Source organism: Ursus arctos, unplaced genomic scaffold (genome assembly GCF_023065955.2).
Source record: "Ursus arctos isolate Adak ecotype North America unplaced genomic scaffold, UrsArc2.0 scaffold_22, whole genome shotgun sequence".
Lineage (NCBI taxonomy): Eukaryota > Metazoa > Chordata > Mammalia > Carnivora > Ursidae > Ursus > Ursus arctos.
In genome coordinates, this window is record NW_026622897.1 from 19116912 (window position 1) to 19189000 (window position 72089).

Genomic DNA, 72089 nt, shown 5'->3' on the forward strand with positions numbered 1-72089 from the left:
AGACCAAATAGCCAAAGCAATCTTGAAAAAGAAAAGTAAAGCACAAGGCATCACAATTCTGTACCTCAAGTTACATTACAAAGCTGTAGTGATCAAGATAGAATGGTTGTGGCACAAAAACAGACACATAGATCAATGGAACAGAAGAGAAAACCCAGATATGGACCCACAATATGTGCTCAACTAATCTTCGACAAAGCAGGAAAGAATATCCAATGGAAAAAAAGACAAATGGTGTTTGGAAAACAAACAGCAACATGCAAAAGAATGAAACTGGATCCCTTTCTTATAAAATATAAAAAAATAAATTAAAAATGAATGAAAGATCTAAATGTAAGACAGATATGTCTCCGGGGCAAGGGATACAAAGGCAAAAATGAACTTCTGGGACTTCACTAAGATGAAAATCTTCTGCACAATGAAGGAAACAATCAACAAAACTAAAACGCAACCTTCAGATTGGGAGAAGATATTTGCAAATGACATTACCTGATAAAGGATTAGTATTGAAAATATAGAAACACTGAAAAACAAATAACACAGTTAAAAAATGGGCAGAAGACATGAATAAAAATTTTACGAAATAAGACATACATGTGGCCAAAAGACACATGAAAAGATGTTGAACATCACACATCATCAGGGAAATACAAATCAAAACTACAATGAGACATCATCTCACATCTGTCAGAATGGATAAAATCAACAACACAGGAAACAACAGAGGTTGAAGAGGATGAGGATAGAGAGGAATGCTCTTACACTGTTGGTGGGAATGAAAACGGGTGCAGCCACTCTTGAAAACAGTATGGAGGTTCCTCAAAAGGATAAAAATAGAACTAACCGATGATCCAGCAGTTGCACTAGTAAGTATTTGCCCAAAAGATACAAAAATACTGACTTGAGGTATATATGCACCCCGATGTTCACAGCAGCATTATCAACAATAGCCAAATTATGGAAGGAGCCCAGATATCCACGGAATGATGAAATGATAAAGATGGATAAAGATAGGAATATTAGCCATAAAAAGAATGAAATATTGTCATTTACAAAGATGTGCATGGAGTTAGAGAGTATTATGCTAAATGACATGAGTCAGTCAGATAAAGACAAATACCATATGATTTCACTCATGTGGAATTTAAGAAACAAAATAAATGAGTGGGGGGGGGAAGTGGGCAAACCATAAAACGGATTCTTGACTGAAGACAACAAACAGGGTGTTGGAGGGGAGGTGGGCAGGGGATAGGTTAAACGGGACATGGTGATTAAGGAGGGAACTGGTTGTGATGAGCACTGGGTGTTGGATGTAAGTGATAAATCATGAAATTCTACACCCGAAACTAATATGACACCGTATTTTAACTAACTGGAATTTAAATAAAAACTTGAAACTATAAAAAAAAATAAAATAGATCAGAATAGACTACAAAGAGTAGTAGATGTGAAATCAGAAGGCTAAGAATTTAGTCTAAACTCTTACTTTATAAAGCTGTGTGAATTCAGGTAAATCTAATTATACTGAGCTTCACTTTCCCAGGCGTATAATAAATATATTTTGATGATCAGTTATGTGTTGCTTTGACTGTAAAAAGGTAAAAAAGAAAAGCCTGCCAAAAAAACCCCTCTTGGTACATGATGTCTACATAAGCAAAATGGATCAACCTTGATTGTCATTACGGAAACTTCAACCTCTGGCATTGAAAGGAGGCATATTCTTCCCAATTGGAGAATGGAAAAATGAGATTAAAAACAGATTATCTGATACATATTCTTTTTTATTTTTATTTATTCCTTTGAGAGAGAGTGAGGACAAAAGAGTAAAAGAAGGGGTTGGGGCAGAGGGAGAGGGAGAAGCAGGCTCCCTGGTAAGTAGGGAGCCCAACACAGTACTCAGTCCCAGCACCCTAAGATCATGACCTGAGTTGAAAGCAGACACTTAACCAAGCCACCCAAGTGCCCTTGATACATATTCTAATACCAAGTGGAAGATAAGAACACCAAAAATTATACAATGTCATCCTTCTAATTCAATACTTTGAAGACCACTTCATGTTTCAGAGGAAAAAAGAAGTTGATAATGAAAATGAGGGGGGGAGACAACTTGTTTATTACTTAATGCTATTACTAAACAGAACAAAAAGGTGGAGAAGATAGTATGGTAATGGTGAGGAAAAGAGGAAGACCTACTTTATAAAGACTAAAAATAAATTGTGAGACTCTATCTTCCTTTACCATATTAAGGAAAAATGCTAAGAAGATTCCCACTAAATGTATTTTATTTAACCAAACAGGATCCCTACACAGATAGACTCTGTTTCTGATTAATTCATTCTCCTACTCAGAGTTTTTCTCAGCAAGTTTAATGTCCTTGTTTATCAAACTGTAAATGAAAGGGTTCATCATGGGAACCACATTGGTATAAAAGACAGAAGAGATTTTCCCCTAATCCATAGACCCAGCAGAAGATGGTTTAAGATACATAAATGCAACTGATCCAAAGAAGAGAGAAACAGCAACTATGTGGGAGCTGCAGGTGCTGAAGGCTTTGGACCTGCCCTCAGTGGAGCTGATGTGCAAGATGCTGGAGAGGATGAAACCATAAGAGACAAAGATGGTCACAGTGGGCACAATCACATTGATGCCCATAACACTGAAAACCACCAGCTCATTGACATAAGTGCTGGTGCAGGAGAGCTGGAGCAGAGGGAGGATGTCACACAAATAATGGTTGATGGTGTTTGCATCACAGAAGGTCAGTCTCAGCATGCATCCAGTGTGAGCTACAGCATCCAAAAATGACACCAAGTAAGCACCAAGCATAAGGCTGGAACACACTTTAGGGGACATGGCAACATGATACAAAAGTGGGTTACAGATGGCCACATAGCGATCATAGGCCATTGATGTCAGCACATAAGCTTCAGAAATACCAAAACAACAGAAAAAGTAAAGCTGGGTCATGCATCCCCCGTAGGGGATAATATTCTTCTTTGATGTGAAGTGAGTCAGCATTTTGGGTGTAAACACAGAAGAATAACAGAGGTCTATGAAGGACAAATTGAAGAGGAAAAAGTACATGGGGGTGTGGAGGTGTGAGTTCAGCCCGATTAGAGTTATCAAGCCCAAATTCCCCAACACAGTGACCACATACGTGACTAGAAACAGGCAGAACAGAGGGAGCTGGAGATATGGTAAGTCTGTGAGCCCCATCAGAATGAATTCAGTCACAAAGGAAGCATTTCCAGGAGCCATTCTTCTCTAAAGGGATCTGTGGACACAGGAGAAAAACATTACACGGAGAACAATTCAACTTTTCTGATCATATCTCTTCTCACAAGAGTTGGGTTTGTGCTGGAAATATTTGAGATTACCCCAAACTGGAGTAATTCTGGAGCACCCACAGAATCTGCTTTGCCATTATCATGAATCTAGTGACATGGCCATTCCCTTATTAGAGTCTTTATAAACTGTATAAGCAAAGAGCATCAAAACCTGGCCTACCAAATGACGGCCAGGGGTTCCATATGCCAACAGGACTGCTCTGAAACCAAAGGTTAAGGGAGACGATTGGACCAGGAGAGAATTGCCTTCTCTCATTTCATTTCTTGACCACACGACCCCTCCCCTAACCAGTAAACTGGAGGCAGCAACCCCACCAATCTGGTGCTGGCTTTCATGGGGATTGGACTTCATGTGGTGGGAATGAAAAACATTGTTCTATTCCAAAAATAAAGGACCAGAGTCTTGAGAGTTAAAGTTCCTGCCCAATGTATAGAGTAAAAACAATGAATGTATAAGAGTGAGAGTTCCATCAATGGAACTGACCAATAAATTGCATCCTTTCAAACTAGTAATGTTTCTGAATCTTCCCTGCTCCATCACCCTCCCCTAAACAGGTTCTACCACCAATTTCACCTGAGTCTGAAGACTGCAAAAACAGGAAAGAAAGTGGAATATCTTAGATCCTTAGACTTCCATCACAATAGAAGGACATGAACATAAATGGAATTCAGAAACTCACCCTCCTTAGGCAAGAACACTTCGGTGATTCCTTACCAGTATTACCCCTGTGGTCCTGAAAGGGCAGATTTAGTCTCTGTGGCCTTGCTCCCTTGGATTCTATGAGGACACAGCCCACACTTAAATTCTGATGAGCCCTGCAAATCCTTCCAAACCTCAGATAACAATCTGATTATGAGTCCTCTTAAGCAGCAGACCAAAATTAACAGCCTTTATTATTATCATTTTGCCACTTGGTAAATCACAGAAGACGTAAGGTGAGTGTGATGATATAATGAACTCAGTTATAAACAGGGCAGAAGCTTGCTCAGTCTCTTCTGTAGGGAATGGTTTCGGGTATAACAGGGTCTTGAGGGGATTGTATTTACACAAAGGACCACAATGTGTCTCTAATTCCTTATGGACTCAGAAATTTATTCAAGGTTTCCCTCGGCTGTAGGGATGGGACATCCCCCAAAAAAACCAAAAATGAATTCCCATTTCCAGGTCAGCAACATGGCAGAAGAGGAAGCCCTAGAACCTCCTACCCTCCGTGAACACCCTGATTCAAAAATGTTTCATATACATATTCCCTTTATAGGAAATCCAGACAGTAGTTAAGGTAGTCCTGTTTCAAATTAAACAATGACTCTAGACACATCCCCTAACATTTAAGGGAAATTCTAGATATCCTCTTTTTATAACAGTTATCCTTGCACAGAAACTTCAAGTTGGGACAAGACCCCAGTTCCTGACCTCTCCCTGGGGAGGGAAAAAATTGCACCATCTGTCCAATGCCCCAACTTTTATTAGGTGTGCCTAGGAGACCGGCTTCTAGATAGTCTGCGTCAGAAAGCAGAGGGGAGGGGCGCCTGGGTAGCTCAGTCCTTAAGCCTCTGCCTTAGGCTCAGGTCAAGAACCCAGTGTCCTGGGATGCAGCCCAGCAGTGGGCTCCCTGCTCAGTGGGGAGCCTGCTTCTTCATTTCCAACTCCCCCTTCTTATGTTCCCTCTCTCGCTGTCAAATAAATAAATAAATAAATAAATAAATAAATAAATAAATAAATAGAAAACAGAGGAGATACAGGACTCACCATGTTTTACCTGCCCATGGACAGAGACAAAAAGTTGGTGGTGTGGGCTGGAAGTCACCAGAGCTCCTTCCCTTGGCTCAGCATAGAATAAGTGATTGAAAAGCCCTTTCTGACAGCTTCTCTCTGGTGAGGGAAAGATATGCACGATGTGTCTAGTAATACTACTTCTCTGCGAGCTGCCTGAAGAATTGGCTTCAGTCTTGTTTTTTTTAGAACACAGACACAACCTGGCACACAATGGATGGGGTGGGGGAAGACAGGGAGAAGCAGGGAGCGCTGCAACTAAGAACAAAGAAAGAGGTTTAGATTGCACTAAATTGAGAGGCCTCCAAAGTCTCTGACCAGGCTTATTGGTGGGAGCTTCTCTAGTCCTAGGCCAGTCCGTGAATGTTAGCACAGATGCATATTTTGTCTAAAGTGCAGACACCAATGCAGAGAGTCAATGAAAATGAAGACAAGCTGAAATACTTCCAAAAAGGAATAAGAGAAATCTCCACAAACGGACACTAATGAAATCAAAATATGTGACTTACATGACAGAGAATTACAATAACTATCATAAAGATGCTCGCTGGAGGCAGAGAACAACACACAAACCAAAGGAAATTGCAACACGGGACAGAAAACCTAAAAGTATTAAACAGAAATCATGAAGCTGAACAATACAGTATCTGAACTAAAAAATTCAGCAAAGAGTTTCAAGAGACTGAACAAAAGACAGTATCGTGAACTTGATTAAAGGTCACTGTAAATTATTCAGTCAGAAGGGCAAAATGAAAAAGAGAACAAAAATAGTGAAGAAAGCCTGAGGGACTTACTGGATGCTACCAAGGGCATCAATATATGCAGTTAGAAACCCCAATAGGAGAAGAGAGTGAGAAAGAACCATAAAGTATATTCAAAGAAAAAAAAGGCTGAAAAATTCCCAAATTATGGCAACTTCCCAATATTGTGACCAATTTATGCAAAGATAAAACCCAGAAAAATTGCATAATGAGTATACATATACATACACCAAAAGTCAACTATTTATCCCCTGTCCAGTTTACTTACCTGAGCCAACCTGACTTCTACCTTCAAACTCAGGCTTATGCCAATTTCCAGGAACAATGCTTATCTAGGCAGGTGAGATATATAACACTCTAACCCAGTGTTCTGGACCTGACACAATTTACTGACTGCTGAATCACCTCTAAACTTGAATTATGAGTGTGATATCTGGGTCTGTTTCAATCATTATGCTTTATAATAACTCTGCTGATTGAAGTGCATAAATAGATCCATTTTTTCTATATACCCGTTATAAATGTACACAGTTGTCAGATTAACGCCTAAAGTAGTTCGTTTAAGACTTTGTCATGAATGTAGGTTTAAGAAAATGAAAGTATATAATACATTATGAGAACCATCTCCTCTTTACATTAACCTAAACATAATGACATATAACCTATAACAGTCCTATACAATGGGGTTCTCTATGGGCTTTGGTCCTCCTGCAGAACCTGGTGGAAATTTCTCACTGAGTATAGTAAAAGCATTGTCTCTGCCCCAGACTGGTTCACATTACTCCACACATTACTTCTGCTGGCTTCTTCTGTGTGAGCCACTCTGTACTTGGAATGTTGTTCCCTTCACCTGAGCCTTTATTCTGAGCCTTGCCTTTTTGATTACTTTATTTTTTTAATGTTTTTTTATTATATTATGTTAGTCACCATGCAGTACATCCCTGGTTTCTGATGTAAAGTTCGATGATTCATTAGTTGCGTATAACACCCAGTGCACCACGCAATACGTGCCCTCCTTACTACCCATCACCAGTCTATCCCATTCCCCCACCCCCCTCCCCTCCGAAGCCCTCAGTTTGTTTCTCAGAGTCCATAGTCTCTCATGCTTCATTCCCCCTTCTGATTACCCCCCCTTTCTTTATCCCTTTCTTCCCCTACTGATCTTCCTAGTTCTTATGTTCCATAGATGAGAGAAATCATATGATAATTGTCTTTCTCTGCTTGACTTATTTCACTTAGCATTATCTCCTCCAGTGCCATCCATGTTGCAGCAAATGTTGAGAAGTCGTTCTTTCTGATAGCTGAGTAATATTCCATTGTATATATGGACCACAACTTCTTAATCCAGTCATCTGTTGAAGGGCATCTCGGTTCCTTCCACGAGTTAGCTATTGTGGACAATGCTGCTATGAACATTGGGGTGCATATGGCCCTTCTCTTCACTACGTCTGTATCTTTGGGGTAAATACCCAGTATTGCAATGGCCGGGTCATAGGGTAGCTCAATTTTTAACTTTTTAAGGGACCTCCACACTGTTTTCCAGAGTGGCTGCACCAACCTGCATTCCCACCAACAATGTAGGAGGGATCCCCTTTCTCCACATCCTCTCCAGCAATTGCTTTAATATTTAACTTAAATACAGGTAGAATCCAAGTTTTTCAGCCCTAATTTATTGTGAAAGTTAGCATATATACATATACCAAGTCTACAAAATATACACTTTAAGAATTATTATAAATTTGTCATGACTTAGTTTATAAAGCTTATAATAACCATGCAAAACTATGAATAGACTATTCCGGGGCCCAGAGCCCTCTGTGTGCCCCTAAGTCCTCCCATTCTCCATCTCAGTACTGTTGCAATCATGCTCCAGTTCTCCTTCACAGCTTCATCACTTAAGCGGGCCCTCACGGTGTTCCACGTCCAGCCAGAAGAAGGACGAAGAGAAAGGGGAAATGATTATTATAGTCCAACCGTATGTGTTTCCACATATTGTGTAGGCCAGTATAAAATAAGAATATATTCACACATTCCAAATTAGGCAATAGAGCTTCCAAATATAAAATGGGAAAGATACTTTCTTGACATTTTGCTTAGTTTAGCATTTTGCTTTTATTTGTGTTCTGACACTTTTTATTCACTGAAACCAATTTCATGTTTCACTGATATTTAAAAGTAGAGTATATTATTAATAATAATAATTCCCTGATATATTTAGAATCAAAACACCAAGTCATACTGTCAGCTCTATCAGTTACAAGTTGTAATTTGAGACAAACCATGAACACATCTGAGCATTAGTTTCATCATCTATGAAATGAAAATTAAGCTTCCCTCTCCTCTTTATCTCACATTATTTCCCCTTAGAATACATAAACTGACAGATGTGACAGTGCAGAAAACACTAAAACACGTTAAGGACAAATGGAACACCCTGCACATATCATATTAATATTTGAAGTGAGTTAATTTAATGTCAGAGAGAGACTTTCAACAGCCCCTTCCTCTGATGCCACTAGCCATCCTACTCACCGAGGAAGATGAGAGTCTCTCCCTCAGAAAGTAAAACTTCACACTGGGTATGATCTTCATGTTTAAAGGTACATGTTGTGTACAGCAAAGCCCTGAAGATAAACCAACTGCTTCACTTGGTCATCAGCTGATAATACAGTGAACTGTCCCAATGGAGGAGAGAAAAGCCAATTATGACAGACTAAAGGAACAATACCATGTCTGTCCCACATCATGGACATCTATTCAACAAAATCAATTTTAAGAAGAAATTTTAAACACATAAGACTGATTTTAGACTCAATCTACTCTGTTGCATCAAGAAAATCTACACTTACATCTTTCCCTTCCTATGCCTTATTTATATTTGTGACATACACCCCAATGCCACACATTGTTCAGTACTCAGAGGTACAAAACACTGTGTGTGTGCACACAAGTGAATGTGCATATGTGTTTGTTAGTACATATGTGTGTACATGTGTATGTGTGTTTCCATGAACAAGCAACTGATTAAAGCAATAACTATTTCCTTTTCCTAGATTCAGCAAATACTTCCGGCTCAGCCCTTTCTCTCAGGAGCTGAAACCAGGAAATATCTACCTGAAAGTGGGTTCCATACCATGCGATTAATCTTAGGCAGTAATCTCATAAAATAGAAGACTTGAAGACCGTGTGCGTGTGTGTGTTTAAGGAGGCAGTGTAAAGAGGAGTGGAGAATGAGGTTCAAAAATTTTAGAGATTCAGCAATTGAAAGGACATGGAACTCAGAGTCCCTTGTACTTCATGACACCTGAACCTCAGTGTACCCTGATCATGCGCACTCCAAACCTGGTCCCAAGCAACCAAAGCAGCTCACTTGCAGAAAATTTATATTTCACAAATCCAGAATGTAATCAGCTTTGCTTCTGGTTCTGAAGCAGGAGGATCATATTCTGTTATTGCCCAGAGAGTCCAAGCTTTCATACTGATTCAGAGACGGTTCTGTCCTAGGACACAGGTACAGACAAATCCCATGACTTCCCTGCTTGACTCCTAGCTGTGACAATTTCAACAGACTCATACTTCTCATTACTGGTTTTATGGCCATTCACATAACACAAAAAGCAAACACCATAAGGGATAACTATGTTGTGTATGTAATGCACCTGGCTTGGTTCTCCTCCTTTTTAAAAAAGTCGCAACATATATAGTGCTTAAATTACTAACCAAAAAGCTATCAGCTAAGCTCCTTTAATGAAAACTTTGCAAATCTTACCTTATAAACTGCCTTTATAACTTTTGTAACAATTTTAATGAACTTTTCCCCAAATAACTTGAGAAAATGCAATTTAGTTCGAAGGTTTATTCTTTCTACAATAAAAAATATTACCATTTTTGAAAGTCTTTTTCTGAAATTGAAGAAGGTTATATTTGTATTTTGAGGCTTCTCGAATGCAAGATTAGTGACCAGGGTTAACACTTATGTTTTGCTTCCTCAAGCAGTGATAAAATATATAACAAAGTTGACATAACTTGCAATGTCTATAAGGTTCCTGAATAGCACAGATATTATTCACATACTGACACAACTTTTTCAATAAGGAATAAAATTTCATCAAAACAGACACTAAGTAAAAGAAAAGCAAAATAAAAAAAATACAACAAAAATCAACTATTTTGTATAAATAGAACTTGTTAAATGAAAATCAAGCATTTTGATATGGAGTTTAGGGGATGTGGTGTGACAGGTCATTTAAAATCATAAGTCAGGCTAATTGAATTTAAATAAAGCAAAATAAAAAAAATAAATAAAAATAAAATTTCTTCCAGCAGGGGGAAAAAATAAAATAAAACCATAAGTCAGTACATGCTTGGTGACAGATGATAACTACACTTACTACCGTGAGCATTTTGTAGTGTATATAAATGTCAGATCACTATGTTGTACGTGTGAATAGAATATTGTATGTCAACTATACTTCAATTAAATATAAATTAATTTTTTAAAATAAATAAATAAGGGGCTCCTTGGTGGCTCAGTCAGTTAAGTGTCTGTCTTTGGTTTAGGTCATGATCCCAGGGTCCTGGGATCAAGCCCCCACATCGGGCTCCGTGCTCAGTGGGGAGTCTGCTTCTCCCTTTTCTGCTCCCCATGGTGTGCTTGTGCGTGCTCTCTCTCTCTCTCTCTCTCTGTGTCGAATAAATAAAGTCTTTAATAAATAAGCCATAGTCAAGGTTTTAGTGATGCCAATCATCTAAAACAAAAACAACAAACCAGTTTTACTAAATTTCACAATACCTAAATCTTGAGTGAAAATTAGAAAACAGGTAGAATAGTAAATATTATTAAAGTTACCTTAGAAATATTTAAATTATCACTTGATTAAGGATTAAGGGATTTTTTGTTTGTTTCAAGTTTTTATTTAAATTCTAGTTCATTAACAAATAGTGTAATACTGGTTTCAGGTACAGAATTTAGGATTAAGAGTTTTTAAAGTAGTCATCTTTTTGTGTTTTCTCAAAAGAAAAGTAATCCAACATCCTATTCCAAAAAAGAAACTGTCACAATTTGGTTTATCCACCAGATGTTTCTTTCAAGTTCTCATTGCTCTCTCAGATGGAATTTCAGGGTTTTTGTAACTTAACATCCATATGGGAGTAGCACACGGATGCCAACAAAAACGGGAGTGATTTCGCTGTTCCCAGGTCCTTCAGCCCTGATAGTTTACCTGTTTAAATATCAAATGACTTGCACTTTTATCCTACCCAGAGATATCATGTGATATCTGTAATATTTCTAGAGCCTTCTAGAAAGAGAGTCACAGAAAGAGCTTTTTCCCACCATCTGCTTTCTAAATTCCTTTATCTTAACTTGAGTTTTGCATACCAAGCACTATTTAATTTCCTGAAATTATGTCCTCTGTGCTCCTGGTTCCTCATAAATGTGGCCACCAATTTTAGTCTTCATTCCCCAAGACACCATTAATGTAGGATCATTGTGCATTTTAAGTTTTATCAAAGCTGTATGGACAGTGGGGGAAAATAAGAGAAGTACACAAAGTCAGATTGAAATGTGGTTTTCAACCTCATTGTCCTTTTCTACAGAGACATTTCTTACTTATTGTCCACGCTGTTTTGGGGTCCTGGCCTACTGATTTGTTGCTGGGTTCCTTTCTCTCCCGTGCCCTAGTCTCTGAATTACTAGTACTTGCAGACATTCTAAAATCTTTTTTTTAATTAACTTGCTGAAAAAGGTCCTTCTTTTAGCTAATCCTCTCTCAACCACCCTAGCCTAATAGGACTTCTCTTTTATAAGAAAAAGAACTATCAAACTATTTTCCTAAAACAAAAAAACTAAAACATCCCCTACCCTGAGAGATTCATGTATAACAAATCACAGTCTACTTTCAAAATAAAAGCTTTTTCATATTTCACAATCTATTACTAAAATAAAAATATGATAATGTAGACAAAAAGAAGATTTCAAAGAGCAGTAGACTTGAAATCAATAGACTACAGTTTATCTAGTTGCTTCCTTAATGACTTAAACTCATTAACCTTTTCATCTTCAGTATCATGTCTATGCAACAGATATATATTGATGATCTATTATGCATCCTATGTAAATAGGAAACCTCTGCCAAGAGGAGCTTAACACGGTGTTTAGCTGGAAAGTGGATTACATTTTATGGGTGTTCTGCAACCTGCTTTATCTGTGAAACACTGACATTTCAAGGACGCACATTACAGGCCAGGAGAGGGTATAGACAGGAATACAGATTATCCGGCAGCTGATTCCAACAGCACAATATAAGAAACTCCTGCAAGTACAATACCAGCATATTGTTACATGATCATTTACAGAACTGTTTATCTTTTCCTAGGAGAAAAAAGCTAACTCCATAATGACAATGTAAAAAACAGATGAATTTATTCATTAATGTTATTCTTAAATGGTTAATGTGGTAAAAAGAAGAAGACATTGTGAAAATGTTAAGGAAAGAAAATCTACTATAAAAAATTAGAAACAAATTGGGCTCTCTGGTCCTCCCTAACACACACCACATCTTCTGGTGTGGTGCCAGCCCCATCCCAGAGATATGATGGTGAAGGTCAGAGTAAGTGTATTTGGCCGTATTGGACACCTAGTCACCAAGGCTGCTTGTAACGCTGACAAAATGGATGCTGTTGCCATCAGTGACACCCTCATTGGCCTCAACTACATGGTATACATGTTCCAGTATGATTCCACCCTCAGCGAACTCAAAGGCACAGTCAAGACTGAGAATGGGAAACTTATCATCAATACAAAGCCCATCTCCGTCTTCCAGAAGTGAAACCCTGCCAACATCAAATGGGGTGATGTTGGTGCTGAATATGTTGTGGAGACCACTGGGGTCTTCACCACCATGGAGAAGGATGCTACTTACTCAAAAGTGGCACCAAGAGGATCATCATCTCTGCCAATTCTACTGATGCCCTCATGTTTGTGATGGGTGTGAACCATGAGAAGTATGATGACTCCCTCAAGATTGTCAGCAATGCCTCCTGCACCACAAACTGCTTGGTCTCTCTGGCCAAGGTTATCCATGACAACAATGGCATCGTGGAGGGACTCATGACCATAGTCCATGCCATCACTGCCACCAAGAAGACCATACCAAGCCCAGCAGGGAAACTGTGGCATGATGGCTGAGGGGTGACCCAGAACATCATTCCTGATTCTACAGGTGTCACCAAAGTTGTAGGCAAGGTCATCCCTGAGCTGAATAGGAAGCTCACTGGCATGGCCTTCCATGTCCCCAGCTCCAAAGTGTCAGTTGTGGGTCTCAGCTGCTGCCTGGAGAAAGCTGCCAAGTACTATAATATCAAAAAGCTGGTGAAGCAGGCAATGGAGGGCCCACTCAAGAGAGCCCCCACCCTTGCAACTTTAACAATGACACCCACTCTTCCACCTTCGATTCTGGTGCTGAAACTGCCCTCAGTGACCACTTAGTCAAACTCTAGTATGATAATGAATTTGGCTATAGCAACTGGGTGGTGAACTTTATGGGCTACATGCCCTCCAAGGAATAAGAACCCACTGAACCAATAGCCCCACCCAGAACAAGAAGAAAGAAGCTCTCAGCTGCTGGGGAGTCCCTGCCCAACTCATCCCCCAACACACTGAGAATTTCCACACCTCTACAGTTTCCACCCCAGAATCCCTGTAGTAGAGGAGAGACAAGGGGAGCCCTACTTTGTCATGTACCATCAATAAAGTATACAGCACCCGGCCAAAAAAAAAAGGAAAAAAATTGAAAACAAACAGATGATTCAAATTTCCTTCACCATGGTAAGAAAGATAAGGACATGAACACTCCCACCTAAACTATTCTAATGAAAGAAACAGAATATAGCAGTCCTATAGCTACACCCAGAGACAGTGATTCTGATCAAAACACTCCTCTCCTCTGGGTTCTTCTCAGACCAAGTTTAATGTCTTTGTTTCTCAAGCTGTAAATGAAGGGGTTCATCAAGGGAACCACATTGGTATAAAAGACAGAAGAGATTTTTCCCTCATCCACAGACTTAGGAGAAGATGATTTAAGATACACAAATGCACCTGATCCAAAGAAGAGACAAAGAGCAACTACGTGGGAACTGCAGGTGCTGAAGGCGTTGGACCTGCCCTCAGTGGAGCTGATGTGCAGGATGCTGGAGAGGATGAAACCATAAGAGACAAAGATGGTGACACTGGTCACAATGATGTCGATGCCCACCACAATGAAAACCACCAGCTCGTTGACATAAGTACTTGTGCAGGAGAGCTGGAGTAGAGGGAGGATATCACAAAAATAATGGTTGATGGTGTTTGCATCACAGAAGGTCAGTCTCAGCAAGCCTCCTGTGTGGGCCATAGCACCTGAAAATGCCATCAAATATGAACCAAGCATAAGGCTGGAACACACTTTAGGGGACATGGCAACATGATACAAAAGTGGGTTACAGATGGCCACATAGCGATCATAGGCCATTGATGTCAGCACATAGCATTCAGAAATAGCAAAAAAACAGAAAAAGTATAGCTGAGTCATGCATCCCCTGTAGGAGATAATATTCTTCTTTGATGTGAAGTTAATCAGCATTTTGGGTGTAAACACAGAAGAATAACAGAGGTCTATGAAGGACAAATTGAAGAGGAAAAAGTACATGGGGGTATGGAGATGTGAATTCAGCCCAATTAGAGTTACCAAGCATAAATTTCCCAACACAGTGACCATATACATGACTAGAAACAGGCTGAACAGGGGGAGCTGGAGATCTGGTAGATCTGTGAGCCCCACCAGGATGAATTCAGTCACAAAAGAGGAGTTTGTAGGAGCCATTCTTCTCCAAGAGGATCTGTGAGCACAGAACAGGATTACATTAGAGAAAATGCCAGCTCTTCCCACAATATCTCAACCTACAAAAGGGAATATATACTGGGAATATCTGAGGTCTGACACTAACCAAATCTGGACCCAGAAGATTAGCCTTTACCTCTATCATGATATTTCATGATATTGAGAAACACTAACTTCCCATTCTGAGACGTATAAAAGCTAATTATAGCAAAGACTATCACAATTCAGCCTAGAGAGGGAAGTACACTGCTGCCACCTGCAAACAGGACTGCTGTAAAAACCAAGGGAGAAGGGAGAAGCAGGATGGGCCAGAGCACAACTCTCCTGCTCTGGACTCAAAATTGCAGGCAAAGATCCTCTAATCCGGTGCTGGTCTCTACTGCACATTAGACATGACTTTGGAGGAATCAAGAATATTGTTTCTAATCCAAAACTCAGGGACCAGAGTCTAGGACATCCCCCATGTCACAGAATAAAAGCCATAAATCCAGAAGAGTGAGAATTCCATCCATGGAAAGGGAACTTACTGACAGAGATATTGTACCCTGCACCTCTTAAGTCTCTGAACATCCCCTCATCTCCCCTTGAACAGATTCTTCCTCACTTGAATCTCAGAATTGCACAAAATGAAAAAGAAAGTCTCATGTCTTTGATCTCTGGATTTCCACCTCACAAGAGGGCCATTCATATAAATGGAATTCAAGAACTCACCCTCCTTAGGACAGAATATTTCAGTGCTTCCTGATCATTGTTCTTTACCCCTGCAGTCCTGGAAGGGCAATTTCAGGTTCTGAGGCTTTGATTCTAAAAGGAGGTTGCATACACTTAATTTCAGGTATGCCCTAGAATCCTTTCCAAACTATAGGTCATAATTTCTGATTATGACTTTGAGTTCTCTCAAGCAACAGAGGAAAATAGCCTTTATTTTTATCTCATTTGCCACTTGATAAGATACAGATGATTGAATGTGAGTTTAATGGTATAATGCGTCTGCTTATAAACAGAGTAGAAGCTTGCTCAGTCGTTTCCCGTTGGGATAGACTCATTGTGATAAAGGGAAATAAGAGGATTGTATTTACACCCTAGACCATGCATCTGTCCTTAGTTCCTTGGGTACTCCAAATTTACTCAGGGTTTCTCATCACTCTAGGGATTGTCCATCTCCCAAGATGGAGCCAAAAATGAACTCCCATCTCTCTGTCTTCTTCATCTCTGAAGGGAAATCTATTATAAATTGTTATTTCCTTCTTGCTTCCCATATCTTAAATGGAAAATCTTCTGCAAGGGTTCTGCCTCCAGGATTCTTTGTTTCTTTATCTGAAATTTTTCAAGAGAGGGGATCTCACATCAATTGTCTATTTCCTAAGATATCTCTGAAATGATTTGTAAAATCATATATACCTTCTGAAGTTTTTACTTCTAAACAACTACTGGAACTGTGTACCTGACCATTCTGCTGAGTTTTTTAAATATTACAGTAAGAGGTCATTTATTTCTTCTCATCACACACACACAAAATAATAGGAACTACAGAGTTATAGAGTGTGTGTATGAATCTGACCTGCACTATTACTAATAAAAACCCAGGCAAATTATTTAATTCCTTTTTTCCTCAGCTTTGTTATTGTAAAATAGGAATAGTAAAAATAGCACCACTTGCATTCAATTATTATGGTGATGCTAAGTAAAATGGCTAGAACAGTGCCTGTCCCATGGTAAATAGTCAATTAATGTTAGCTATCATTGTGTAGGCTCTCATAAATTCAAGAGATCCTCCATCACCACACTCATCAGACATTATTCCCTTTAATTCCTGTGTGCTCCAATAAATTGTACATTCTATAAAAATAAGCACCATTTTTGTCTAATTTATTTGTTAAGTACCCGGTAGTGTACATAGTAGGAACTCAATAAATATTTCTGAAAATGATGTTATTTTCCATATATCCCACATGCTAAGCAATAGAGTCTATAACCCCAATGACCTCCACCCCTTTCCTCAGCCACCACACAAATTCAGACAGTTTTTAGATTTTAAATCTACTACTGAACTATAGTGGCTCCTAATTATTTTCTAGCATTTACACAAATACCCTCTTATTTTACCATCCACACTGCTGCTACAATGAGCACTGAAAAGTCAGATCCATCATTCCCTAATTCAAGAACTTTCAATCGATCTCCATCATCTGGGGCAACTGAAATTTTGTTGTGAAAGTAAATCTTGAAACTATGATTCAGCCTCAGTATAACCAAAGAAGAAATTGAGTCAAATTTATTTTTTTTCTTTTCCAACTTAACAGGGTATTATTTAAAAATAATAATTTTATAAATATTTTTAAAATATTTTATTTATTTATTTATTTATTTATTTATTTATTTATTTATTTAGGGGAGAGAGAGCGTGAGCGAGAGAGCACAAGCAGGGAGAGCAACAGAGGGAGAGGGAAAAGCAGACTCCCCACTGAGCAGGGAGCCAGACTCCGGGCTCCATCTCAGGAGCCTGAGATCATGAGCTGAGTCGAAGGCAGCTGCTTACCCAACTGAGCCACCCAGGAGCCCCATAATTTCATATATTTAAGATACATGACTTGATTTTAATATTTGTAAACATTGTCAAATAATCGTCATAATTAGGTTAAAGTATCTATCAGCTTACATACTTACCTCTATTTTATAGTGAGAACATTTCAGATCTACCCTCCTGGCAAATTTAAAGTATGCAATAAAGTATTGTTAACTGTAGTGACATTGGTGTATATTAGATCTCCAGAACTTATTCTTCTTACATAAAGGAAACTCTGTACAGTTTGACCAACATTGTACGGGATTCCTTTTTCTCTACAAACTCATCAATATCTGTTATCTATTATCTTTTTAATAATAGCCATTCTAACAGACATGAGGTGATGATATCTCATTGTGGTTTGCACCCGGTGGTGATTAGTGATTTGAGCATCTTTTCACATCCTTCTTGGCCACATACATGCTTTCTTTGGAGAAATGTGTATTCAGGTCCTTTGCCCACTTTTTCATAGAGTTATTTCTTTTGTGTTATTAGTATTATTATTTACTTGTAGGTGTTCCTTGCTTATTTTGGATATAACTTTTTAACACATATATGGTTTACAAGTATTTCCTCCCATTCCGTAGGTTGCCCTTTCATTTTGCTGATTGTTTCTCTTGCTTTCAAGAAGCTTTTTATTTGATATAATCCCACTTATCTATCTTTGCTTCTGTTGCCTTTGTTATGGTATCATATCCAAAAAAAATCTTACATTTTATGCCAGAATTAATCAGGGATTTCTCATGTATTCCATTGCTCTCTCTGTTTAACTTTATGCGATACCACACTCCTTTGATTATTGTAGCTTTGTAGTCAGTTTTGTAACGAGGAAGTATGAGTCTTCCTACTTTACTCCTTTTCAAGATTGCTTTGACTGTTCAGGGTCTCTGAGTTTCCATATGAATTTTAGGGTGGAAGTTTCTATTTCTACAAAAAGAACGCATTGGAATTTTGATTTGGATTGTGTTCAATCTGTCGATCATTTTGGGTAGTATTAACATCTTAACAATAGTAAGTCTTCCAATCCATGAACACAGAGAATGTTTCCATTTATTTATGCCTCCTCTATTTACTTTCAGTGATGTTTTTTCGTTTTCATTTTACAAGTCTTTTATCTCGTTGGTTAAGTATTTGATTCTATTTGATGCTGCTATAAATGGAACTGTTTTTTCTTAATTTCCCTTAAGGATTGTTCCTTGTTAGTGTATACAAAGGCATCCGATCTTTGTGTATTGACTTTGTATCCTGCTGCTTCCCTAAGTTCCTTTGTGGTTTAATTTTTGTTGACTCTTTAGAATATTGTATATATAAGATCCTAACATTTGAGGAGAAATATTTTTCCTTCCTCCTTTCCAACTTGGATACTATTTATTTCTATTTCTTGCCTAATGTCCTGACTAAAAATTCTAGCGCTGTGTTGAATAGACGCATGAGAGTGAGTGTCCAAAGCACCCAGATTTCAAACACAGTTTTTATTCTGTTGAGGTAGTTTCCTTCTAGTCTCAGTCTATTGAAAATTTTTATCATGAAGGGGTGTTGAATTTGTCCAATGCTTTTTCTGAATCAATTGGCATGATTGTGTGTGTGTGTGTGTGTGTGTGTGTGTGTGTGTGTGTGTTTCCTTCATTTTATTCATGTGGTGTGTTACTTTGATCAGTGTTCATATGTTGCACCACTCTTGCATTCCAGTGAATAATTGCACTTTTTGTAATCCATTAAACATGCTGCTGCATTTCATCTGCGAGTATTTTGTTAAGGATGTTTGCATTAATGTTCATTAAGGGTATTGGTCTATAGATTTCAATTCTTGTATTGTCTCTTTCTGCCTTTGGTATTGGGGTAATGGTGGCCTCAAAGAGTGGGTTAGGAATTGTGTCATACTTTCACATTTACGAAAAAGCTTAAGAAAGATTGATGTTAGTTATTCCTTAATATTTGGTAGAATTGACCAGTGAAGTCATGAGGTCAAGGACTTTTCTTTCCTGGGAGATTCTTAATTATTGATTCAATATCCTTACTAGTCATAAGTCTATTCAAATTTTCTATTTCTTCATGATTTAGTCATGGTAGGCTTTGAATTTCCAGGAATTTATCCATTTTCTCTATGTTTTCCAATTTGTTGGCATTTAATTGTTCATAGTACTCCCTTATAATCCTTTCGATTTCAATAGAAGTGGTTATAATATCCACACCTTCATTTCTGACTTTTTCTTTGATATTTTAAGAAGTTTTAAATCATATGAAAAATGTCCTACATATACAAGAGTTAGAAGCATGTTATAATTTACTATCCAGACCCCTTTACCAAGTTTCAAAAATTATCATTTCATAGCTAATCCTGTTTACCTTTACCATATTACTCAACCCCTTACCCAACTGGGTTATTTGGAAGAAAATCCCAGATATCATATTTCCAGATATGTATTTCCAAAAGATAAGTATTTATTAAAATTATAATAACAAAACTGCTTTGCATCTAAATTAAAATGTCTTAATACTACCAAATGTCCAATCAGTATCTCAATTTCCCCAATTGTGGGCAAGGATTTTAACACAGAGTCACATTAAAAATGTAAGATAGAGATGTGTGATAAAGTTAGTGGATATAGTTGATCCGTTCTGAAAAACTTACCCTGCAATATCCTTTTATCATAAATTATTTAAACTAAAATCTGCTCAAATATAAACCATAGTTACCTTGGATACTCTATAAGCAGGCAACTATTATAGTTCTATTCTGCATTTAACATGCTTTATAGATATAAAAAGTAAAGGAAATGAGGAAAAAGTAGAGTTCAACTCCTTACCTCAGTCCCTCCAACAAACTGTAGTATCTATTGTGGGACAGGGAGGAAACTGATATAGAGAGAAAACCTGAGAATGGAGTAGAAAATCTTTTCCCAGCAGAAATAAGCTAGACGTTTTATTCTGAGACAGGAAATAATATTCATGATCATGTTCTTGTCAACAATATCTTGTTCTAATATGATTAATTTGAGTCTTCTTTTTTTTCTTAGTCCATCTAGCTAAAGTTGTATCAGTTTCGTTGATTTTTTCCAAAGAATCAGCTTTTGGCCTTATTGATTTTCCCTATTGTTTTCTATTCTCCATTTTATTTATCTCTACTCTAATTTCCTTTCTCCTGCTAGATTTCTGTTTAGTTTGTCCTATTTTCCTATTTCCTCTAGTTGTAACAAGTAAGGTCGTTGACTTGAGATCTTCCTTGTTTTTTATGTAAACCCACATAGCTTTCCCTCTTACCACTCCTTTTGCTGCATCCCATGAGCTTTGCTGTTTTGGCTTTGTTTTCACTCATATTGAAATATTTCCCAAATTCCCTTGGGTTTTCTTCTTAGATCCACTGGTTTCTTTAAGAGAGTATTGTTTAATTTCCACAAACTTGTGCATTTTCCTGTTTTCTTTCTGAGATTGATTCATAACTCTATTCTGTTGTGATCAGAAGAGATACCTTCTAAAATATTTCTATTTTAAACCTACTGAGATTCAATTTGTAGCATAATATATGGTCTATTCTGGAAGATATCCCACATGCATTTGAGGAAATACGTATTCTGCTATTTTGGGGTAGATGTTTTCTTTAGGTCTGATAAAACTCTGGTTTATTATGTTATTCAAGTCCTCTATTTCCTTCCTTATCTTCTGTCTGGTAGTTCTATCAATTATTGAGATAGTGGTACTGAACTCTTCAACTATTATAAAAACTGTCTATTTTAAAGGCCAATTCTGCCAGTTTTTGCTTCATATATTTTCATGGTCAATTATTAGGTTTGTAACTGTTTACAACTGTTATATCTTCTTGCTTTATTGAATCCTTCAATAAGTATGGTTTCTTTGTATCTAGTAAACTTTTTTAATTAAGTTTTTAATTCTATTATAGTTAACATACAGCGTTATATTAGTTTCAGGTGTACAATATAGTGATTCAACAATTTTATATGTTACTCAGTGCTCATCAGGATAAGCGCTCTCCTTAATCCTATTTAATCCATCACCTTTAATCCTTCCTAATCCTTTAATCCATCACCTATTTCACTCATCCCCTCACCTATCTCCCCTGTGGTAACCATCAGTTTGTTCTCTATAGTTAAGAGTCTGTTTCTTGCTTTGTTTCTCTCTTTTCTTTTCCTCCTTTGTTTATTTGTTTCTTAAACTCTACGTATTAATGAAATTACATGGTGTTTGTCTTTGACTGACTTATTTCGCTTACATTATATCCTCTAGCTCCATCTATGTTGTCGCAAATGGTAAGATTTCATTCTTTTTTATGGCTGAATAACATTCCATTGTATATATATACACCACATCTTCTTTATACATTCATCTTTTGATTGACACTGGGCTGCTTCCATAATTTGGCTATTGTAGATACTGCTGCAATAAATATAGTGGTGCATATATCCTTTCAAAATAGTGTTTTGTACTTTTTGGATAAATATCCAGTAATGCAATTACTGGATCATAGGGTAATTACATTTTTAACTTTTTGAGGGAACTCCATACTATTATTCACATGGCTGCACCAGTTTGCATTCCTAACCAAAACTGCATGAGGGTTCCTTATTCTCCACATCCTTACCAGCCCTCGTTGTTTCTTGTGTTGTTGATTTTAGCCATTCTGACAGGCCTGAAGTGATATCTCCTTGTGGATTTGATTTGCATTTCCTTGATGATCAGTGATGTTAACCATCTTTTCATGTGTCTGTTGGCTATCTGTATGTCTTCTTTGGGAAAATGTCTGTTCATGTCTTCTGCCCAATTTTTAATTGGATTATTTGTTTTGAATTGTATAAGTTCTTTATAGTTTGGATACTAACGCTTTATTAGATATGTCATTTGCAAATATCTTCTCCCACTCCATAGGTTGTCTTTTAGTTTTATTGACTGCTTCCTTCACTGTGCAGCAGCTTTTATTTTGATGTACTCCCAACAGTTTATTTTTTATTTTGCTTCTCTTGACTCAGGAGACATATCTAGAATAATATTTCTATGGTGAAAGTAAAAAATTACTACCTGTGTTCTCTTCTAGGATTTTTATGGTCAGGTCTCATTTTTAAGTCTTTAATCCACTTCGAGTTTATTTTTGTATATGGTATAAGAAAGTGGTCCAGTTTCATTCTTTTGCACGTAGCTGTCCAGTTTTCCCACTACCATTTGTTAAGATTATCTTTTTCCCATTGCATGTTTTTGCCTCTTTCGTCAAAGATTAATTGACCATGTAATCATTGGTATGTTTCTGGGTTTTCTATTCTGTTCCATTGATCTATGTGTCTATCTTTGTGCCAGTATCATACTGCTTTGATTAGTACAGTGTTGTAGTATAACTTAAAATCTAGAATTGTGATACCTCCAGCTTTGTTTTTCTTTTCCAAGATTGTTTTGGCTATTCAGGATCTTTTGTGATTCCATACAAATTTTAGGATTATTCATTCTATTTCTGTGAAAAATGCTGTTGATATTTAATAGGGATTGCATTAAATCTATAAATTGCTTAGGGTAGTATGGACATTTTAACAATATTTTTCTTCCAATCTATGAGCACAGACTATCCTTCCATTGATTTGTGTCATCTTTAATTTCTTTCATCAGTGCTTTATAGTTCTCAGAGTACAGGTGTTTCATTTCCTTGCTTAACTTTATTGCTAGGTATTTTATTATTTTTGACGCAATTGTAAATAAGATTGATTTCTTAATTTCCATTTCTGTTTTTTCTTTATTAGTATATAGAAATGCAACAGATTTCTGTACATTGATGTTGTATCTTGCAAATTTACTGAATTCATTTATCAGTCCTAGATTTTTGGTGGAGTCTAGGATTTTCTATATCTAGTATCATGTCATCTGCAAATAGTGCAAGTTTTACATCTTCCTTACCAATTTGGATGCCTTTTAGTCCTTTTTCTTGTCCAATTGCTGTGCTAGGATTTCCAGGACTATGTGGAATAAAAGTGGTGAGAGTTGACATCCTTATCTTTTTCCCAATCTCGGGGAAAGCTCTCAGTTTTTCACCATTGAGTATGATGTCAGCTGCAGGTTTCTCATATGGCCTTTAGTATATTGAAGTATATCCTTCTAAACCTACTTTTTTGAGAGTTTTTATCATGAATGGTTGTATTTTGTCAGATGCTTTTTCTGCACGGATGGAAATTATCATATGGTTTTTATCCTTTCTCTTATTGATGTGATGTATCACATCGATTGATTTGCAAATACTGAACCACCCTTGCACCCTGGCAATAAATCCCACTTTACCAGGGTGAATGATTTTTTTAATGTATTATTGGATTTGGTTTGCTAATACTTTGTTGAGGATTTTTGCATTTATGTTCATCAGAGATATTAATCTGTAGTCCTCTTTTTTTGTAGTGTCTTTATCTGGTTTTAGTAACAGGATAACACAGGCCTTGTAAAATGAATTTGGAGTTTTCCTTCCTCTTCTATTTTTCGGGATAGTTTGAGAAGAACAGGTATTAACTCTTCTCTAAATTTTTGGTCGAATTCACCTGTGAAGCTGTCTTGCCCTGGACTTTTGTTTGCTGGGAGTATTTGATTACTGATTCAATTTCATTGCTGGTAACAGCTCTGTCCAAATTCTCTATTTCTTCCTGATTCAATTTTAGGAGATTCTGTTTCTAGTAATTCATCTATTTCTTCTAGGTTGCTCAATCTGTTGGGAACAAGCTGTGAAATCTCTGAGAATCAGTTTCATCATCTATGAGCTGGAAACTGGATCCCCTTCCCTATTGACCTCCCAATTATTCTGAGGAGCACATGGACTGACAGACATTAAAAGCACAGAGAAAACAGTAACACTACACACTGAGAGTGATTTTAATGTTCAAATTTACATTTTGTTACCACAGAGCACTGAATATAAATCACTACTTCATCTGGTGCTCTGCTGAATGTACAGTGAAATGTCCTAATGCTAGGGAGAAAAACCAACTGCAGCAGACTTATGGAAAAATACCCTGACAGTCCCCAACATGGACACTGACTCACCATAATCAATTTTCAATAATAATTTTGACTATATAAGACTGATGATAGATTCTGTGTGTAGCATGTAACTCTACTGTGTTGTTATATGAAAATCTACTTCTCTATCCTGCTACAGTAACATTTGTGACATAACACATCACACACATCATTAAACACTTAGCAGGTATAAACATGTTTCCTATTGTTGCTTTTACATAATTAAATGAATGACTGAAACAATAATCATTTCCTCTTGCAGGATTTAGCAGCATTTCCTACTCAGCCCTGTCTCACTGGAGCTGACAGCAGGAACGATGTACCTGAATATTCTTGCATAGATTAAAAGTGGGTTGTATGCCATACAATAGATGTTAGGCAGAAATCTCATAAGCTATAAGACTTGAATACACTGCATGCACGTGTGTGTGTGTGTGTGTGTGTGTGTGTAGGGAGGCACTATGAAGAAGAGTGGATGGAGTTCAACAAAGCTTGGGTTCAGGAATTAAAGAGATATAGAACTAATACCACTTTTATTTCTGGTTTTCATCATTTCTTAACCACAGCACACACTGATCATGCCCATTCCAAACCTAGTCCCGAGTAACAATAGTAGGTCACTTACAGAAAGCTCACATTAAACAAATTTAGCATGTGATCAGGAAATTTTCTTTATGGTTTATCTAAGAGGAACATTTTTTTATTATAGCTCAGAAAGTCCACGTTTTTCACACTAAATTAGAAAAATCCCCTTCCTAATACACAGGCGACTCATATGGCTTACCTATTTGACTCTCCGCTGTGACAATTTCAAAAGAATTATACTTTCTCTCAAACCCTTTTTATCACATTTCATATAACAAATAGAATATAAAACTATTGCCTCTATTAAAACTTCACCACCCTTAAATTTTACCACCTCTCTTTATATCCATTTTTTTATTGTTTCCATAATAATCTGAAAGAATAGAACCTAATTTTAAAGAAAGGACTTTTTTTCTGAAATTGAAATATAGTTAATTTGTATTTGAGTGTCATTAAATGAAAAATTAATGACTTTAAAAACCACTCTTTGGAACACCTCAAATAGTAATAAAATACATAAAGAGTGAGTGCACCTCTGCAATGCCTACAAACTATCCCAAATACCACAGCTATAAACTTTTTTTCCTATAGGGAAAACAATTTTATCAAAACAGTTAGTAAAAGAGAAGCAAAATGAAAACTCCACCCAAGATCAGCTATTTCATGTAAATAGTGAAGTGAAAACCAAGTGTATTAATATTGAGGTCAGAAGATGGGGAACCAGTGGTCATTTAAAAATCACAAATCAAGAATTTAGCAATGTTAAACACCTCAAAAACAAACACGTGTATGATCTAGCTCTGCTAACTTTTAAAATACCAAAATATTGAGTGGAGGTTACAAAACAGTAACATAGTAAATGTTATTAAATGTAAATGTTATTTAAGTTACCTTGGAACACATTTAAATTGTGACTTCACAAGTCATATTAAGGGTTTTTACGTGATCATTGTTTTGCCCGTTCTCTCAAAAGAAAAACAATCCAACATCCCATTACAGAAAAGACACCATCACAATTTTGTCTACTCACCAATAGTTCTTACAAATTGTCATTGTTCCCTCAGCTATAATGTGAGGTTTTTGTACTTCAAAATCCATATGGGAGTAGCATGTGGAAGACACCTAAAACAGGAGTGATGCTATTGTTCCCAGGACCACCAGTCCTGTGAGTTTAACTTTTAAATATCAAATAACTTAAGCTTTTATTCTATCCAAAGAAATCCTGTCATCCACATAATATTCTGGAGCCTTCCCAAAAGGAAAGTTATCCAAAGATTTCTTTTCTCATTTTATTTTCTACTCCTCTTCCTGAGTTTTTTTTTTTTTAAGATTTTGTTTATTTATTTATTTGGCAGTGAGACAGAGAGCACAAGCAGGGGGAGCAGCAGGCAGAGGGAGAAGCAGGCTCCCCACTGAGTAGGGAGCCTGATGTGGGGTTTAATCCCAGGACCCTAGGATCATGACCTGAGCTGAAGGCAGACACTTAACTGACTGAGCCACCCAGGCGCCCCCCAACTTGAGTTTTGACTACCACTCATTATTTTATCTCCTTAAGATGCTGTCCTTGCTCTACCTGGTTCCCCACAAATGTGGCCATGGCCATTGGTCTTCATTCCCAAGACCACTATTAATATATGGTCATTGTGTTTTCTAAGTTTTAATGAAAACTTTATGGACAGTGAAGGATAATGAAAGTTCTATGGAATAGGTTACAAATTAGAATGAAATACAGTTTCTAAAATCTCATTGTCAATTCCCTATTGAAGGAGGTCTCATTTATTGGCCACGTATCTCTTTAGGTCATGCACTAATGGCATGTTCCTGGGAAATTTTTCCTCCTGTGTCTTGTTTTTCTCACACACACACAAAAAAAAGTCAGCATTCAAAATGGAAGTGTTTTCTCATATTTCATGTTTACTAAAATAAAAATAAAATGAATTAGAAAGTATATTAGAAATGGGGCACCTGGGTGGCTTAGTCAGTTAAGCATTTGACTCTTGGTTTCAGCTCAGGTCATGATCTCATGTGAGATCAAGCCCCACATCAGGCTCCACACTCAGTGGGGAGTCTGCTTGAAGATTCTCACCCTCTGCCCCTCATTCCACTCATGCACGTAAGTGCTCTTTCTCTAATATAAATAAATCTTAAAAAAAAGAAAAGAAAAGAAAAGAAAGTGTGCTAAAAAAGAGTAGTTGACTTGAAATCAGGTAGCTAATAGCTTGTTCTAGAATTCTTCATGAAAAGCTGTGTGTGACTTTAAGTAATCATTAACCTCAATATATATTGACAATCTATTGTGTGTGACTTTGTAGAGAAATAAATATGAAATGTCTGTGAAAAGAAGCTTAATGTATTAGGTTTACATCTGCAAAGTGGAGTAAAATTGATAGTTGTTATGGAACCTGCTATAATTGTGAAACACTGGCATTTGAAGGAGTCATATTCCTGCCCACAGTAGAACGGAAAGAAAAGAATACAGACAGATTACCTGACTCATGCTTCCAACAGCATATACGAGATGGCAGTTAAGAAACCCCACAAAATACAATGTCACAGTGGTGATATTTTATTGATCATTTGCAGAATCATTCACCTTTTTCCAGGAGAAAAAAAGTCCACTAATGACAATAAAAAGAGATGAATTTCTTCCTTAATGTTATTCTTAAATAGGAAAAACGAAGGAAAGGAACTAAAGTTGCAGAAAGGAAGCAGACCAACCCTAAAAAAAGTGGAAACAAATTTAGAGAAGGCTCAAATTTCCTCCACCACAGTGAGAAATTAATAGGATAAGGAGACTACCACTAAAAATATTGTAAAAACACATGGAATCTCCCTGCCCCATGACTACCTGCACAGAGACACTGATTTTGATCAAAACGTTCTCTTACTGAGGGTTTTTGTCAGAGCAATTTTAACATCTTTGTTTCTCAAGCTGTAAATCAAAGGGTTCATTGCGGGAACAACATTGGTATAAAAGACAGAAGAGATTTTCCCCTCATCCATAGACCCAGCAGAAGATGGTTTAAGATACATAAATGCACCTGATCCAAAGAAGAGAGAAACAGCAATTATGTGGGAGCTGCAGGTGCTGAAGGCTTTGGACCTGCCCTCCCTGGAGCTGATGCACAGGATGCTGGAGAGGATGAAACCATAGGAGACAAAGATGGTGACACTGGGCACCATCACATTGATGCCCGCCACAATGAAAACCACCAGCTCATTGACATAAGTGCTTGTGCAGGACAGCTGGAGCAGAGGGAGGATGTCACAAAAATAATGATTGATGGTGTTTGCATCACAGAAAGTCAGTCCCAGCATGCATCCTGTGTGAGCCATGGCACCTGAAAATGCCATCAAATATGAACCAAGCATAAGGCTGGAACACACTTTAGGGGACATGAGAACATGATACAAAAGTGGGTTACAGATGGCCACATAGCGATCATAGGCCATTGATGTCAGCACATAGCATTCAGAAATCACAAAAAAACAAAAAAAGTAAAGCTGGGTCATGCATCCCCTGTAGGAGATAATATTCTTCTTTGATGTGAAGTGAGTCAGCATTTTGGGTGTAAACACAGAAGAATAACAGAGGTCTATGAAGGACAAATTGAAGAGGAAAAAGTACATGGGGGTGTGGAGGTGTGTATTCAGCCCGATTAGAGTTATCAAGCCCAAATTTCCCAACACAGTGACCACATACATGATTAGAAACAGGCAGAACAGGGGAAGCTGGAGATCTGATAGGTCTGTGAGCCCCAGCAGAATGAATTCAGTCACTAAAGAAACATTTCCAGGAGCCATTTTTCTCTAACGGGATCTGTGGACAGAGGAGAAAAGGGTTGCATTACAGAAAAACTCAGCTCTTCCTGCAATATCCCATCTTACAAGAGAGTGTGTACACTGGGAATGTCTGAGATTAGCCCAGCGAGTCTAATCTGCCTTTTCCATTAGCATGAGACTAAGTGACAGGACTTTCTCTTACTAGAGTCTTAATGAGGTAAATATAGCAAAGGGCATCACAAACTTAGCCTGCAGAGGAAAGGCCAGTGTTGCCATATGCAAATGTGATTTCTGGAAAACCAAGGGTGTGTAAGAAGAAGCCTGGCCCAGGACAGAATCATCCTTCTCTGATTGCACCATTTCTTCATTCACTTGAACCTTCTCCTCACCAGCAAAATTGGAGGAAGAGATCCTAACAACCTAAGGCTGGTCTCTAATGAGCCAGATTAGACTTGGTGGGCTGAGAACTATGAATATTGTTCCTAATCCAACACTAAGGAACCAGAGTCTAGGGGAGGTTGAGTTACTGCCCCATGTCACAGAGAAAAACTCATAAATCTGGAAGACTGAGAGTTCCAACCATAGAGAGGGAACTTACTGAGATACTGCATCCATTGTACCCCCTGATCTCTGAACATTCTTTTGTCCCCCTGAAGCATATTCTCCTGCCAGTTTCATTTCATCTCAGGACTACACAAAATGGGAAAGAAAGGGGCTTATCTTAGATTTTTGGACCTGCATCTCAAAACAAGAAGGACATTGATATAAATAGAATTCAGACACTCACCCTCCTTAGGCCAGAAAATGTCAGTGCTTCCTTATCCTTGGTATCTACCCCGTGGTCCTGGAAAGGCAGTTTCAGGCTCTGAGGCTTTGGTTCCATTAATTCTAAAAGGATTTAGCCCAGACTTAATTTCACATATGCCCCTTGAATATTTCTGGACTATAAATCATAACTTCTGATTATAACTTTGAGTTCTCTCAAGTGGCAGAGAAAAATAGTCTTTATTATTATCACATTTGCTACTTGATAAAAAACATGGAAGACTGTGAGCTGAATGATAAAGTGCACTTGATTATAAAAACAAGGTAGAAGTTTGCTCGGGCTCTTCCTCAAGGAATAGATTCTGTGTGTAAAAGAGAAATAGGGGATTGATTTTATTTACACTCAGGACAACAATCTCTATTTAGTTCCTTAGGGACTCAATATCTAATCAAGTTTACTCTTCACTCTAAGGGTTGTACATCCCCTAAGGGAGAAGGAAAAATAAATTCCTATCTTCCTATCATCTTCATCTCTTAAGGAAAATCTATTACATAGGTTCTTTCTCTCTTTCTTCCCATATCCTAAATGAAAATTTTCCATAGACTCTGCTGCCTACAGGCTTCTTTATTTCTTTACCTGAAATATTTCAAATATTGCAGTAATTCAATTCAGTTGTTGTTTCTCCTGGGATAATTCCAAAAGGAAAGGATACTGCCTTTCTTGCTTTTTAAGTTTATATTTTATTTTTAATTTTTTTTAATTCCAGTATAATTAAGGTACAGTTTTATTGATGTACTATAGTGATTCAACAATTCTATACATTGTTCATCATCAATAAATGTACTCTTAATCACCTTCATTTATTTCACTCATCCTCCTACCCACCTTCCCTCTGGTAACCATCAGTTCTCCAGTTAAGAGTCTGATTTTTTTCTTTGTCTCTTTTTTTCTTTATTTATTCAAATTTGCTTATTTGTTCTTAAATTCCACATATGAGTGGATCAAGTGGTATTTGTCTGATTGATTTATTACACTTAGCATTATACCCTCTAGATAAAATCAAGTTGTTGCTAATGGCAAGATTTCATTCTTTTTCTATGATTAATATTCCATTGTATACACATACCACCTCTTCTTTCATCTATCAAAGGACACTTGGGTTGCTTTCATATTTTAGCTATTATAAATAACAGGGGTTCACATAACTTTTCAAATTAGTGTTTTTGTATTCTTTGGGTAAATATCCAGTAGTGGAATTACTGGATCATAAAGTAATTCTATTTTTAACGTTTTGAGGGACCTCCATACTGTTTTCAACAGTGACTGCACTAGTTTGCATTCCCACCTATAGCACATGAGAGTTCCCCTTTCTCCACAAACTCATCAACACCTGGTATTTCCTGTGTTGTGATTTTAGACATTCTGACAGGTGTGAGGTGATGTTGAGCAACTTCTCATGTGTCTGTTAGCTATCCGTATGTCTTCTTTTGGAGAAATGTCTGTTCATGTCTTCAGCTCATTTTTAAATTGGATTTTTTTGTGTGTGTTGAATTACAGAAGTTCTTTATAAGTTTTGGATACTTAGCCTTTTTTTTTTTTTTTTGGATACTTACCCTTTATTGGATATATCATTTGTAAATGTCTTTTTCCATTCAGTGGGTTGTCTTTTTGTTTGTTGACTGTTTCCTTTGTTATGCAGAAGCTTTTTATTTTGAAAACGTCCCAATAATTTATTTTTCTTTTTGTTTCCCTTGCCTCAAGAGACATATCTAGAAGGACGTTGTTATGGCCAATGTCAGAGAAATTATTCCTTGTGCTCTCTTCTAGGACTTTTATGGTTTCAGGCCTCACACTTAGGTCTTTAATCCATTTTGAGTTTATTTTTATGTATGGAGTAAGAAAGTTTCCTCCTTCCTTCCTTCTTTCCTTCCTTCCTTTTTTCATTCATTCATTTTGCTGTAACTGTCCAGTTTTCCCAGCCCCATTTGTTGAAGAGATTGTGTTTTTCCATTGCATATTCTTGCATCCTTTGTCATAGATTAATTGATCATATAATTGTAGATCTATTTCTGGGGTCTCTATTCTGTTCCACTGATCTATGTTTCTATTCTATGCTAGTACCATACTGTTTTGATTGCTACAGATTTGTAGTATAACTTGAAATCTAGGATTGCAATACCTCCAGCTCTGTTTTTCTTTTTCAAGATTGTTCTGGCTATTTAAGGTCTTTTGTGGTTTCATACAAATTTTAGGATTATTTGTTCTAGTTCTGTGAAAAATGCTGTTGATATTTTGATTGGGATTATATTAAATCTGTAGATTGCTTTCAGTAGTATGAACATTTTAACAATATGTGTTCTCCCAATCCATGGCATGAACTGTCTTTGCAATTATTTTTGTGATCTTCAATTTCTTTCATTAATGTTTTATTGGTCTCAGAGAACAGGTCTTTCACCTCCTTGGTTAAGTTTATTGTTAGATATTTTATTATTTTTGGTGCAATCATAAATGGAACTGTTTGTTTAACTTCTCTTTCTGCTACTTCATTATTAGTGTATAGAAATTCAATAGATTTTGCATATTGATTTTGTATCCTGAAACCATACTGAATTCATTTATCAGTTCTAGTGGTTTTTTGGTGGTATCTTTAGGGTTTTCTATATATAGTATCAAGTCATCTGCAAATAGTGAAAGTTTTACTTCTTCCTTACCAATCTGGATATTCTGTATTCCTTTTTCTCGTCTGATTGTCATCACTAGTACTTCCAGTACTATGTGGAATAAAAGTGGTGAGAGTAGACATCTTTGTCTTATTCCTGATTTCAGAAGAAAAGCTCTCAATTTTTCACCATCATGTATGGTGTTAGCTGATGTTAGCTGTTACTTTATTCAGAGTGTTTATCATGAATGGATGCTGTACTTTGTCAAATTCTTTGACATATTGAATGGTTTTTATTCTTTCTCTTATTGATGCAATGCATCATGTTGGTTGTTTTGTGAATACTGAACCACCTTGCACCCCAGGAATAAATCCCACTTAATTGTGGTGAGTGGTTTTTTTAATGTACTGTTGGATTCAGTTTGCTTATATTTTGTTGAAGATTTCTGAATCTATGTTCATCAGAGATACTGAACTGTAGTTCTCTTTTTTTGCAGTGTCTTTACCTGGCTTAGGTATCAGCATAACGTTGGCCTTATAGAATGAATTTGGAAGTGTTTCTTCTTCTATTTTTTGGAAGAGTTTGAGGAAGAATAGGTATTAACTCTTCTTTAAATGTTTGGTAGAATTCGCCTGTGAAGCCGTCTGGTCCTGGACTTTTGTTTGTTGGGAGTTTTTTTTTTATTATTGATTCTATTTCATTGCTGGTAATCAGTCTGTTCAAATTTTCTATTTCTATTTTCTATTTCTATTTTCTATTTCTTCCTGCTAAAACTAGGAGGTTATATACTTCTAGGAATTTTTTTCCATTTCTTCTAGTTTGTCCAATTTGTTGGCATATAATTTTTCATAATATTCTTTTATACTCCTTTGTATTTCTGTGGTGTTGGTTGTTCTTTCTCCTCTTTTATTTCTGATTTTGTTTGACTCTTCTCTCCCTCTCTCTCTCTCTCTCTCTCTCTCTCAAATGAGTCTGGCTAAAGGTTTATCAATTTTGTTGATCTCAAAGAATCAGCTCATGGTTTCACTGATCTGTTCTATTGTTTTTTTTAGTTTCTATTTCATTTATTTCTGCTCTAATCTTTATTACTTCCTTCTTTACTGTTTTAGGTTTTGTTTTTTCTTCTTTTTCTAGCTCCTTTAGGTATAAGATTTGTTTGTTTGAGATTTTTCTTGCTTCTTGAGGTAGACCTATATTGCTATAAACTTCACTCTTAGAACAGCTTTTGCTGCATCCCAAAGGCTTTGAACCACTGTGTTTTTGTTTTCATTTGTTTCCATGTATTTTATTTCCTCTTTGAGGTCTTGGTTGACTCATTCATTCTTTATTGACATGTTATTTAACCTCCATATATTTGTGGTCTTTCCAGATTTTTTACTCCTGATTGATTTCTAGTTGCATAGTGTTTTGGTCAGAAAAGATGCATGGCATGACTTCAACCTTTTTGAATTAGTTAAGACTTGTTTTGTGGCCTAGTGTATGATCTATTCTGGAGAATGTTCCATGTGCACTTGAAAAGAATATGTATTCCACTCTTCCCAGACAGAATGTTCTGAATATATCTGTTAAATCCATATGGTCCAATATGTCATTCAAAGCCACTGTTTCCTTATTGATTTTATGTTTGGATGATCTATCCATTGATATAAGTGGAGGTGTTAAAGTCCCTTACTATTATCGTATCACTAGTAATTACTTCCTTTATTTATTAATAGCTGCTTTATGTATTTGGATGCTCCCATGTTGGTTGCATAAATATTTACAATTGTTATAGTTTCTTGTTGGATTGTTCCCTTTATTATTATGTAGTGTCCCTCTTTCTTTCTTATTAGTCTGTTTTAAAGTCTGTTTTGTCTGATGTAAGTATTGCTATCCTTGCTTTCTTTTCACTTCCATTTGCATAATAAATTCTTCTCTATCCCTTCACTTTCAATCTGTATGCATCTTTAGGTCTGAACTGAGTCCCTTGTAGGCAGCATATAGACAGGTCTTGCTTTTTTATCCATTCAGTCACTCTATGTCTTTTGATTGAAGCATTTAGTCCATTTATATTCAAGTTAATTATTGACAGGCATGTACTTATTGCCATTGTATTACTTGTTTTATGGTTGTTTATGTAGTTCTTTTCTGTTCTTCTCTTGCTCTCTTTTCTCATGGTTTGCCGGCTTTTTTTTTTTAGTAATATAGGTGGATTCCTCTTTATTTTTTGCATATCTATTATTGATCTTTGATTTGAGGTTACCATCAGGTTTGTATAACATCTCATGCATATAGCAGTCTGTATTGAGTCAATGGATGTTTAATAAGTTTGAACCCATTCTAAAAGCACTAAATTTTTACTCCTCTCCCCCACCATGTTTTAGGTAGATGGTGTCATGCTTGACCTCTTTTTATCTTGTGAATTCCTTCACTGATTTTTATAGATGTATTTATTTTATTACTTTTGTGCTTCCCACTTTTCTTACTCCTGCTTATGGTCTTTCCTTTATACTCCATGAGTCCCCTTTAATATTTCTTGGAGGGCTGGTTTAGTGGTCATGAATTCCTTAAACTTTTGTTGTCTGAGAAACTCTATTTCTCTTTCTATTCTGAATGATAGTCTTGCTGGATAGAATATTCTTGACTGTAGGTTGTTTTCTTTCAGTATTTTAATAGGTCATGACATGCCCTTCTAGCCTTCAATGTTTCTGCTGGAAAATCAGGTAATCTCCTTATAGGGTTTTCCTTGTATGTAACTGCTCTTTTTTTGGGGGGGGGGGTCCTGCTTTTAAAATTCTCTCTTTATCATTACTTTTTTACCATTTTAATTACTATGTATCTTGGTGTGGACCACCTTGGGTTGATTTTTTGTGGAGTTCGGTATGCCACTTGGATCTAGATTTGTTTCCTTCCCCAGATTCAGGAATTTTTCAGCTACTATTATTCAAATAAATTTTCTGCCCCTTTTCTCTCTTTTCTCCTTCTGAAATCCCTAAAAGGTAAATGCTATTATGGTTGATGATGTCATTAAGTTCCCTTAATCTATTCTCATTTCTTCTTATTCTTTTTTCTTTCCCTGTTCAGCTTGACTGCTTTCCATTATTCTGTCTTCCAGATCACCGATCCATTCTTCTGCCTCCTCCAGTCTATTTTTAATTTCAGTTGAGTTCTTCATCTCTGATTGGTTCTTTTTTATGTTTTTCTATTGTTTTGTTGGACTCACTGAGACCCTCCATTTTTTTCTCAAGTCTAATGAGTATTTTCATTATCATTATTTTAAATTCTCTATCAGGCTTATTACTTATCTCCATTTTGTTTAGCTCTTTTGCTAAAATTTTGTCCTGTTCTTTCATTTGGGATATATTCCTCTGTCTACTTACTTTGTCTAACTCTCTGTGTCTGTTTTGATGTGTTAGGAAATTCAGCTATGTCTCCTGCTCTGGAAAGTAGTGACCTTATAAAGAAGAGGCCCTGTAATGCTCTGCAATGCAATGTCCCCTGTTCACCAGAACCTGGCACTTCAGGAGTATCTCCTCTGCATGTTACCTGTTGTGTGTTACCTGCTGTGTGTTACCCTACTGTTATGGCTTAGGCATGTTTGCCTTCAGTCCAGTTGTCTTCAATGGCTCTCCCTGCTGGTTGTGAGCAGGGTTTAGTCCTTCTGTTGTTCATGGACCAGACTAGGGCCACCTTGGGCTTGAGCTGGGTCAGATCCAGCCTTTGCCAGTGGTGCAGTTATATGGAACTGCAGGCACTTTCCTGGTGTTGCTTCCTGAGAAGCTTTCATTGGTGGGCACGACTGCCATCAGATCAGATATCTGCCCCCAGCCCACTGCTTGGAGCCACCACAGAACTGGTACGTGTGTTTATCTTCTCCCCTCCCCAAGGCAGGAGTCATTTGGAGAGGTACTGTCCCATGTTGGGGCTATTCACGTACTTCCATGCTTGTGGCACAGATTTGGATAGACTCCTGCCAAGGGTGTGTTGGACAGGGTGGATTCACAAGAGAATGCAGGGGCAGGGCATATTGGAACATATTTTTTTCTATTATGCTTTGTGAATTAAACAGATCAATTATTGATCAAGAATTCTTAATAATTACAGCCACAATTTTTTTTACAGTCACCATACCAAAAGTTAATGAATATAAAGGTAACACAGAGTTTGAAATCATTTTTTAAACCATTCAAAAGTTTACAAATGAAATCATTCAAATAATGAAAGAGCTTTTTTCTTTCATGGAGAAATTTAATGTTAAGGCAATTTAGAGCCAATTTCATGTTTTCATTTCAAATGCTTCAAAATAACAAAGAAGTCCTAATTTTCAGAAGGCTTGTACATTCTTAGAGCAATTGCACTAGCTTAAAATGGTACTAACAGGATACATCAGCTGGAAATCATCAGGAGTATCTGAAATGGGGAAACACGTTGGGCAGCTTCTTGGAGCAAATTCATGATTCACTGCCTGGCCTTCCACTACCACAAACAGCCACACCTATGGGTGTTGCTTGGGCACCTAAAACATAAACTCCTCCAGCAGTCCCATGAGCCTCTTGCCCACAGTGTGTACTGTCTTCCTCTGCATGTAGCTGCTTTAGCTGGCAACCAGATGGTGGAGCACCTCTTTTTAAATGGAGCAATGAGTACCATTTTGTCTCATTTTCGCTGCTTCCCAAAGCCACAGGAATGCAATCACATCAGACTTCTTTTACTCTTGATCTCCCAGAAACCACTTTTTAGGCTACAACATGCCAATGCAATCACAATGAAACTCCAACTCTTCAAGGACAAATCTGATTGTCCTAAATACCTTAACCCTAGCCCATTTTCTGTATTGTCTACTACACAGTGTTTAGAAAGTTCTGTCCCAACGTGTTTTTATGAAGGATAAAGAATGAGAACTTTTGGTTTAAAAAATCTAAGAACTTTTCCATTAGTAAGTCAGCCGCAGTGCTAGGGCAAATCATGGACCAGAAAACATTTCAATTCCTTTAGGTGATGGAAGGAATCTGGTTGATGAACAGGCACCATTTCATGAGCACCAAAACAATAAGTTTCTAAGATTTCTTACTTCATGTTTTTTTTTTGTAAGTTAAACCATAGGATCATTTTAAGTTAATGTTAATCTAATTAAGGCAGATTATAATTGATGTAATTAAGTCTTTATATATAAAAAAGATTTGATATGCCATTAGCATATGGGTTGAACATAAGTAAAATAAAAATTTTACAATTTAAATTGTTTATGGAGGGGTGCCTGGGTGGTTCAGTCATTAAGAATCTGCCTTCAGCTCAGGGCGTGATCCCAGAGTCCTGGGATCGAGTCCCACATCAGGCTCCTCCACTGGGAGCCTGCTTCTTCCTCTCCCACTCCCCCTGCCTGTGTTCCCTCTCTTGCTGCCTGTCTCTCTCTCTCTGTCAAATAAATAAATAAAATCTTTAAAATAAATAAATAAATAAATAGTTTATGGAGCAACTATGATAAAACAGGAGGATAAGAACTAAATATATGACAATTTCCATACCTTTCAAAAAGTTAGCAAATAAAATACACAAAATTTCCAAATATTCAAGTCATAAAATAATAATAAGCTTATATATTCTGAAATTATTTTACACTGAATTGTCATCTTATATTAATTTTTAAAACACTAGGCTTAAATATTATAATGTGCAAGAAGGTCTGGTTCCTTGGTACTCAGGGATGGTTGTGCAAGAGTATTCTGTTCTTTCTGCAAAGGAAGGAAAGGTCTACAGATGCACAAAGGAAGGTTGGTAAAGTCATTTGTGTGACCTTAAAAAAGAAAAACATTTTGCTAAAAGATTGCTGGGCTAATCAGAAAGCCAATGCGGCTTCAAACAGACTTGCTGGCCTCTGAGGCCTGGGAAAGTTCTGGTCTTTCATTCCCCAAGACCAGTGATCTGCAAATCTCAAAGAAAGTAAATTAGCTCTGCTATAGATCAAGGGCCTTAAGTCAGCAAGTAAGGACTGTGTTAATTTGTTAACCTTTAAGTTAGCCCTTAAGACTGGTTGGAATGTTGTTATAATTATGCCAAATAATATATTTAAATGACAATATTTGCTCTAAAACTCTAGCCTTTTAAAAGAATCTTATCTAGCATACTGTAAGACAGTATCTACAATACATTGCTTGATTCTGTGTCTTAATTTGAGTGTTATGAAAAATTTTCTTATAAGTAGGTGAGAATGTAGTGATTAAAACAAGATTGTATTGTGAAAATAAATAAATAAATAAATAAACATTATACAAGGTGGTTTTAATTAAAAAGATCAATTAGATTTGCCAGGTCAAAACAAGAATTTCAATCTATGAAATAAGACTGTTGACTTCAGGGGCGCCTGGGTGGCACAGCGGTTAAGCTCCTGCCTTCGGCTCAGGGCGTGATCCCGGCATTATGGGATCGAGCCCCACATCAGGCTCCTCTGCTATGAGCCTGCTTCTTCCTCTCCCACTCCCCCTGCTTGTGTTCCCTCTCTCGCTGGCTGTCTCTATCTCTGTCAAATAAATAAAATCTTTAAAAAAAAAAAAGAAAAAAAAAAAAAAAAGACTGTTGACTTCATAGAACTGAGCCAGTCTATTTGTTGACTCCTCCACCAGGGAGTGCTGGTGCTTACATATAGTACTCAGACCACAAGTTATGTACTATGTCTGTGACTCATTCACACTTTAACTTTTCATTAAGCACTAAGGATTTACTGACATGGGTGTTATAAATCTATTCTATGTCTTTATTAAAGCATGTAAACTCCTAAAAACCTGTGCTTTGGAATCAACTTCAAACCAAATAGTCTTAAGCTAGCTATTTAACCAGCTACTTTAGCGGATATAGACAAAACAAGGACGGAAGCAGATATGAGGCTTCCATGTTCTACTTGAGGAATAAAAGATTTTTTAAAAAATTATGACAGTGAGATAGGCATTATACTAAATAAAATTACCTGAGTATCTGTTCTTGTGGCAATAATTTTAATCAGATTTAAGTAAAGTTCTTAAATGGCATAATTATCTCCTAAGACTATTCTTACAAACTAATGCTGTAGAACTGTTGAAAACTCATGATATCTTTGTAAACATAAAAATGACAGGGATAATCTACTACATCCCCTAACTAGGGTATATCCTCTGAGATACATCTTCCCATAAAATCATTAAAAGTCGTGATGGATGATAGACAGCTTATCCTCTGTGTAACACACAAAATAAGAAAAATTTGTAGACCTGTTTACCATTGTATTAATTATAAAGAACTCTTTTTCATTGCTTCTTTCCAACTGATAGCATAATACCTAACAGGCTTGTTAAAGTATACATAATATTCTGAGAAGTGTGGCATTCCCCAAACTCCTCAGCCTCAACTATTCCAGGAAAGGATCACAATAAAAAAAAAAAAAAAAAAGATTGTGAGGAAACATCTCTTTGTAACTCACCCTGTTTACCCTCACTTTAAAATCAAACTTCTCCAGGGACAGGTGCATTTTTCTAGTTGGGCATCAAAGCCCATAGATAATCTCTTCTGGACAGGCATCTTGGCTGAGGACATTATTCCCATAAATTCCCACTTTCAAACGCATTCTGGAAAAACTCTCAGAAGTTCTTTTATTCCTTCACAATTCTCCTTTCTTCTCTTCCATTTCTTTGTGAGAGGAACACGGATTAAAACACTGGGCTCTGTATCATTGGCTGGGTGATCCTGAGCAAGTTGCATAATTATTTCTTCCTCTAAAGAACAGGTTAAAGAGACTTATCTTTGAATATAATTTGTAAAGAATGTATCACATGTATGGGCCACAGATTTGATTTGACCAAAGGGAGGAGTCAAATTATATAGTGAAAGAATAAACCCCAACAGGACAAGTTTTTTGCCATATATTTTTGTTTGTCTTTTGAAAGCAGGAAAGAGATCTTCCTTTGCAAAAGGGAGTCCCTGTTCACACAGTTAGGCAAACAAAGAATCTTGCATTGCTCATGATACTCTATTCTGTAGCCAAGAATATTATTGTGTGATTTTTATCACAATGACAATTCATGGTTACATAGACAAATGGTGGCAATTTCAATTCTGTTTATGACAAAATATCAGTTGACCACTACATAAACAGAGGCATTCATTATTAGTGGGGATTGAAGAAGGTGAGCAGAGTAGTGTGACTCATTCATTCCCAAGCATCCTCAAGAATAAAAGAGAGAAGCTAGGTTCAACAAAGTATTCACTTCCTTTACCCATATGGGACTAAAAATCCAGAACAAGAACCATTATTAAAAGAACCCTGAAGTTTTCTGCAAATTTTTACAACTATACTTGTCTACAATTTTTATCATACCTTCTCTGTTTTAATGCAGTTATAAGTAATAAAACCCTTGAAACAGAAAAGTGTTCTGTGTAATTGTTTCAGAGAAAGCAAAAAAATAAATGAACTGGTAAGACAGCACGCTACTTGATGGCTTACCTTGGATGGGAAAGACAAGAGAAAAAATAATAGGTAGGGCTATGCTTAGATAGGGAAGGTTATCCTAGTGTCCTCAACTGATATGGGGAATAAAGATCAGTTTGGGTTCACCTTGGAACTGAGGATGACCCTGAAGTCCAAGAATAGGCCCACATGGTAACACCAAGTAAGTAGAGAAAAAAGAAATTAAAGTAGAAATCCTGCCAAAAAAAATTTAGAAAGGTAAGGAAAAGGAAAAAGAATAGGAAGAAGAAGATAAGGAAGAGCAGAAAGTGGAGGAAAAGACACAGCAAAAGAGGGATAAATGGTTATGTTCAGTTATAAATTCTCTTCAGGGTTTTCTTCAGAGCAAGTCTGATATCTTTGTTCCTGAGACTATAAATGAAAGGGTTGAGCATGGGCACCACATTGGTACAAAACACTGAGAAAAATTTCCCTTGGCCCACAGACCCATCAGATGATGGTTTGACATGAGTGAGCAACCCAAATCCATAGAACAGACCAACAGTTACTAGGTGGGAGCCACAGGTGCTGAAGGCTTTGGACCAACCCTGAGCTGATGAGATGTGAAGGATGTTGGAAAGAATCAAAATATAAGAAATACAGATAATGAGGCTAGATACAATAACAACTGTGCCCACAATAACAGAAATCACAAGCTCACTGGCATAGGTGCTGCTGCAGGAGAGCTGGAGGAGGGGGAAGATGTCACACACGTAATGGTTGATGATGTTGGAACCACAAAAGTTCAGCCGGACTATGCACCCTATGTAGACCATAGAACCAACAAAACCCATCACGTATGAAGCAGACATCAGCAGAGAACAGACCTGAGGGGACATGGTAACTGTGTACAGCAGGGGTTTACAGATGGCCACATAGCGATCATAGGCCATGGCTGTCAACACATAGCACTCAGAGTTGACAAAAAAGCAGAAGAAAAACAGCTGAGTCATGCATCCTGTAAAGGAGATGATGTTCTTCTCTGAAATAAAGCTTATCAGCATTTTGGGGGTGAGGACAAACGCATAACAGAGATCAATAAAGGACAGATTGAAAAGGAAAAAGTACATGGGGGTGTGAAGGTACGAATTCAGGTAAATTAAAGTAATTAAGCTCAAATTGCCCACCACAGTGACCACATAGTTCACCAAAAACAGAAAAAACAGAGGTAGTTGGAGTTCAGGTTTGTCTGTTAATCCTATAAGGATAAACTCATTCACGGAGGAGTCATTTTCCACAGCCATTCACTTCACAGGTGTGATCTGCAGGAACAGAGGTAGAAGGTGACATTAGCAATGGACCCTCACTCTTTGTCTCCAGAGGGAGAGATGGATCTGCTGGTTTACAAGCTCAGGGTTGTCATGCAAGGAATCCAAGGAACAAGACTTCTTCCGATTATTCCTAATGATTCCTCATTTTCTCCTTTACTCCCACTCATGTGGTTTGTCTCCGTGCAGAAAAAATACCGATAGATCCCCAAGGTCTCTGCACATCATTTCCTCCCTTCTCTCTGGTCTCCATTCAGGGTTATGGCTGACAAGAGCAATAAATTAATAAATTGGTGGTGTTCCCCACAAACCTTGATTTGTGCAGTTTGGAGTCTGAAAGGAAATTATCAAGACAAGTATCATTCAACCCTCATCTTTCTTTTCCTGGAGGCCTCACTGCTGCTGGACCTTAAGGCTACTTCTACTCTACAGTCCTGGGGGTAAAAAGTTTCTGACAAGAAAGGAGGCAATATACATCAGCACAGGCCTCAGTCTTTGACATGCTAAAAGACGTATTCTGGAAAACAGGCCATGATGTCTATTTGATAATTTGCCCAGAAGTCCTCTTCACTAGCAAGGAGGAAAACAACCTTATATGAGCTCCAAAACAATCAGTTGACTCAAATGGGAATCTATTCCATGACCTGTAGTTCTGGGAAAATTGATCAGAAGCATAGAAAATTATTCCCTCCCTCATTATTTCCTCCCAAGTTAAATTAGTCCACTGAGGGTAGAAATTATTGAGCCCATATTCATATCCTGTGTCACAGGCCTAACACTGGATCCTTTGAGACTCAATGTTTTGCTCAGTTTATAACTTCATAATAGGAATGCCTAATCCCCAATGCAGAGGAATGAGTGCCTCTCTTTGTCACTTCCTTCATCACCCCCTAGAGTCTATGCACAGTTCTAAGAGGAAAGTTGGAGCACAGTCACTTGTCATTTCTAGTACTTCCCTGAAGTCTCCAGAATTGCATTAGTAAAACATTAAATCATAGCTTTAGCACTTTCCATTCTTGTGGATTTCATTTCTATAAAAGGATGTTCTAGTGAAGTGGTTAAGAGAGTGGGGGTGTTGGGGCTGGGCTTGATGGGTGATGGGTATTAAGGAGGGCACTAGATATGATGAGCTCAGGGTGTTGCATGCAAGTGATGAATCACTGAATTCTACTCCCAACACCAATTGCATTGTATGCTACCTAGCTAAAATTTAAATAAAAACTTGAAAAAATAATAATAATAAAAGAAAATAAATAAAAATTTAAAGAGAGAGAGAGGGAGGGAATGAGCCCTCACGTCAAATCTGGACTTTAAAATCCTTAATTGTGAGACTGAAGACAAAATATAACTTCTCTGGCTCTTGTACATATATTTTCATATCTACTCAATATATATGTATAGATATAAAATGAGTTTAGTAAAGGAGCAATCTCATAGGGTTGTTGTGGATATTAAAGGGGTTAAATCATGTAAGTATCAGAAACACGCCTGACACATAAAAAGAGCCTGGTAAGTGTTGGTATCCCTCCCCTATTCCCAATCCATATTCATTATATCAAGGTTTTTCAACCTTGGCACTATTGATGTTTTGGACTAGATAATTCTTTATTGTGAAGCTGTCCTGTGTATCCTAAGATGAAAGCATCCCTGTCCTCTACCCATTAGATTCCAGGAGTATCCCCCACCACCAGCTGTGACAATCAAAATGTTCTCCAGACACTGGCATGTGTCCCTTGGGTGGCAAAATGACGCATTTTGAGAAATGCATATCCGTATGTAGATCGAGATCTACATGCATATGGACTTCCATAAAAGCCTCTCAGAAATGTCTATCTTATGTCTACTTACGCGCCTCAAGCTCAAAGTGCCCAAAACTGAAGTCAGCACTTTCTGATGAGTCCTTCTGCTCTTCCTCCAGGTCATCATTTTCCACATTATTTTTGCCATCATCCAGGCAACTAATCTACAAACTAAACTTAAGCAGCTTCTCTCGCTGGCCATCTTCATCCAGTCTCCAATTCCCAAAGAATTTAACTCCTTGGAAGATCTGTCCTTCCCTCTTACACAACTCCTATATTCTCTCTTCATCTCCAATTCAGATTACTCTAATAGTTTCCTACCAGGACTCCTACTACGATGAGAATTTGTAACTTTTCCACCCCGTACCATCACTGTGCAGATGTGCACACTCTTCCCTTGCTCTCTATTCCTAATTCCTACTGTTATATGGTTATAATAATAAATTAGGTGAGTTAATGCCATTTTAATCCCTTTGTTGTCATGTTAGTGAGTTTCAAGAAGAAATACAGACAAGTTGCTTACATTAGTCTTCCATCTTTAACCAGAGTCCTCCACTGTACTTCTAGGATGAAACCTAGAAGCACACTAAGTCCACAGGAACCTGGAGCCTGGAATGTAATGTGATAGGTCTTGAGAGTTCTGTTCTACCCAAAGTAGATGGTGCAGGAGGACTAAAACTCCATAAATAAACTCTCTTTATTTTAGAGATTTTCCTGACTCATTACCTTTAATGAACAAGAGCATTTAGACTGCAAGACAGAGTGAACATACGCAAAATAAGGTACAGGCCTTGACCTTATGATTTCTCAGTATAACTAGAATGATAACCAAGGAAACTGAGATTTGTACCACTGTTAGCTAATGTTAGCGGTCACAGGGCTAGATTCTCTATTCACTTTCCCCCTTACTCCCACCCTCTAAAACAGGCAGAAGGGATTAACTGACTGTTCCATGGTCAAAATAGGAAGTGCCAGAGCAAGATTCATATGTAAGTGTCTACGAATCCAGAATTGATTTCTTTTACTACTACACTATGCAGAATTGTGTGGTATATGTGGGATATTTTGTAGAGAATACATTAAGAATCCTTCAAATTAAGTGACAGAAATTCAAGCTGAATCTGTCTATATAAGCCAGCCTATACCACAAAAGTGTGTGAAACTTCTAAGCTGAGGATGTACATGGCTTCTTGCATGGCTGTACAGGACCAAGTCATTCATGTGTGTGTCTCTCTTCCCACTTTTTGTTCTGCTTAGTTCTACTCAGTTTTAATCTCAGATGGGTTTTCCTCATGTAGCAAAAAGAGAACCATCAAAATCCCTACATTTAATCTTACCAACTCAGTAATTCTAAGGAGAAAAGAAAAGTTAAAAAAAAATTGTTATGGTAGAAAAGATAAGTCAAATGTCTATTTCTGACTAATCACCACCATTGAGGTTTGTGTCTGTGCTGACAGACAAGATAATGTCTCCTAAAGTGAGCAAATCAATCCATCAAAATCACATAAAATGTGCTACCTGTACCAGACAAGGAGCAGTCAGAAAAACAAACGGCATAATATGTGCTTCTTATAGAGTATATTTAGAACAAAGAATAGGTTTATTCAGATATTGCAAGGGGGAAAGAGAAAAAAGTTGAAAAATATAAAGACTATTAAGCTACAGAAAATAGCTACCACTCTCACAACTGGGAGAATGCATGGAAAGAGGAAGCATAACCAGATTCTGGAATCTCCGAGGAGAAGCTCTACAGGATTGGTGCTTAGAGGAATGGAGGGCTTGAAAGTGCTTGGATGTTTGAAGTAGAGGCTCCACCCAGTGCTGGGTCCAACATGGAAGAAGGCCATTGAGGAGGCCCAACAAATGCTTAAGCCTCTCAATGGGCAGAGCCCATGCAATGAATCGAGAGAGGACTGTACAGCTGCCAAGGGAGCATTGTCCAACTACTGACTATGCATCTAAGGAGGTGCAGAAAGTTAAACACATTTCCATGTGCTTATTGGACATTTGTATGCTTTTCTTTGGGACATGTTTTTCAAACCATTTGCCCATTTATAAAATGGTCTTTTATTATTGAGGTATCCTTTAATTTTTAACTTGTTATATATTATGGTTACAACACCTTTATCAGATACAGGTATTGCAAATATTCTCCAAGTCTGTGGCTTGCCTATGAATTTTGTTTTGGTAAACAGATGTTCTAAGTTAATGAAGTTTATTTTATCTTTTTTTTTCTTTTGAGCTTAGTGCTTTCTAGAATATGTCTAAAAAATCTGTGTCTACACCAACTTACTTTTCTATGTTTTCTTCTAGAAGATTTGTGTTTAAACTTTATGTGTGCACTCTGATCCATTTAAAATTAATTGTTGTATATGGTGTGAGGTAGAGATCATTTCATTGTTTTCTCAAGAACAGTATTTCCAGCATCAATTGTTTAAAAGATTTTCCTATCCCTATGGATTTACTTTGTTGCCTGGTCAAAAATCAATTCACTGTATAAGTAAGGATCTCTTTCTGAACCTTCTATGTTGTACTGTGACTTATCTATTTATCTTTATAACAAAACTAATCTGTCTTCATTATCAGAGCCTAAATCTAAGTGTTAAAATCAGTTAGTGTAAATCTTCTGTGTCATCTAGAGTTCTCCAAGGAGAAGATGCCAAGAAATAAACAGACCTGAAAGACATTAACTCTGGTAAATACCTGTAAAGGATAAAATGGGAGGGGGAAGGAGTCATTGATAAAGGCCTTCAGACTGGGTTGAAACTCTCGACATCTAAGAAAGAAGAGAGAGAAGGAAGGACACAGTAGGAAAATCTCAGACTACAGTGCAGTTCTAAAAAGTCTCTGTTAGTACAGGAAGTCCCTGAGCAAAGAATGCCTATCAGAAGACACCTATGTTATGCCAGTATTGGCCAGCTCCTGTATGACCCATCATGCTAAGCCATTGGCTGGGGACATCTCAGTGAGCATGGACTCTGCCGGAACCCAATGGTGAATCCAAAGGAGTATCAGTTATAGACTATCAGTCAACAATGCTCCCCACAGCTGATTCTCTTGAAGAGATGGGCAGCACCTCCCTATGACTGCCACAGTCCACTCCCCAGGACAAATTATACCCCAAAGTTCTTTCCGATTTATTTATTATTGTTATTTTATTATATTTTGTTAATTGTTGTTTTAGCAATAAACATTTTTGTTGTTATTCAAGCAAGATAATGCAATTCAACAAATATTTCTCGTCCTCCCAATACATCTGACATTCTAAATATACAAATGAGAAAAACATTGAGAAATAGGAAAACTATAGGAAAGAGTATCTACTTCAAATGCTTATTATCTTCTTGGTGAGACAAAGTGCTATGGTCAAATGTTGAAATCCTAACCCCCAAACATATTAGGATGTGGGGCCTTTGGGAGGTGCTTAGGTCATGACAATGGAATTCTCATGAGTGTGACTTGTGCCTTATAAAAGAAGCTCCATGTAGATCACTAGTGCTTCCCACCATGTGAGGATATAATGAGAGGTGTGTGACCTAAAAGAGTGCCCTCAGCCATTCAGACTGGCACCCTGATCTTGGACTCTCCAGAACTGTGAGAAATAAATTTCTGTTGTTTATAAGCCAACAACTCTGTGGTATTTTGTTGTAACAGCCCAAACAGACTCAGACACAGATTTAAGTAAGCTCACAAAATGTTGCTAGAAATAAAGTTTATTATCATTAACCATATACCCTTTTTTCATTATAAACTTCATTAAGTAAGTAAAATAATGTCTAACATGTTTCTCCCAATATGCATTATTTTCTTTTAAGTGATAAATAGCAGACTACAGTAAAAACTTAATGTTCTTTTTCAAAATATCTGATACCATTTTAGATAGTAATGAAGACAAGTCTTATAATACACCAGTCATCTCCCATATTTGGATCCTGAGATACATATGTACTATTTCCTTAGTCATACTACGTTAATACTATCTTTGGCAATAAAAGGTGGAGTCATATGTATTCACTTCAATATTAAATGAACTGCACTGCTGAGGTTCTCAAAAGCAGTTGGTGTGCAATACAGATTTTGCCATTTTCAAAGGGAACAAGAAAGAACAGAATAAGAAAAAGAAAAGTTGGTAAGAATATAGAACAAAATGAAAAGATCAGAGGGATTTGATCATACTTTAAGCTATATACACAGTTTATAATGAACACATCTCATTGAAGCCTGCTGCCTATACCAGCAACAGTATGGAAAAGAATAAGAATGTTTCTATAGTATTTGACATTTCTGTGTTTAGGTAAACAAGCTGTAATTTCAAATTTCTGTTGCTTATGAAGTTTACCATATTTGTCCAGAATAGGAATAGCTCAGAGACAGAAACAGCATGAAAAAAAATAAAAGAGTCAGTATTTTTGTTCTTTTTATAAGCATGTTATTAGTATCAGGTACAGAAATATAGAAGCAAAAAAATGAGACAAAGTACCTGTAAGGAAAATGATAAGACAAGTCTATTAAACCACACATAACACAATCTGCAGAAACAACACTGGTAATGATCAAAACCTCTTCTTGAAAAACACTAATAAAAATGTTTAAAAATTGAATTTCTTTACATTATAACTTCTAATTACAACATGTTTCTCCTCCAGATTTTAAACAAGGCTTTCTGCAGTGTAACTTTGATATCCTTGTTCCTCAAACTATAGATCAGGGGATTGAGCATGGGTACCACATTAGTATAGAAAACCGAAGAAATTTTTCCCAGGTCCATAGATTCAGGAGAAGAATATTTAAGATACATGAATGCCGCTGACCCAAAAAAAAGAGAAAGAGCAATGATGTGAGAGCTACACGTACTGAAGGCTTTTGATCGTCCTTGAGCAGATTTGATATGAAGAATGCTACTGAGGATGAAGACGTAAGAAATCAGGATGGTAAAACTGGGTACTGTGATATTAATTCCCACCACTATCAGAACTACTACCTCATTGACATAGGTGCTGGTGCAAGAGAGCTGGAGAAGAGGAAGAATGTCACACAGGTAATGGTTAATGATATTGACACTGCAGGTTAGTCTAAGCATGCACCCCGTGTGGGCAGAGGCTCCAGCAAAGCCCATCATATACGCAGCAACAGTTAGCAAGGAACACACCTGATGGGACATGGTGACCCTATACAGCAATGGATTACAGATGGCCACATAGCGGTCATAGGCCATTGAGGTCAACATGTAGCATTCCGAGATGACAAAAAAGAGAAAGAAAAACAGCTGAGTCATGCACCCGACATAGGAGATGATATTCTCCCTTGATACAAAGTTCATCAGCAACTTGGGAGTGAAAACAGAAGAGTAACAGAGATCAATGAAGGACAGGTTGAAAAGGAAGTAGTACATGGGGGTGTGGAGGTGTGAATTGAGACCAATGAGAAGGATCAAGCCAAGATTGCCCACCATGGTGACAATGTAGATCATCAGAAACAGGATAAAGAGGGGTTGCTGGAGCTCTGGGCGGTCTGTTAATCCAGCAAGAAGAAATTCAGTCACTAAGGAGTCATTTCTAACCAATGTTCTCCTCTTTGGAAATCTGTGAGAACAGAAGAAAGTCCCATTAATAGAAACCCCAGCTCTCTCCTTACACACTCTTATTTATAAGAAGACTCAGATCAGTGGAAATCAAATAAGTCTTTCTTTGCTTCACAGGGTCAGAGTGGACTGGCACACATGCCCCTCAACATTAAAATCACTCTGTCTTTTGTTGCTTGAGCTGCATGTGAAAAACAACTGCTCCTGTCTTTACTAGAAGATACAGGGATGGAGTAGCTGAGGATGAAGGCTCCCTGCTGGTGAGCTTCACTAGTGAGAGGGTATCCATATCTCTCCCTCCCACTCATCTGATCCTTCACTTCCTAGTTCCTACTCATGTTTCCATTCCCCTACCAGATACCTCAGTTCCCCTGTGATGACTATCAAAAAAAGGGGGGGGGGAAATTCTGCTAGGGTAGCTACCATTCACATATTTTGCTTCCTAGAAGGCAGTCTCTCAGAGTCTACAGGGTTTCCAGATACTTTACTACAAAAATCCAGGAACTCGGGACACCTGGGTGGCCCAGTGAGTCAAACGTCTCTCTTCAGCTCAGGTCATGATCCCAGGGTCCTGGGATCGAGTTCCACATCTCTCATTCTGCCTGTTTCTCCCCTTGCTTGTGTGCTCTTTCTCTCTCTCTCTCTCTCTCTCTCTCTCTGATTGATAAGTAAGTAAGTAAATAAATAAATAAATAAATAAATAAATAAATAAATAAATAAATAAATAAAAGAATCCACAAAGTCAATTACTGATAACACTTATTGAGGAGACCCTTGGTCGCCTAAGATTTATACTTAACTATACACTGGGTGTTTCTACACATTCTCCTCCTTTGTTCCATCCTAGCTGGACAGATAATGAATAAAGGAAGGTAAATGAGTTTCCTTTGCTTTGTAGGAGGGCATGAAAGAGAAACATAATTTGGATGCTGATTAAATTAGTTAACGTTTGTGAAAATGTATCAAGCTGTATACTGATTAGGACATGTAAACTTTTCCATATGTATAATATATTTCACCAAAAAAAATATTTTTAGGGGAAAAAAACCAAATCTTTTCTTCCTCTGATGTTCCTATTTTCTGGACATGTCACTTGTAACTGCTATAACTCTCCCACTACCAGACGGAGGATGAAGCCAACACAAGAAGGGTGTGCTGAGAATAATGCAGCCAGTAGGGTCAGGGCTGCCTACTTTTGAGTTTCTTGTTCTTAAAAATAAATACGTTTCACCATTTTTCAGCAACAGAGTGCGAGAAAAATAGAAACTTGCATAACTCACTCTCCTTCCATTGCGAGAACTCAGTGCCGAGTCTTTGTGAGTTTCACCTCCTGTCCTGTAAGAACTGGCTTTTATGAGCTCAAAACTGAGCCAACACAGTCACAGGGTCTTCTTCATTTATAGGCAAAAGGGCAAGAGCATAGATCTCCCAGACTGAATGTTCCAGGAGTCGGTCTGAGGAGTAGATCAAACTTCTAGTTATAAATTTACTAAGAAAGTTTGAAGAGAAACCACACAGCTGACATCAGACCCACCATGTCATAGAGAACAGGCCTTCTCCATAAGGTTTATAATTCTTTTGGATCTCATTAGAAATCTAAGTATAGGTCTCCCCTAAGAAGCTCCTATCATGATATACTCTACAGGGAAGAAATGAATGTCTGAGTTTACACCCTAATTGTGACAGTAAATGTTAACTTCCCATCAGGGATTATACATTCCCCAGGTTTTACAAGAAAGGATCCTCTTTTGTCCCTTAGAAAGATGCAAATAAATAGCAGCATTGAAAATGTCACTAATTAACATTCTAGGTAACATACTCATTTCAGCAAGAATTTGTGAACATTTCAGTAAAGTTTATGTATTACGTTCTTTTTAACATTTTGTGAACCTTCAAATAATCATTACTTATGCATATTTTATAGGCATACAGCAAAAGGATACTTTTAATTGTTTTCAAAGAAAATTGTTTAATGAAAAGTTATTTGATAGAATAACAATCCATTATTCCATGAAACTTTACTTTGGATTGTTCTGACTCAATGTGTCTTTGCTTTCAACATATTAAAATTCAATCTATAAGAAAAATCAGTGTTAATAGGCTTCCATTTCAAGAAAATATGACTTTAGAATTCCAGCATATATATTAATTTCTACTTGTGCTTGTGAGAATGCGTCTAAATTTTAATTTTAAATGAATATAGATTCACAGGTAATTGTAAAAATAACACATAGATTCCCTTGAACTCCACCCAGATTCCTACCATAGTGACATCTTCAACAACAGTCGTATAATAGCAAAACCAGGAAACTGACTCTGGTACAATAATGTTAACTAGACTTTAGGACTACAGACACTATTCAGTTTTCAGCAGTTTTACATGCACTGAGTGTTTCTGTTGTGTGTGTGTGTGTGTGTGTGTGTGTGTGTGACTATGAGTAGAGCGATGCAATTTGATCCTTTGTATAGGTTCATGTAATGACCACACAATTAGGATACAGAACTGTTCCATCACCTTATTCTACCCCTTTATAGTCACACCCATCCCCCTCCCCCTGCATCTATCTTCCAGCAACCACTAACCTGTTCTCCATCTCTATGATTCCTTTAGAGAACAAGAAATGAAATCATATAATATGTAACCTCTGAATTTAGGTTGTTTGTTTGCGCTTTTTTTTTTTTGCTTTGGTGAATATTTGTATTTTTTAGTTCTTTATTTAAATTCAATTTAGTTAGGGGCGCCTGGGTGGCTCAGTCGTTAAGCGTCTGCCTTCGGCTCAGGGCATGATCCCAGAATCCTGGGATCAAGCCCCACAACAGGCTCCTCCGCTGGGAGCCTGCTTCTTCCTCTCCCACTCCCCCTGCCTGTGTTCCCTCTCTTGCTGGCTGTCTCTCTCTCTCTCAAATAAATAAATAAAATCTTAAAAAATAAATTAGTTAAATAAATAAATAAATTCAATTTAGTTAACATATAGTGTATTATTAGTTTCAGGGGTAGAATTTAGTGATTCATCAGTTGCATACAACACCCAGTACTCATTACATCATGTGCCCTCCGTAATGCCCATCACCCAGTTACCCCATCCCTCCATTCCCCTCACCTCCAGCAACTCTCAGTTTGTTTCCTAGAGTTCAATGTCTCTTATGGTTTGCCTCCCTCTCTATTTTCATCTTATTTTATTTTTCCTTCCCTTCCCCTATGTTCATCTGTTTTGTTAAATTCCACATATGAGTGAAATCACACAGTATTTCTCTTTCTCTGACTGACTTATTTTGCTTAGCATAATACCCTCTAGTTCCATCCACATTGTTGCAAATGGAAGATTTCGTTCTTTCTGATGGCTGAGTAATATTCCTCTGTGTGTGTGCGTGTGTGTGTGTGTGTGTGTGTGTCAATTTTCTTTATCCACTCATCTGTCAACGGACACCTGAGTTTAGCTTTTTCACTAAGTATGATGCCCTTAAGTTCATCCCACTTGTTATATATCTCAATGGTCCATTCCTTTTATTGCTGAGTAGTATTCAGTTTTTTACAATTCAGGTTTATTCAACCTTCTGTAGTAACTTAAAATTTGTGTATTGATACAAAACTAAATCTGTTTTATTTATGGAAAATGTTTCGGGGACAGGAGACAGAAGATCATAGTTGAGACTGATTCAACTATGAATTCTCTTTAAGTCAACCCAAGTCAAGGCTCCCATTCTTCTTCCTCTAACAAGACTGGCTGGAACACTCAGAATTTAAGTAGGTCTTATAATCAAAGACAAGGGGAACACAGGGTATGTCTGAACATTACTCTTCCTGAAAGTACACATTAGTAGTCGCAATCAAATAGGAAAAGGCCTTTGAATATAATGAAATTTCTATTGGTTACAATTTCTTATTCATTCAACCCAGTATATGTGTATTAGAGTTTCAGAGTTGCAAAACCATACACCTGTGGGAAACAAATTTACCAACTAGAGTATAGCGCTTATATACAGGGTTTTTTTGTATTTTCCCTTGCAATGTATAGCCAAATAACTGTTTCTGTCACAGAAAGAAGTTACAAATATACAAAAGAGGAACTCTAAAATGAACTATCTGGTGCTAGATTAGAGTCAGAGAGAACATGTTTATATTGAATACACATATTAAGATACATAGATACAAAAATATAGATAGATGATAGATAAGTAGATAGACAAGTGTTTGAATACATACAAACATTTCCTACCTCTCTTCTCTAAGAGGACCTAGATACAGTGATACCACAGTGAACACATCCAGAACCCAGATCTTAGTTTCTTAATAATATTCTCTGATAATAAGAACTAGGGCTCCTTGGAGAAGTGATTCATTTTGGGGCTGAACCAGGGAAATGACAAAATGATTCTGTAGCATTTAGGTATCAGAGTATAAACAATTAATTTTTAAAAAAGAAATGGAGTCATGGTCAAAAGGTCACAGGATCCAACCTGGGAGCTCTGAAGGAGAAAGTTGGACCTATTCGAGCAATGAAATAAACAGGGTTGACCCTTGAATCACACAGGTTTTAATATAGATTGGAAATATTTTTGGAGATTTTCTCTAGCTAATTTCATTATAAGAATGCAATACATAATACATATAATATACAAAATATGTGTCAATCAACTGTTTATTTTATCGATAAGGCTTCCAGGCAACAGCAGAATATTAGTAAAGTTTTGGAGGAGTTAGAAGTTATACATGGACTTTTGACTGTGTGGGGGTCGGTGCCCCTAACCCCATATTGCTCAAATATCAGTTGTAAGGATATTATTGGATTATAACTCCCCAAAAATAAGTTCAATATCCATAAATCTATATTGTTACAGGAGAGATAGAACAAATGTTCCTTGAGAAGAATTTCAAGAATATATATCGAGATAATTCCTCTCAAGGAGGTAGAGCTTAATTCCTCTCCCCTAGACTTAACGACTTGATTCCAAAGGACTGAGTATGGAAAGGGAAAAACAGTATATTTTTCTCCTTGACAGACAACACCTTAACCAACTGACCAAAGTTAACATCACCAGCGATAAGTCATACTAATATCATGTAGATTACAACAGATACCTCACTCTACATTATTCTTCCCAAAACCTACAACCCAATCTAATGATGAAAAAGCAGCATACAAACCCAAATAAGGGCATTATTCAACATATCTACTTACACTCCTCAAAATCATTATAGTCATGAAAAAAAGGCAAGACTGAAAAAATAGAGATCAAGGAAGACTAAGGAGAAATAACAACTAAATGCATTGTGGAATCCAACTAGGATCCAGGAACAGAAAAATTCCATTACTGAAAAATTTTTCTCTATATGTATTTTTCTCTCCATATATAACCCAGATGTTAGAATTATTTGACAAGAATTTTAATGCAGTAAACACAAAATCGTTTCAATAAGCAATTACAAATATTCTTAAAACAAATTATAAAATAAAATATTTTAACAGGCAGAAAATTTAAAAAGAACCAAATGGGACTCTTGCTTCTGGGAGGATAGAGATGGTATATTTTTTCTTATTCTTCCTACTATCACAACTAAAAACCCTGGACATTATATATAAAACATACCTAAGAATTTCTTAAAGGTAGAGAGGAAAAGCTAGACTTATAAGGGAACTGAGGACTCATGGTCAGTTCCCTGGATTACTTTTTGCCTCCTACATCCCAAATTTGAAGAAGCTGGCAAAAAAATTTTCAATAAGCACAGATATTTTTTAAAATTAAAAAATTGAAAAAGGCCAGACAAAAACCACCTCTCTCTAGGTAAAACACCAGGACAGGGACAACCTAAAAAATAAAAAATAAATAAAAAGAAAAAAGAACTGGCTCCAGTCACATCCATAGTGACAAAGACTGGGAACCTGTCTACTCTCATGAGGCAATATTAAATTGTATCAACAACAACACCACACACACACACACACACACACACACACACACACATAGGAAGTGTCAGAGGAGGCCTAGTGGAAAGTCCAGACTTTTAATTACTCAGCATTAGTGAGACCACACTCACCACAGTGCTGGTGGAGAACATGTGGGGAGCCAGAATTCCCATTTCCACCCAGCAGTAATGAGGTATTTCTTCCTTTGAATGTCAACAAAGGCTGAGAGGGGAACATAAGTTTCTAATTCAATCCCTCCCTTCTCCTGCTGGGGCAGTGTTAGGGGAAAACAAAACAAAACACAAACTAAATGGAAGATTAAAAAAAGATCCAGAGTCTCATTATATAATATGAAAATGGCCAGGTTCCAATCAAACATCCTTGTCATACCAAGAACCAAGATGATTATACACTAAATGAAAAAAAGACAATTACAGATGCCAACACTGAGATGTCAGAGATGTTAGAATTACCTGAAAGTCATACAGATACTTCAATAAACATTATAAACACACTTGAAAAAAAATTTGAAAATGCAAAGTCTCAGCTAAGATATAAAAAATGTCAGCAAAGAAATAGGAGAAAGAATGAAGAACAAAAGGGAAATTTTAGCTCCAATTAGTAACTCAGTGAACGGACTCAACAGTAGAATGGACCAGAATCAATGAACTAGAAGGTAGAATAAGAGAAATTACATAATCTGAAAAACATACAAAAAAGTGACTGGAAAAAAAAACTGAAGAGTCTAGGAGGCCTATAGCACTCTAACAAAAAATCCAGTATTCATATCACCAGAGTCCTGAAAAGATAAGGAAAACACAGTAGGGCTGAAAGAGTGTTTAATTTGGGGGAAGTCTCAAAATTTCCCAAATTCGGCAAAAGACACAAATGTACAGATTCAAACAGGATTAAACTCAAAGAAATCCATGCCAAAGCACACAGTAGTCAAATTTCTAAAAACCAAAGACAAAAAAAGTATAGTAAAAAAGAAACAATACCTTGAGTCTTCCAGGTGTGCCTGATGGTCAGGGGCACCATGGCGGGTGTGGTAGATGGCTCCATTGGGGAGGCGAGGATGGCGAAGTTCCTCAGGTCCAAGGTGACCTTCAGCAGGGCCCATGAGGTCAGGAAGCCCCAGGTTGGGGATTGTCCCAAGCAGCACGGGGCTGCGGGGTGCTGGTGTCCTCACCAGGCTGCTCAATGACAACATTCCTATGGAGAGGCCCCACGTGAGGAGCACGTGGCTGCAGCTGTAGTGTCTAGGCTACCAGAGGTCGCAGGGGATGGAGGAGCACAAGAAGGAGGGTGAGGCCAACCAGGAGCAGAGGTCCAAGCACTAGTTCTCCAAGTAGAAGCCAAAACGCAGGAGGAGGTGGGGGCCATCACACTGCCAGAACACAAGCAGCAGATACTGTAGCACTTCTTCCAAAACTTGGCCACTGCCATGGCCGAGCTCCACAAAGCCCGAGTGTGTCAACAGCCAGGACTTTCTCTCTGGGTCCCCTTCCAACACAGCCACCATTACCACCAGCCTCTACAAAGAAGCATGGAGACCCATCAGTGAAATTTTGACATTGGAATTCAGATTGGCTCTGAGCTACACAATAGGGATGCATTGGCTTGGGTTAAAAAGTTCAAAACTATAGGTAGGGAAGATTTCATCAGCTTCCTGGGTGGAAGAGTTCCCCACCACATAACTCTAGAGTTTACCCAAGACTGACTACAGTGTCCCCTGACCTAGCTACTTCAACAGAAACTAGCTCATCATACTGATTTACAACCTTTCTGGAAGCCATAGCTCTGAGTGGTAAAACTGTTTTTAACACATTTCTGTGGAAAAGTGTGAAGAGTGTCGCTGTGGACCCATTTTCACATTTAGGTTAAGGATCAGGTAGACATTGTCTGGTGTTTGTCCATCATACTATGTGTTCTAGAAATGTAGTAGAATATTAGCTAAAACTTAATGCAGGCAATTTTTGAATGTTAGCTAGCCCATCCTAAGGAAAGGGAAAGTGGTTTAAAAAGTTTGAGGGGCGCCTGGGTGGCTCAGTCGTTAAGCATCTGCCTTCGGCTCAGGGCATGATCCTGGGGTCCTGGGATCGAGCCCCACATCAGGCTCCTCCGCTGGGACCTGCTTCTTTCTTTCCCACTCCCCCTGCTTGTGTTCCCTCTCTCGCTGGCTGTGTCTCTGTCAAATAAGTAAATAAAATCTTTAAAAAAACAAAAGTTAGTTTGAGCTTTTTGGTGTCACAAAAACAATTTCACATTGACTAGAATTTATTGCTTTACACTTATATTGTACGTTTTCTTACTATTCTGAGTCAATGAGGAAGTTCTTGTGTCTTAATAATTCTGTTACATTTATAATCACCTATAAGTCCTGGCCAATAACAGGCAAGTAATTTGGGCTAGTTCTCATGGGAACTCCCTTTGATATTCTACGTTATTAAGTGTGCCTATAAAGAGTTGATGGCCCAACTTGGAATGGACAGATGTAAGAATAGTTGACTTCTCTTATGTCCATCATCCCTTAAGTCCTTGTTTTGATAGTCAAGACTGTCAAAGGAGAATCCATTACCATCTCTCCAGGCCAGACCTGCCATAAAAAGGCATTCTTCACTAAGAGGTTTAAATATTATCGGAGAAAACTGGGGTAGGTAGTCAACAAGTCTCTTGTTGCTTGTTCTTCTCTAATAAGAACTTCCAAATAGAATGGGGGAGGTACTTCTATATGACAACATTTAATACTGCTGTAAAAATAAAACAACAAAATAATAATACTCAGTTGAAACCAAGACGACAATATTGATGGTGCAGGCAACTAAGAAGATAGAATAATCAGTGAACTAAGTAGTGGGTCCTGTTAAAAGTGAACAATTCTGTTGGGGTGCCTGGGTGGCACAGCGGTTAAGCGTCCGCCTTTGGCTCAGGGCGTGATCCCAGCGTTATGGGATTGAGCCCCACGTCAGGCTCCTCTGCTATGAGCCTGCTTTTTCCTCTCCTACTCGCTCTGCTTGTGTTCCCTCTCTCGCTGGCTGTCTCTATCTCTGTCAAATAAATAAATAAAATCTTTTTTAAAAAAGTGAACAATTCTGGACTATAGTATAGGTCATCTAAAACTAAGTAAACTGGTATTAAAAATAGTGGGATATATATATACACAGGGTTTCTATATCATTGAAGTTTTAATGCTTATAGAAATTCTTGTTCTCTTTGGCAGACCTTGATTCTTTACCTAAAACTCCAATCAGAACACAGCGTTGGAAAAAAGGTGTTCTCTTTTTTTTCCTCCTGTTAGTAAGTTTGTTTTTGGTAAGTTAAAAACACAAACAAAAACACCTATTGCAAGAAAGTCCCTGAAGTATGGATGCAGTAGTTAAGATCACTCACTGTTTCTAATACAGTGGATAGTCACACCACCAGAACTTCTGAAAACTCAGACCAAAAAATATTGATTTGACTCTATGGAATTATAGGGTTCATATGTTTTACCATTAAGTTTGGAACAAATGACTAGGAGTGTGGAAAGTGTTCCAGATGACTCCATGCACAGTGGGGCTGGATGCAATTGTCTCTCCTTAAGCATTCTGATTTTCTTCCCCTTATCAAGATTCATTCCATACTTCTCTTATTAAAGCATCTTTTTTTCTGTATTATACTACACTTTATAAGAGAATTTTAAGACACAGAAATGTCACCCCTGCTATAAAATCTTAGTGTGGTTGCATCTATTATAAAAAAGGCCAGCACCACCCTCCAACTCTCATTACATTTGCTTAAATTGACTGTTCAACTTGTGATTTATTACTTTCCTGAACTTTTGGAGTTTTAGTAACAATGTAGTTCTAGGAAGGAACTCTATAATTTTGACTTATGTTTAAATTATGAGGGTTTGAAAAAGTTTAATTATGAAGCTGTGTAGACAAATAATCGTTTTCTTCAATAAATTTACTAAGTGGAGCCAAACTAGAAAGAGAAATGATATCTAACCTACATGTTTTTAAAAAACTTTTTTTGGAAAAATCATGGATTTCTCATCAGAAACCATGGAAGTTAGAAGGAAATGGAATAATATTTCTCAAGTGCTGAAAGAAAAGAACCGTCACCCAGAATCTGATATTCAGTGAAAATATTCTTTACAAATGAAAGGGAAATCACAGTATTATCAGATAAAGACAAGTGACAGAATCTGTTGTTAGCATCCTTCCCTTAAAGAATGACTAGAGGAGGTTCTCTAAACTAAAGGCAAATGATTTTTTAAAAATGGAACACCAAGAAGGAAGAAAGTATATGAAAAGCAAAAATAAAAGTTTTCCTTATTGCAATTGGTTTCATTCTCCTCTTGAATTTTCTAAATTATGTTTGACAGTTGAAGCAAAAATTATACCACCACCTCATAAGGTTCCAAATAATACATAGGAGAAATGTTAAAGATAATTACAAATAAGAGAGGGTAAAAGAACATAAAACAGAGGTAGTTTTGTGTACTTCACTTGAACTGCTAAACTATGATATGTATACTGAACTCAATATCTAGAAATATTCATCTATTTTAAAAGCTATCCAAAGAGATAAACATAAAAACACTATAGACAAATCAAAATGGAATTCTAAAACAAGTTCCAGTAACCAAAAGAAAGGCAGGAAAAAAGAACAGAAATTAAAAAAAAAAAAAAAGAAAAAATGAACAAAAAACAAAAGATAAAATGGCAAGTGTAATCCCAAATATAACAATAATTATATTAAACATAAAACAATCTAAACATACCAATTAAAAGTCAGAGACTGGAATCATGAATTTAAAATTTAATCCAATTAAGGGGTGCCTGGGTGGCTCAGTCGGTTGAACATCAGACTCTTGGTTTTGGCTCTGGTCATGATCTCAGCGTCATGGGATGGAGCCCCGCATCGGGCTCTGCACTCAGCATGGAGTCTGCTGGAGACTCTCCCCGTCCCTCCCCCTCTGCTCTTCCCCCTGCTCCTGCTCTCTGTTTCTCTCTCTAAGGTAAATAAGTAAAATCTTTAAGATGTATATATAACCCAATTAAGTGCTGTCTACAACATATTGACTTTAAAATAATAACATAAGAAAGTTAAAAATAAAAGGATGGAAATAACCATATCTGTAAATATTAATCAGATGAAAGCAGGGGTGGTTATACTTATCAGATAAAATATACTTCAGAGAAAAGAAAATTATCAGAGATAAAGACATGCATATTATATGATAAAAGCGTCAATCTGCCAAGAACACAAAGGAATCATAAATGTGTGTAAACAAGGAACAGAACTTAAAACATATGTGAAATAAACCTTATAGACCTGAAAGAAGAAATAGACAAACACACAATTACAATTGGAGATTTCCATTCTCTTCTCAACTGATAGAATAACTGGACAGATAAACTAGTAGGATATAGAACTCAACAAGACCATCAACCTACAGGACCTAAATGACATTTATAGAATATTCACTCAACAACAAAAGAATATATATTCTTTTCAAGTATCTGTGGAACATATACTAAGACTTCCCATTTCCTGGGTCATAAAACATTGACAGACTTTCAAAACATGACATCATATAGTGTGTTCTAGAACTACAATGGAATCAAATAAGAAATCAGTGATAGGTAACAGGAAAGTCTCCAGAGACATGGAAACTAAACAACACACTTTTAAATAATCCATGGGTCAAAGAGGAAGTCTCAAGGGAATTTGATAAATATACTGTAGACTTCTGGTTTCAGATTAGACGTGTAAAGGGCTCAGAAGATGACACTCCCATTATTACAACAAGAAAAAGTTAGACACGCTGAGACAGTTGCTTTTCTTCGATCTATCAGAGAACTGAGGTTGAAGAGAAAGTTGTCACTGTGAAGTATGGAGAGACAGGCTCATCCAGAGAGACACGGCCAAGATCAGCTGACCTGGAGCAGCCACTGATGCAATAAACTTAGAGACATGTAAATGGTGGTTTTGGTGAATTTCTGCAGGTTGAGTGTGGACTGTGGTGACAGTGAAGATTTTTCTGAGAACCACAGTTTTAGGGGGAACTCCACACTTTCGTGGACTCACCTCCAGAAACACCACCAGGTTTTCATAATGAAGATCTGAGAAAGAACCATCATGGCTCTGGAAGGAGAAGAAGGCGTAATAATAATTATGAAATATACCCTGCACCTTTGCCATAATGCTTCATGAGAAAAGACTTTTCCAGAGCCTTTTCCCACTTAGGAAGAGGAGATATCTTGCCCTCCAGCCCCCTCTGGCCTTCCTGTCCTCATCAAAGGAAAAATAGTCACCAAGGGTCAGGGCATAAATGAAATAAATAAATGCTGCAACCAGGGAATAGAGTTGGGGGCCAAGGAAATAAAAAGTTTATGACACCGGAGAAAATTTGTGAATGTGGCAGGCCCACTTATACACTGAGATTTATTCAGATGATTATGAAATGCTCCCATATATCCTACTACCACACCATAAGTAATCCAGTATAATCATGGTACATTATACCTGAGAGACTTGCAAGATGCAGACACTCTCCAAAGAGGCCTACTTATGGAAGCCCATAATCAACACACACAAAAAACAAACAAAAAAAAACACTAGAGAAATTTGAAGACTCTGGCCCCTATAACTCCTACAAAATTAAACAGCCAAAATCCTAGCCAGAATACCAAATATTCTCACACTAATAGTCATTTACCTAAGTTGTTAGCACCTGATACAACGTCTGTCTTTCAACAAAAAATTACAAGGCTTGACAAAACGCAAGACATTTTAAATTTTTATATAAGATATATATTTAAGACTAAAGAATTGTAAATGCCCTTAACCCCGTACACGTGTTACCAACAATTCTAACACAGTTGCAATGACAACAGTATGTATAGCTGTGATCAAATTTGCACATGCATGAGCAATGACAGCTATATCACAATTGCCACAAGCCAACAACAAAGGTAAGATGGAAGTGATTATAAGATACATACTAATTTCAGGGCAGTTACACGAAAAGATGCGTACATCTGAGACTCACTGGAATGTGATTTTTAAAACAGTAAAACTATGTATAACATCTTTTAAACATGTATTATTTCATTTAATCTGCACCAGAGCACTTTGAAATATTAGCCATGAAGAAACTAAGGCGGAGAGAGCGTAGAATACAAAAATCACAGAATCTGGAACCAAACATGATTGCACGGTTCCAAATGCAACAGTCTTTCTATTTCAGGACATGTGTATCTAGTAGGTGAAAAGATAAGATCAGGGTACTTCTGCCTACTCATGCTTCTGTGTCAGGTGACATCCTACAGCCTTTGACTCATCTTCTTTAAGCATGCAAAATTAGCAAAAGAAAAATCCCTGAAGCAGGATATAGCAATTTGGTATTATTTGAGATACACTGCTTCATGGGTTTCACTAGAAATCAGTCACGGAATCCTGAACCTTTCTCCAAGATTAGTTAGGAATAATAATAGACAGGGCCTCCCAAGAAGAGAGGGGAAAGCAGAGGTAAGGTCTTTTGTGTGATTAGTATCACATGGATTTTTACTGCACTTAAGATAATATCTACTCTTTTCAAGACTTGCACAACCCTGATTCTCCACCTTCATTCCTAGATCTTTTCCTACATGCTACATACACTTGCTAATTACTAAGAACTTACACTTCTACCACCAAGTAACAGTCACACTGGCCTGTTTTCTGTCCCTCATCCTCATCACTATGATTACTTGCCACAGTTCCCCTTGGCCTGGAATGCTCTACATGTGGCTGTTCTTCTTCTCAATGAGATCTCAGCTGCAACAACACCTCCTCAGAAAAGCCCTTCCACCCAACTTAAAGTAACCACACAGTTACTCCCTGCACCATCACCTTAACTTAAGATTCTGCAAAGCAGGGGCACCTGGGTGGCTCAGTTGGTTGGGTGTCCAACTCATGATTTCGGCTCTGGTCATGATCTCAAGGTTCTGAGTTTGAGCCCCATGTCAGGCTATATGCTAAGCATGGAGCCTGCTTGAGATTCTCTCTCTTCAAAAAAAGGAAAAAAAAAAAAAAGACTCTGCAAAGCATTTTTCTGACATACTCACATGTGCTCGTTACTTGTCTCCTCCTCCTGCCCCTGGGCACCCCAGCACTACCTTACTGTAGACAATGAACCCTATTGGAGAACAAGAACCCTGTCTTGTTCAGCACTGTATCTTTTCATGTTTAAAAACAGAGCCCAGGGGCGTCTGGGTGGCTCAGTTGTTAAGCGTCTGCCTTTGGCTAAGGGCGTGATCCTGGCGTTCTGGGATCAAGTCCCACATCAGGCTCCTCCGCTGGAAGCCTGCTTCTTCCTCTCCCACTCCCCCTGCTTGTGTTCCCTCTCTTGATGGATGTCGCTACCTCTGTCAAATAAATAAATAAAATCTTTAAAAAATAATAATAGTAAAAATAAATAAAAAATTAAAAAAATAAAAAATAAAAACAGAGCCCAGTCACAGGGTAAGTGCTTCTAATTGTTAATTTACGTAAACTATATCATTTGTCACATATAAACCTGAGACAAAAGAGATAATGAAAATAATAAAGGGAAAATGCTGAGTGCTAATGAATTAGAGCTTTGAAAGCCCATTTGAGGAAAGGAAAGGTTATCTCAGTTTCTCATCCTTAGGAACAGGGACCAGAAGGAAATCTTCCTTTACCATATTCCCTTGAGACTAAAGTGAAAAGAGACCAGAGATGAGTGACAGGAACATATCCCCATTCTTATATCCTTTTGGGAAAAAAAATAATCTCCTGAAACAAAAGCCCCTACAGTACTCAAAAAGACCACCCTCAGTCCCTCAAATGCAATAGTCTTTCAATGGAGGTTTATTTAATGAATACATGGCCAAATCTAAAGTCCACCGAAGTCCATATATCCATAACAAAGTTTCATAGGAATTCCAGACGTGCCTCAGTCAAAAAATCTCACATTTTACCATTTCTGGATTTATTACCATTCAACTTTTTATACTTAAAACTTTATAACTTCTGAAAATGAGCTGGAGAATGACAAATGAGCTCCTTTTTACTTTCTATGAAAAGATAAAGGAGTGATCCTCTTCTTCCTTATATTGTCTATGTGAAATGATTTAGAAATAATTAACTTAATTTACCCTATTATTTGCATCATTTGCTTTTCTGTTTTGTTTTCTTACTGTTCTCCCCATAGCTTCATACACTGCATGCCCTTCCTAGGATTTGGCATCTATAACTAACACAGTTTCCATTTATGAGAACACCCGTCTCTTCAAAGTCTTACTCAGTGCAATTTTAACATCTTTGTTCCTCAGGCTATAGATAAAAGGATTCATCACTGGCCCCACGATGGTGTAAAAAACTGTGGATACTTTATCTTGATCCAGAGACCCAGCAGGAGAAGGCTTAAGATACATGAACGCTGATGACCCAAAGAAGACAGAAACAGTAATTATGTGGGAGCTGCAGGTGCTGAAGGCTTTGGACCTGCCCTCTGTAGAACGGATGTGGAAAATGTTGGAGAGGATCAAGGTGTAAGAAATGGAGATGGTGAGACCGGGCACCATGACGTTGACGCCCACCACGATGAAAACCACCAGCTCGTTGATGTTGGTGCTGGTGCAGGAGAGCCGAAGGAGAGGAGGTATGTCACACATGTAATGATCGATGATGTTGCCATCACAGAAGGTCAGTCTCAGCATGCACCCAGTGTGGGCCATGGCACCCACAAACCCCATCGCATATGTTCCCGCCATCAGCATGAGGCAGACCTGAGGGGACATGATGGCCTTGTAAAGCAGGGGCTTACAGATGGCCACATACCGGTCATAGGCCATCGATGTCAAAATACAGCACTCATCAATAACAAAGAAGGAGAAAAAACAGAGCTGCGTCATGCACTCTGCATAAGGGACGACGTTCTCTTTTACAAAACCCATCAGCATTCTAGGGATTATGACAGATGAGTAGCAGAGATCAATGAAGGAAAGGTTGAAGAGAAAGTAGTACATGGGAGTGTGCAGGTGAGGGTTCAGACCAATCAGAATAATCAAGCCCATATTCCCCATCACGGTGACCCCATAGATTCCTAAGAAAATGAAGAAGAAAGGCAGCTGGAGTTCTGGCTGTTGTGTTAAACCCAGCAGGATAAACTCGGTCACTGAAGAGTCATTTCCTGCAGCCATTCTTCCCTAAGGCATATCTGTGAGAACAGGACAAAGGGTGACATTACAATGACTACCCAGTTCTCTCCCCCCAATCCCTCCATATTGAGACTGAGACCCAGAATGAGAGAATGAACTCAGACCCACCCTGCTGTGTGCCTTTGTTGTCTCCACTGTATAAAGGCTGAGAGATTGTTTAAAGATGTGTATCAAAAGGTCATAAAAGGCAATTTCCTTAGGGATAAAATTCAGGAACCCTGTTGTCTCTTGACTCTGCAGCCTCTCAGCTGCACTTCTGCTTTGACTGCCCACCAGTCCCCCCTCAGAGACAACTGCCATCTCGACAGGAGATGTATCATTTCAAGGAGCCTGTGGCTCTCATAGAAAAGATTTGGAAAAATAATAGCGGGACAGAGAAAACCCAACACTCACCCTTCTGCATCAGAACTCCAATACCGGCCCTTGGCTCTGATAAATTTCAAGGATTAACAACCCCAAACAGAGATTTGTTGTTGTTGTTTTTGTTTGGAGTGAGTTTTGGACTGAAGATGCCGAGCACAAACCTCAGTACCACAGACTCTGAGGAGCCATGAGTTAGGCATCATGGTTACTGATGGTGGTTTTGCCCAGTGTCCTCTCAGACGAGGGGGTAGTAAATATCATCTGCTGGTACCAGAAGAGATACCTGCTAATATGACCCATGGGGTTTTCATGAGTGGGGAAATCCTAGGGACCTGATTAAAAATCAGAAGACCTATATTTTCCCCAGAGATTAGGCTTTGCAGTGGAAAACAATTTTTACCTAGTCTACATTTACAACTTAACTCATGATAATAACTTTGACCATTGGAAATATACCATTTTACATACATTTTAATTTCCTACCAAATGGGGTACATCCCCAAACAGAAAAACGTGATGATCTTTCCTGCATCCACAATGGTTCCTTTCTAGCACTTATCACTATATGAAATACTACACATTTATTTATTGTATGTTCCCACCACATATAAACATACACTCAAGTACCCATTTACATTTGAATCTAAGCTCCAAATGGATTGTGTCTATTTTCTTCAGTGCTATCCCCATAGCATCTTAGAGCAATGCTTGGCATAGACAGTAAGTATTCAATAAATATTCGTATAATAGAAGAACAGATGAATGAGGATCCTTTTCCCATCTTTCCTGGAATTTATACTGGATACTACAACAGAATTCTAGCCAGGCAAAGGCTTATGTAGTTACCAATGTTTTTCTTTGTAGACCTGAATGTGGGGCAGAAAAAGACATCAGTAACACATGTAAAGGCCACTGCTGAACTCTTAGATACCATCCAGATAAGAGTTACTGAGCTCAAAAAAAGACTGTAATTTCCCGTCTCCCTAAATGTCACAGAGAGCACTTATTTTCACAGGCTCTCAGAGAGGTCCCAATGCGCCCCCCCTCCTCTGGATTGCAGCATGGAGGCGGATCAAAAGTCAGATTTGGATCAGTATAGGAAGGTTTCAACTGCCAAAATCAAGGTCAGCTTATTATGAGAAGTCATTAAACCACTCAAGATTTTTATTCCTATTTTGGCACAGGATAGAAATAATCAAAGTGGGGGGAAGGGGTCAGCTTAATGCCAGATGATCTGAGCAGATACTCCCTACACAGACCCTGGCAGCCCAGAATGAAAGCAAATGAACAACTACTGCATCTGTGAACAAGAATAAATACCAAACCTGATTTTGAATTAAAAATTCAAAAGGTCAGGCACAATATGAAAACATAAATTTTTAAATATATAAAACTAATCTAATTGTAAGTTCTTGGTACATATATAGGTAGTAAAATTACCAAAATTGTATCCTGAAGAGGTAACACTTCTATTCTACCCTCCTGGGGTCTTCAGCTGGGTCTAAGAATGGAACTGACTTAGGACAGACAAATAGGGAAAAAAACATACCTTTTAATTATTTTTTTACATGTGCATGGAAGTCTTCACAAGAAAAGTGAAGGCCAAAAGAAACCATTTAGAGTCAAATGCTTACAATGCTAAGTTGGACAACGAGTAGCAAATTGTGGAAATGTGACAAAGCAAAGGGGCTTTAGCTAAGATAGCTAATTGTGGAGAGGCAACTAGAAAAATACGGTTTGACAAGGTTTGTTTGTACAGACGTCTCAGTCTTGACTCTCCCATCACTAGCGATGATAATTTTTGCCTCCTGATGTAAGAAGAATATGAGAACATCTTTCAGATAATGTTTGTAGCTAAAAATTTTTTCTGAGGACAGGCTATGCTGCATCCCCCATGTTCTTGTGTCATGTTTTTAATGATTTTTAGACCTTATTTTTTTTTAAGTTTTCTATTTACAGAAAAATTGACAAGATCGTACAGAGTTCTCATATATCCCTCTGCACCCAGTTGGCCCTAATACTAACATTTTACAATCATATGGTACATGCATTACCATAAATGAACCAATATTGAGACATTATTATTAATTAAAATCCATAATTCATTTAGATTTGGCTTTTATCGAATATCTTTCTTTCCAGAATCCCATATTACACTTACTTGTCATGCCTCTTTAGGCTCTGTTGGCTGTGACAGTTTCTCACAATTCCCTTGTTTTTGATGACTTTACAGTTTTGAATAGTACTTCTCAGGTATAGTATAGGGCGGCCCTCTATTGGAATTTGATGATTTGTAATGACTACACTGGGTTTAGGGCTTGGGAGAGGCAGGTCACAGAGGTAATGCCATTTTCATCACATATCAAGAATATGTACTATCCTTATGAATTTATGAATGTTCATTGTGACCTTGATCAGGTTTTTCCACTGTAAAGTCATGCTCTCTATACCCCAACTTCCATACTATACTTTTTAGGAAGGAGTTACACTATAAGTAGCAACACTTAAGGAATAAGAAGTTGTTTATTGAATAATTTATTTATATCAATGTACCATATCTACTTCATACACTGGGTTATAATCCAATACTACCTTATTGACACAAATTTTCCAGCTCAAATTTTTCAACGGAGCTCTTTCAGTTGGCTCCTACATCCCTTTGAAATACCCCCATTTTGTGTGTGTGTGTGTGTGTGTGTGTGTGTGTGTGTGTGTTTAAAGCACTTCCTTACTTTGTGGCATTACAAGATGCTTCAGGCTCATCTTGTTTATCACCTACCCTGGTCATAGAATCAGCCATTTCTCCAGGAAATGGTATTAAATTCTTTTTATTAGGGAATGGTATGAGAAACCAAGATCTCAATGCTAGTTGTGCTTGTTGCCACAGGGGTGTCAGTCCTTTAAGGCCCTTTCAGTTGATAAGACAAACAAATATGTTTGCATACTAACAACTGTATATACACGTATCTATGAGTATGTCTATATGTAACCATCTTTATCTATATTAGGCTAAATGTGAGTTCTTACTAATGTCTCCAACTCTAATCTATTACCACATCCATCATCTAGCCTCCTGTTAAGTCTACTTATCTGTAAATTCCCACTCCAACAGCAAGAAACCTGGCTCCCAACTTCCACCATCCATTTATGTAATTGTTCAATTCCAGTGTACATGTACAGCAGTATCAGAATTCCTAACCCATTACCCCACAGAAACCAACTTTATCAACTAGAGCACAGGGCTTATATGCAGTTCCTTTGCTTTTAGTCTCATCAAATTCACTCGTTTCTAGAACCTATTTCCCTTACCTCCTTCACTGAGGTTTCATAATTTTGTAACACACTAAGATTCTCTTTCCATTATTTGTGTTCCTTCCTGGGATTGTCCTGACTTCATAAGTGATTTTCATACATTAAGCTTCATTCTTTGTACTGTAATCCTCTATGCATTTTGAGAAATACATGAATCATTTATCTATCATTACTGTATCACACAGAATAGTTACACTGTCCTAAAAATCCCCAATCTTTCTTTTATTCATCCCTCACTGTTCCCTCCAAAAACCTGACAACCACGGATCTTTTTACTATCTCTATAGTTTTGCCTTTTCCAGAATATCATACAGTTGGACACATATAGTATGTAGCCTTTTCAGATGGCTTTTTCACTTGGAAATATGTCTTCAATACTCTTACATGTTTTTTCATGGCATGATGGATCAAAATCTCTGAATAATATTCCCCATACAGATATTCCAAAGTTTATCGATTCACTTTTAAAGATTTTATTTATTTGTTTTATTTTAGAGAGAGTGTGAGCTGGGGAGGGGCAGAAGAAGAGGGAGAGAATCCCAAGCTGACTCTGCACTGATCATGGAGCCCAATGTGGGGCTCAATCTCATGACCCCGAGATCATGACCTGAGCCAAAACCAAAAGTTAGAGTCTTAACCAACTGAGCCACCCAAGCACCCCTATCCATTCACCTTTTTAAGAACATCTTCTTTACTTTTTGGCAATCATAAATAAAGTGCTATAAACATTCACATGAAGGTTTTTGTATGGACATGAATTTTCAAATCAATTGGGAAATATCTAGGAGCATGATTGCTGGATTGTGAGTGAAGACTATGTTTGCTTTTACAAGAAACTAGCAAACTATTTTCCAAAGTAGCTGTATCACGTTGTTTACCAACAGCAATAAATGAAAGTTCCTATTGCTCCGCATCTTTGTCAGCATTTGGTACTGCCAGTTTCTCAATTTTAGTCATTGTATAGGTTTGCAGGGGTATCTCATTGTTATTTTAATTAAAAATTCCCTAAAAACAAATGTCAAACAACTTTTCAAATGTTTATTTTCCATCTGCATATCTTTTTTGGTAAGATGTTTGTTCAGATTTGTCTCCTTCTAGTAATTGTTTGTTTTCTTATTGTTGAGTTTTAGAATTCTTTTTATATTGTGGACACGAGTACTTGATCAGATATGGATTTGCCAATATTTTCTCCCATGCTGTGGCTTTTCTTAATGTTGTTCACAGAGAAGTTTTTAATTTTAATAAAATTTGACTTATTAATTTTTTTAGCATGTTTTGCTGTTCTATCTAAAAACTCATCACCGAACCCAAATTCACCTAAATTCTCTCTAATGAGTTCCTTTAGAAGTTTTGTAGTTTACACGTTGAATTTTGAATTTACAACAGGTCTATGATTTATTTGAGGCTTGTGTGTTTGAAAGGTATAAGGTTTATGTCTAAATTCATATTTTTACATATGGATATCTGTTTTTTCCAGCACTGTTTGTTAAAAAGATTACTATTTCTCAGTTGAACTGCCTTTGTTCCTTTGTCAATGACCAGTTGTCCATATTTTGGAGGTTTATTCTCTATTCTGATCCATTGATCTATGTGTCTTTTCTTTCATCACACTGTCTTGATTACTGTAGCTTTACGGTGAGTCTTGAAGTTGGGCGATGTCTGTCCTACAACTTTTTTTTTCCTTCAGTGTTGTATTTGATATCCTGGCTCTTTTGCCTTTCCATATAAACTTTAGAAACAGTTTATTGATATCCACAAAAACTTGCTGAGATTTAAATGGAGATTTAGATGAATCTGTAGAAGTTGTTATGAAGAATTGATATCTTAATGCTATTGAATCTTCCAATCCATTAACATAGAATATCTTTCCATTCATTTAGATCTTTATTGATTACTTTTATTAAAGTTTTGTAGTTTTCCACATCTAGATCCAACACACATTTTGTTACATTCATAACTAGGTATTTCTTCTTTACTGTGGATGGCAACAGGGACACAATATGAATAGTATTTCATTTCAAGTTCCAATTATCCAATTGCTGATATATAGGAAAGAAATTAACTTTTGTATTAACTTTGTGTCCTGTGACTCGCTTCTAGTCACTTATTAATTCCAGGAGGTTTTCTTTGTTTGTTTGTCTGTCTGTTTTTGTAGTTGTTCTTGCTATCAATTTTAAGAGATTGTCTATAGAGATAATCAGTCATGCCATCTGAGAACAACAATAGCTTTATTTTTTTTCTAATCTGTATAAGTAGCAAACTTTTTAAAGTTATCATTCCAAGAAGCAATACAGGCTCAAATATTAATAAATCTGAAATATTTTTATCTCAGCATTCTTTGACCAAAGGTAATGCAAATTCAAACTATTATAAGGTACCAATGTTTGCACACCAGAATGGCTAAAATACCAAATGTACATGTGGATGTGGAACAGCTGGAACTTTCGTACACTGCTGTTAGGAGAGTAAAATTGTACAAGTACTTTGGAAAACAAATTGGTGTTTTCTAATAAAGATACACGTACGTGTAGCCTTGGACCCAGACATTCCAGAGAATTCTAACTATATATCCAGAGAAATTAGTGCATGTCCAAAAGAAATTGTGCAAAAGTATTTATTGAAATTTTATTTATAATTTATTATAAATTTATTTATAATAGCCAAATTTCCATCAACAAGAGAATACACAGTAAATTGGGTAAAATACATTCAATGGGATATAAATAATTTTCTGATAAGGCACTGATATGGTTAAAATACAAAAATGATTACGTCCAAGAAAGAAGGCAGACACAAAAGTATACACAGTATGATTTTATTTATAAGATTTTTAAAAAACAGGCAGAACTACTCAAAAGTGATAGAAATCAGAGCATGTTTCCCTTAAAGGGTAGATGGGGGTTACTGTTGACCAGAAAGGGACAAGAGGAAAATTTCTGAGCTCATGGATATGTTTCATATCTTTTTCTGGGTGGTGATTAAATGAGTTTATACTTAGGCCAAAAAGTCATCAAGGTGTATACTTCATGCTTGTATATTTTACTATATATAAACTAGATCTTATTAAACAAAAG

At 37.3% G+C, this 72089-nt stretch overlaps 6 protein-coding genes and 1 pseudogene across 6 annotated transcripts; 1 reads left to right on the forward strand and 6 right to left on the reverse strand.

Moving 5' to 3' along the window:
• Positions 1 to 2448: 2448 nt before the first annotated feature.
• On the reverse strand, positions 2449 to 3258 carry LOC113259759 (olfactory receptor 8B3-like). The gene has a single exon (XM_026505253.3). The coding sequence runs from the start codon at positions 3256 to 3258 to the stop codon at positions 2449 to 2451; it is 810 nt and encodes a 269-aa protein (XP_026361038.2).
• A 9220-nt stretch (positions 3259 to 12478) lies between these two features.
• LOC113259758 (glyceraldehyde-3-phosphate dehydrogenase-like) lies at positions 12479 to 13451 on the forward strand (annotated as a pseudogene).
• A 359-nt stretch (positions 13452 to 13810) lies between these two features.
• LOC113259757 (olfactory receptor 8B3-like) lies at positions 13811 to 14749 on the reverse strand. The gene has a single exon (XM_026505252.2). The coding sequence runs from the start codon at positions 14741 to 14743 to the stop codon at positions 13811 to 13813; it is 933 nt and encodes a 310-aa protein (XP_026361037.2). The 5' UTR covers positions 14744 to 14749.
• Positions 14750 to 27779: 13030 nt separating this feature from the next.
• LOC113259756 (olfactory receptor 8B3-like) lies at positions 27780 to 28712 on the reverse strand. Its single transcript, XM_026505251.3, has one exon. The coding sequence runs from the start codon at positions 28710 to 28712 to the stop codon at positions 27780 to 27782; it is 933 nt and encodes a 310-aa protein (XP_026361036.2).
• A 12168-nt stretch (positions 28713 to 40880) lies between these two features.
• LOC113259755 (olfactory receptor 143-like) lies at positions 40881 to 41837 on the reverse strand. The gene has a single exon (XM_026505250.2). The coding sequence runs from the start codon at positions 41811 to 41813 to the stop codon at positions 40881 to 40883; it is 933 nt and encodes a 310-aa protein (XP_026361035.1). The 5' UTR covers positions 41814 to 41837.
• A 6423-nt stretch (positions 41838 to 48260) lies between these two features.
• Positions 48261 to 56333, reverse strand: LOC113260183 (olfactory receptor 8B3-like). The gene is made up of 2 exons (XM_044386580.2): positions 56122 to 56333; positions 48261 to 49218 (listed from the first exon to the last, which is right to left on the reverse strand). The coding sequence occupies exons 1-2, from the start codon at positions 56331 to 56333 to the stop codon at positions 48261 to 48263; spliced, it is 1170 nt and encodes a 389-aa protein (XP_044242515.2).
• An 8056-nt stretch (positions 56334 to 64389) lies between these two features.
• Positions 64390 to 70287, reverse strand: LOC113259754 (olfactory receptor 147-like). Its single transcript, XM_048217280.1, has 2 exons — positions 70269 to 70287; positions 64390 to 65312 (listed from the first exon to the last, which is right to left on the reverse strand). Exons 1-2 carry the CDS (start codon positions 70285 to 70287, stop codon positions 64390 to 64392), a joined length of 942 nt encoding a protein of 313 aa, XP_048073237.1.
• Positions 70288 to 72089: the final 1802 nt, after the last annotated feature.

Bases quoted from the DNA above. Each gene is read 5' to 3' on its own strand.
- LOC113259759 (XM_026505253.3), bottom strand. From the start codon at position 3,258: ATGGCTCCTGGAAATGCTTCCTTTGTGACTGAATTCATTCTGATGGGG.
- LOC113259757 (XM_026505252.2), bottom strand. From the start codon at position 14,743: ATGGCTCCTACAAACTCCTCTTTTGTGACTGAATTCATCCTGGTGGGG.
- LOC113259756 (XM_026505251.3), bottom strand. From the start codon at position 28,712: ATGGCTCCTGGAAATGTTTCTTTAGTGACTGAATTCATTCTGCTGGGG.
- LOC113259755 (XM_026505250.2), bottom strand. From the start codon at position 41,813: ATGGCTGTGGAAAATGACTCCTCCGTGAATGAGTTTATCCTTATAGGA.
- LOC113260183 (XM_044386580.2), bottom strand. From the start codon at position 56,333: ATGTTGTCATTGAGCAGCCTGGTGAGGACACCAGCACCCCGCAGCCCC. The intron at 49,219-56,121 runs GTATTGTTTCTT...CTGTTCTCACAG, and splicing joins GCACACCTGGAAGACTCAAG to ATTTCCAAAGAGGAGAACAT.